Source organism: Urocitellus parryii, chromosome 5, assembly GCF_045843805.1.
Source record: "Urocitellus parryii isolate mUroPar1 chromosome 5, mUroPar1.hap1, whole genome shotgun sequence".
Classification (NCBI taxonomy): domain Eukaryota; kingdom Metazoa; phylum Chordata; class Mammalia; order Rodentia; family Sciuridae; genus Urocitellus; species Urocitellus parryii.
Window position 1 is genome coordinate 200,185,172 of NC_135535.1, and position 70,477 is coordinate 200,255,648.

Below are 70,477 nucleotides of genomic sequence, written 5' to 3' on the forward strand. Positions count from 1 at the left end.
TTCATAGCATTCTACAGTATGAAATGTAGCCTCTTTTTTTTTTTGTGTGTGTGTGTGTGTATGTGTGAGATTTAGAGATTTAAAGCAAGGGCACTTTACCACTGGGCCACATACCCAGCCTTTTTTTTCCTTTCTTTTTCTTTTCTTTTTTGAGACAAATTCTCACTATTTTGCTTAGGGCCTCGCTAAATTGCTGAGGTTGGTCTTGAACTTGCAATTCGATACTCCTGTCTCAGTTGCAGGGATTACAGGCCTGTGCCACCACACCCATCTGTACCATAATTTTAAAAAGTTTATTCATTAATGTATTATTTAGATAATCCTCACATTTTTAAAGTTACCAGTAGTACTGCATAAACACCATTGGCCAAGCATTTTTGTATGCTTGATTATTTCTTAAAAGTAATTGTGGGAGTTAGGCCCCTGCAATTCACTGATAATAAGACAGATAGATACTTTAGAATTTACTAGGAAAAATAAAAGTAATATGACTTTAATTGCATGTTGAGTATGTGGCAGTTCATACTGATTTCACTAGGAAATGACTAGTTGTATTTAATACAGGTTTTTTGCATTTAAAGAAAATATGTTAATTAATGAAGACTTTTTAGAAGATAGAGTATCTATATCTATTAAAATTTATAAGTGCAAACCCAGCTGAGGGTGGAGGCACAGACCTGTAATTCCAGTGGCTTGGGAGGCTGAGCAGGAGGATCAAAAGTTTGAAGCCAGCCTCAGGGAGACCCTGTCTCTAAATAAAATATGAAATAGGGCTGAGGATGTGGCTCAGTGGTCAAGTGCCCCTGAGTTCAATCCCCGGCACCAAAAAAAAAAAGTGCATACCCAGCAATTTACTTTTTAAAAAATTGAGATAGGTCTCACTAAGTTACCCAGGCTGGCCTTGAACCTGCAGTCCTACTGCAGCAGCCTCCAGAGTAGCTGGGATTACAGGAATGCTCCTCCATGTCCAGCATATTTCTTAAGGGTTTGTTTCTAATTGTCACATGCTATGGTCTCTTACCAAAATTCATATGTTGAAATCCTAAACCCTAAATTGATGGTATTAGAATGTGGGGCCTTTTGAAGTTAATTAGATCATGAAAGTGGGGCCTCCCGTGAATATAAGCTTATAAATAGGCCTGGGAGAGATCTCTCAATCTTCTGCTATGTGATGTTACAGTGAGCAGACAGCTGTATATGAAGAAATGTGCTTTTATCAGACACTAAATCTGCTGACACCTTGATCTTGGACTTCCCAGCCTACAGAACTGTAAGAAATAAATTTCTATTGTTTAGAAGCCACCTAGTTTATGGTATTTTGTTATAACAGATTGAAGGGACTAAGGCATTCCAGAGCCCCAGGGTTTACTCTTTGGCCATCAAACAAATCCAAGTAGATTATGAAGTAAGTTCTGGATCATTCCACTTCCATTTGAGACTAACTATCACAGCCTCACAGATCACTGTGAAAGACTGTCTGTGGTCTGGGCCCCAGTATTTTTACTCAGAGCATAGATACTTCTGCTGGTTCTTGGAGGAGGATGGAAGATCTCACTGACTCACTGATAAACTCTGTAAACCAGGACTTTTGATCTGGCCTCTATGCCCAGACTATGCAAGGGGTGGGGGCTAACTACCCCAGGAACAGCAGATCAGGACTGGTTCCAAGGTCCACTATTCCACACATGTGTCTTGTCACCTTTTCTCCTTGGAGGTATTGGAATCACCTAGTGAGTCTAGCACATTTCCTCTTAAAACCCTCCAAACACAAAATAATGTGATTGTAAATCTTAATTCCAGACAAGGGAATGTTCATGGGAGATTATCTAAGTGAAAGCAAGGGTTCAAATCTTTACTGCAGAGAAAAGAAGGGGCTACCTTTAATGATTCAAAGTTTTTGTTTGTAGCTGCTCTTTTGCAAAAGAGGAGGGGAAAACCCCACAGAAATACAATCTCTGGCCAGGCTCCACATATCTAATATAAATTGCCTAAGAGCCTCTGCTTGGTTGGCTGGGGCAATCATAACAAGTTTCTCATAGTTTAGAAGCTAGAAGCCTGAGACCAGAGTATGTTGTCAGGTTTTTGTGGCCCTCCACTTGGCTTGCAGCAGCCACCAGGAGGTGGCTGTCTCTTGGGTTTATGTTTCTTCTTATCATAAGGTCACTTTGTTAGATTGGATTAGGGGACACCCCAATGGCTTTCTTTTAACTTAATCACCTCTCTAAAGGCCCTGTCTCAAATACAGTCACATTCTGAGGTACTGGGTGTGAGAGTTTCAAAACAAATTTTGAAGGGACACAATTCAGCCTATAACAGTAACTGAAATATGTTAAGATTTTATAATTTTCCTGGTTGATTTGATGGTGTATTTAAAGTAGGGACTGATGCAGATTCATGTGAAGGTTAATAAAGGAAGTTCAGAAGAGGGTCTATTTTCCTTATAAATGCTTTGTAAAACCTTACTAAATATTGCAAAGGCCAATGATACCTGAGTACAAGTATATACTTGGCTTCCAAACTGATTCTGAATCTGCATCTCCTCAACCCCAATACTGCTTATTTTCTGTGAGAACCGGATATATAAATAGCTACTCCCTATGACAGTAAGCATAGGGAATCCAAAGGCACATAGTTCATGGTGCTGCCCTCAGTCTAGTGGGAGAAACAGAAGAGCCTTATACACACCTATGTATACTCGAATGAAAAAATGTTATCCTAGCTCTGTGGCCAAATGCTATCAAACCCTGGAAGAGGAAGAGATTAGGGTTGTTTTTTAAAATTTTTTTTGAATTATTTTTTAATATTTATTTTTTAGTTTTCAGCAGACACAACATCTTTGTTTGTATGTGGTGCTGAGGATCGAACCCGGGCCACACACATGCCAGGCGAGCGGGCTACCACTTGAGCCACATCCCCAGCCCATGGTGTAAAGTTTCAAAGTAAGGAAAACAATATTTTATGGGATGATATGTGTTAAAGTTTTAAAACAGGAAAATAACAACCTAACAAAATAACAGAGGAAGGGAATGAGGAAGACTAGGGGTAGCTTTGATTTCATTTGTGAATTCTGATGTCCTAAGTTGGTTTGTGACTACACATCTTCCTTAGAATGTGTTGAATAAAATAAAATGTATAGGAGGCCATTGTTTTGGACTAAGCTCCTGCACTAAGCCCAACAGAACATAGCAAACTAAAAGGAAATGATTCATCCTAAATGCCAAGTAATCAAACTCAACTTGAAAATGGGGCCTGTTTTCAGAAAACAGGCGATTCACAATGACCCATCAGAAGAGGCCCAATTTACCTGAGTAGCAGAGAAGGCAGAAAGAAAGCCTGTTTTAACCCCAAAATGAAATAACTTTGAAACGGCCAATCCCCTTTTTGTTCTTCATTTCTGCTTTTTTCTTTTCTTTTCTTTTTCTGTCTATAAAGCCAACCTCTTCTCAGCTTAAAATTCAAGCCTGTGCAGAGGCTGTTGCCTATAATTCTAGTGAGTAGAGAGGCTGAGGCAGCCTCATAAGTTGGAAGGCAGCCTGGGCAATTTAGTGAGATCCTGTTCCAAAATAAAATTAAAAAAAAAAAAAAGAGGTTGTATAACACCCCTGGGTTCAATATCCAATAGCTAAACAAATCAGTAAATAAACGGTTGTGATTTTGTCTTTATAGAGAGTTGGTATTCATGTATGAAATGTTTCATAGTAAAATGAATTTTCATAGTAAAATGTTTCATAGTAAAAAAAAACCCCTTTTTTTTTTAAAGAGAGAGTGAGAGAGGATTTTTTAATATTTATTTTTTAGTTCTCGGCGGACACAACATCTTTGTCTGTATGTGGTGCTGAGGATCGAACCTGGGCCGCACGCATGCCAGGCAAGCGCGCTACCCCTTGAACCACATCCCCAGCCCGTAAAAAAACTTTTTAAAAGATGGGGGTGGGATTGTGTGCTGATAAACACGAAGGTCTTCTGCATGGTTCATTTTGTGTGATTTGGAGCTGGAGGTGGGCAGAGAACACAGGAGGAAGGATCCTGGAGTCACCCAAACGTTTTGTTTGTCCAGTTTCTTCCTATCCTTCAGATCTTGGTTCTGGAATCCCTTCCTCAGGCTTCCTTGGCTTCCTAGACACCCATCTTCAATCAGCACACCTGTATTTATCAACACACTACACTTTTTGCGTTCATAGTATTATCACTCTGACGCGTCCTAGTATTATTTATTTTACTTCGAGAGTTGTCCATCTTCCTCACTAGAATGTTTGTGGTCAACACTGTTCCTGGTACGTGTTAGGTCCTCGATTATTTATTGTTTTCAATTTCCGAAAAGCTGGATGAATGAGTGAATGAATGAATGGGGGCACTCCCCCATCCTCAGGCTACCTCAATTTTTAGGAACTGGGTAACTTGTCCTTTGGAGCCAGTTTGCAAGAAGGAGCTAGAATGAGGAGGGTAGAGAAGCTTGGAGTGGGTTGAGGAGCTGGCCGATGAAGACTGGGATAGAGAAACCGCGAGGGCCCGGGTGGTTGGGAGAGGTTCCAGCAGGTCAAGGTCCAAGGACCTCAGAATGCGGAGCCGGAAGAAGTCAGACCAGCTGAGGCGGGGCCGGGCCGGGCCGAGGTGGGGCCTCCTTGAGGGGCGGGGCCTCCTTGAGGGGCGGGGCTGGCGGTCTGGGGCCAGAGCGGCGCGCAGCGGCGGCGGCAGAAGATGGCTGCTGTTGGGGCGGCGGACACTCAGCTGATGCTCGGGGTTGGGCTGATCGGTGAGGACGCAGGCGCCCACCCCAGTTCCGGCGCCGCCCGCTTGGGAGGCCGCGGCTCCGGTGGTGTTGGGCCTGGGCTGGGAGCAGCGGGGCCTGGCCTTCTAGGCGCGGGGGCCTGGCGCGCCGCCCTCGTCCGGCCGCCTGCGGCCGCGCGGGGGGCCTGCCGGTCCCGAGGCCGCCCGGGCCACCCGGACGTCGGGACCGAGCTCCTCCAGCACGCCTGAGATGGCCCGGCGGAGCCCGAGGTTCGGGCTGCCGAGGCCGGGTGGGCCGGGTGGGAGCCGCTCCCGGGCGGCGGGGCGGGAGATGGCTGGCCATCCTGCGGAGCAGCGCCAGCGGCGCCGCGGAGCCCCGGCCCGGGTGGTGGGATCTAGCGGTTGGAGACCCAGTGGCTGGGCCCGGGTGCTGGGCGTTACACACAGATTAACGATACCCCGTGTATCGTTCACGGGGGGCGGGTAACATCAGATGTAAGCCCAAGGTGTCATTTGTGCACGACACACTCTGGGAAGTGACAGCCAGGACTGGAAAGCCCTGAGTCCCCACTCATACCAGTGGAGAACTCCGGCATCATATGATCGAGCTCGTGCGCGGAGCTGGAGTTCCTGCATACTCTCCAGTGGGATCCCGGTTAGCTTTGAGGAGTTGATGGTTGGGAAGTTCGTTGGATCCCTGGGCAAACAAGAACGTGTGCAGTGCTTGAGGGGTGGGCATCTCAAGGAGTCATTTGTCAGCACTCAGCTGCCTGAAGGAAAATAAACATCCATCGCTTCTTTTTGAAAAAGTCTTATTCTCCTGAGGTTTTAACACACCCTTAAATGCTCTTTCTATCCCCACAAAGTACCAGAACATTGCTTAGATTTAGAGAACTGGAGAAATGTGTTGATTATTTTTTCATTGTCTCAAAAGAGTACATTTATCAGGGAACAGCTTCCTGAATTAATTTCTTTTCTTTCTTTTTTTTTTTTTAAGAGAGAGAGAGGAGAGAGAGAGAGAGAGAATTTTCAATATTTATTTATTTATTTATTTTTAGTTCTCGGCGGACACAACATCTTTGTTGGTATGTGGTGCTGAGGATCGAACCCGGGCCGCACGCATGCCAGGCGAGCGCGCTACCGCTTGAGCCACATCCCCAGCCCCTGAATTAATTTCTAACCTGATTTCAAAACCGCTTTAAAGCAAAACCTAAAATCCAGCCAGAAGTTACTTCTGAATTAAGGATGAGGGAGACTCTGACTTTATCTAGTAGCAAGGAAGAAAAAGATAACTTATCATTTTGTGTGTGTGTGTGTGTGTGTGTGTGGTGCTGGGGATTGAACCCAGGGCCTTGTGCATGTGAGGCAAGCATTCTACCAATTGAGCTATATCCCCAGCCCCTTATCATCATATTTTTTAATTCAGAAGATTTGTTTTTCATATTGACATGCATTTAGAAGGGATTTGTTTCAAAATAAAGGTGGTGCCAGTGGTGTGGTGACATCTGTAGTCCCAGCTACATAGGGGATTGAGGCAAGAGGATTGCTTGGTTCAAGCCCAGGCAGAGCAACATAGCAAGACCCCATCTCTTTAAAAATTATTGTAGCCTGTTTTGGTGGCCCACACCTGTAATCCCAGCAACTTGGGACACTGAGGCTGGAGGATTAAGTATAGGAGGCCAGTCTTAGCAGTTTAGTGAGTTCCTAAGTAACTTAGTGAGACCCTGTCTCAAAATAAAAAATAAAAAGAGCCGGGCATGTAACTCAATGGTAAAAAGCCCCTAGGTTCAATCCCCTGTACCTAATAATAATAATAATAATAAAATAAAAAATTTTATAAGGGGAGGGAGGGATATCCCTTTCCCATATGAAAAATGAAAGACCTGATTTTGATAATTGTTGAAGATCAGTGATAGAGAAGGGAAATTAATTTTATTATTCTCTAATTTTTACATAGTTGATATTTTCCAAAATATAAGAGCTTTTAAAATGTTTATATTATTTAATCTAGTTACACACTTAAAATCATACTGCATAAAAAGTCTATCAAAACTTGTATTTAAAAAAATTATATATATAAATATATTTTAAATATGTGAATATATTTCCCCCCAGAGCCAAACCTAGAGACTTACACCAGTCCTCTACCACAGAACTGTATCCCCCAGTTCCCAAATGTAATTTTTACTGCTATATGTGCAGTAGGCTGTTTCTCTAAAGTTTAAGTTCTTTTTGCCTTGCTTCCCCCCACCCTTTGCTTTAAATCAAACCAGGGCCTCTTGCATTATGCCAGGCAAGCACTCTACTACTCAGTTTCAGTTATACCCCTAGCCCCGTGAATTTTATTGTTAGCAAAGTTTTCTTTTTATAATTGAGGTATTTGATAAAGCTACACATATGACTGGATAAAACTTTATTATTTATTATTATTTTAAAAACTTCAGGGACTGGGAATTTGCACAATTGGTATATGACATGATTTAAAAGAAATGACACCATCTTCTTCACTTCTTATTTAAAAATTTTTTTTTTCAGCACCAGCTTTGGGGTGCTATATCCCTTTTTCTTTTTCTTTTATAACAAATCTTTTCTATATTTATTAAAGATTCTTAGAACTAGATAAAAACTTAGTATAATTACAAGTAAATAATATTGGTGTGGGAGGAGATAGGGAGGATATACCAAATATCTATAGCTAAATTTTCATTTGTGATTTGTCATAAAAAAACTTTTACTCTGGTGTCTACAGTTCAAAATCATGAATTCATGGGAATTGGTCTCTAGTGCTCCAGGTTTCTTTGTAAAATGGGGTATTAAAACTGATTCCACTAGGTGCCTGTGAGTAACCAATCAATTCACTTCCTTGCTGCTGTTTGGCATTCTCACAGTGACCATCTTTCCACCGTAGAAAAGGACACAAATGGAGAAGTTCTGTGGGTGTGGTGTTACCCTTCCACGACAGCCACATTAAGGAATCTGCTGCTCAGAAAATGCTGTCTCACAGACGAAAACAAACTTCTCCATCCCTTTGTCTTTGGACAGTACAGGAGAACATGGTTTTATATCACAACAATTGAAGTTCCAGATTCTTCAGTTTTGAAAAAGGTATGACTGAAAAAATTTTAAGTGATATAAAATTATTCCAAAACTCAGCTTTAGATCTTATTTATGGAAAACATTGCTACTTTCATTGGGAATGTTTTCTTTCATACTTCACTCATTGATTCTATAAGTATTTTTTGTGGTTGGTAGAGTGGTAACCAATACTGACACATTTGGTCTCCTCCTTATCAAGGTTATAGTTGGGTGGAGTAAAAATGTAAAAGTAGTTTTAAAGCCATGACTGGTTAAAAGTGGAAAGAAGTATTCTTCCATAATTAGAAGCTATCTTAGAAGATATAATTATTCTTGGCAGATTTAAGTTTTTTTCATTTGCTTATAAATAATAAGGATATATTAGGAATTTAAAAATGATAATTAAGAAAATTCATGTATTGGCCTGGGATTGTGGCTCAGTGGTAGAGCGCTTGCCTAGCATGTGTGAGGCACTGGGTTTGATTCTCAGCATCACATACCAATAAATAGACAAAATAATTCATCAACAACTAATAAAAATGTTTTTAAAAAAAGAAAATTCTTGTATTAAGAAGGCTTTTATTGATGTGTTGTTTCATAAGAATGGTATCAGTGAAAGGCTGGGAATGTAGCTCAGTGGTAGAGTGCTCATCTAGAATGGGTGAAACTGGGTTCAATCCCCAGTACTGACAAAAAATAAAATAAAATAACAATAGTATCAATGTGACATGGTGAAATCATTACATGGTTATTGTGGACTTTCCTAATCACAAGCAGGCAGGTTTTTCCAAAGGAAAGAATATTAGGTAGGGTTGGGGCTGTAGCTCAGTGGCAGAGCACTTGCCTAGCATGTGTGAGGCACTGGGTTCTCCTCAGCACCACATTAAAAAATAAATAAATAAATAAAGGCATGCTATCCATCTGTAACTATAAAAAAGATTTTTTTTTTTTTAAAAAGGAATATTCGAATGAAGCTGCTGAACTTCTGGCATACACCATACACCAGAGGCAATTCTCTTCCCTTTTTTGGGTTAATTTTTTTCAGCTGTAATGGAACTATATGAAGCATGTACAGAAAACGAATTTAAACTTAAGAAATTACATTTAAAATATTAAGAAGGCAACAATTTAGGAATGGTTACAAGTTTAAGACAAAATAGAGACTTATAATTAGAAAATGTAAATATGCAAGAAGATAGGTTCCAAGCTGTTTAAGATCTTTGGTGTCTGTCCTTAAAGTTTTTGATGAGAAGTCTTGATGCAGCTTCCAGTGGACTTATCTCATGTTTTGCACTACAGACTGCAAGTTATGGCAGCATCACTGTCAGCAAGATTTAGAGAAAGTTCTTATGCTTCAAGTGTGATTTAAAAAAATTTTTTTTTCTTCAATGCTTTTGCTTTTAATAAAGTTCTGAATTTTGTCTTATTAATGGAAATATCAGGCATATGATTATCAGAAATGTATATTTACAATAATAGAGGCATATAAATAAAGGAAGCTTGTTCGAATAATACCATTTATTTATTTATTTTCATTGTAGATGGACACAATATCTTTATTTATTTAAATTATATGCATTGCTGAGAGTAGAACTTTCAGTGCCTCACACATGCTAGACAAGGGCTGTACCACTGAGCTACAACCTCAGCCCTAGAATAATACTCCGTAGAGCACTGTATAGAGAGTTGACTGTTTCAGAATCTGACATGTATTTTGCTGTTTTCCATTCTGTCTCACTGATGAAAAACAGTTGCTAAATTGATCGATCTGGTTCTTTTATATATATAATATTTGTGGGCGTATGTGTGTATGTGCTGGGGATTGAACCCAGGGCCTTGTGCATGGGAAGCAAGCACTCTACCAACTGAGTTGTATCCCCAGCCCTATAAGGATTGAATTTAAAAAAAAAAAATTTTAGTCGTAGATAGACACAATACCTTTATTTTATTTATTTGTTTATTTATTTTTTATGTGCTGCTGAAGATTGAACCTAGTGCCTCATACACACTAGGCAAGCACTTTACCACTGAGCTATAATTGCAACCCTCATAGGTCTGATTTAGCGGTCCTAGTTTTGCTTTGACGAGTGTTTTTATTTATTTTATTTTATTTTTTGGCCTCTTTTTTTATTGGTTGTTTAAAACATTACAAAGCTCTTGACATATCATATTTCATACATTAGATTCAAGTGGGTTATTAACTCCCATTTTTACCCCAAATACAGATTGCAGAATCACATCGGTTACACATCCACATTTTTACATAATGCCATATTAGTAATTGTTGTATTCTGCTACCTTTCCTATCCTCTACTATCCCCCCTCCCCTCCCCTCCCATCTTCTCTCTCTACCCCATCTACTGCAATTCATTTCTCTCCTTGTTTACTTTCCCATTCCCCTCACAACCTCTTATATGTAATTTTGTATAACAATGAGGGTCTCCTTCCATTTCCATGCAATTTCCCTTTTCCCTCCCTTTCCCTCCCACCTCATGTCTCTGTTTAATGTTAATCTTTTCCTCCTGCTCTTCCTCCCTGCTCTGTTCTTAGTTGCTCTCATTATATCAAAGAAGACATTTGGCATTTGTTTTTTAGGGATGACGAGTGTTTTTAAACAAACACTGGCTACTAAAAAAACTTACCTTTTTGATATATGAGTGAAATTTTTTGTGTGTTTTTGAAAAAATATTTCTAAAATTATTGGATTTTTATGTAGGAAATTAAATATCTGAATGTAAATATCTAACTAAATACATGTACATATAAATAAATACATACTTATCTATTATAAATAAACATATACAAGTAATAGAGAAGCAAGTGAGAACTTTTTATATTTTCAGCTTTTCCTTTTAATGCTGGTATTTCTTGTACAAGAGGTTTGCTAGACCAAAGTAATAAATTACCCTTCTGTTAAAGTATCTATTAAATTCTATTAAGGTATCCTTTTTGTTTCTTTCGGACAGGTGACTCATTTTTCTATTGTTCTGACCGCCAAAGATTTTAATCCAGAGAAATATGCTGCCTTCGCTAGGATATTGTGTAGGTCTGTATGAAAACTGTGTTAAATGCTAATATGCCAAAATGAAGATCACACTCAATAAAGCAGATTTCTACATGGAGGAAGCCAATTTCAGCCCTCTGTCCCCCTAACTCACCCTGTAGTGGCCCTCCAGAGCCTCTTTTGTAAAGAAGGACTTTCTGTTCTGCTTTGTTAATTTTGCAGCTGATCTGGGAGAATGGGCTAAGGGAAGAGAAAAAGCAGTTTGCATAGCTGTTGTAGTCTGGGTGCCTCAGGTTACTTGCCATTTTTTATCTGTTACTTCTACTGACTTTTAACCTAGGAAGTTTCTTTTGCAGGATGGATAAATTAAATACTTGACGAAGTGGTAAACTGGTTCATGTGTGTCCATATCTGTGTGTGGCAGTGATTTGGGGTAAAGTTAATAGATATTTTGAATTCTGCCAAAGCACAGAAAAATATTTTTTTTAGCTGGACTGCTGAGGGGCTGGGAAATTGTGATTGCTATATTAATTGTGATTCAAGTAGATTCTTTTAGTTTCATCCCTGCTATTGAAAATAGTTATCTAAAATATACCAATCTGTTTTTTTGTCAAGTATATCTAAATGACTTAATGAAATTGTGTCCTATTATTAGGGGCATTGACTCTTTAATGATGGAGGTTTCTATAAGTTTTAGTTTTTATGTCGTTCTTTTTAATATTACCACTTGAAAAAATTGCAATTCTAGATGTTATGTATAGTTTTGTGGAAAAGTAGAAGAAATTGTTTTTCCCACTGTAAACCCAATAAATGGTTGCTTTTTTGCATTTTTCATGCTGCATATCCCCCCACATACATGTACACTAAACAAAAAAAATTAAAAAACAAAAACTTAAATCTTAGTACTTAAGGGTTTCAGTTAGATTATATTTTTGACTGAGGTTTTTACCATTTGTGCTGCTAGCTGCAATAAGAAAGACCTTTTGCTGTTGTAAGGTAAATTCCAGGCACATGGCTCACTATGGAATATAAACAACTTTCTGCTATTGTGGCACTGACATGGAGGGTAGCTATGATTCCTAGAAGAGACGCTACCCAGAAGCCATAAACCAAAAACACTACAGAGGTATTTTTTAAAATATTTTTTTAGATGTTGATGGACCTTTATTTTATTCATTTATTTATATGTAGTGCTGAGAATCAAACTCAGTGCCTCACACATGCTAGGCAAGTGCTCTACCACTGAGCCACAACCCCAGCCTAACAGAGGTTTTTTTGAACAAATACTGGACTCCCATTTCACTTGATGGAGTCAGGGTTAGGTTAGTCAACTGAAATCCCTGGGAGATACTCTAGGATCCAGAAGGCAGGGTTGTTTCAGACCCCACTTCCTGTCCCGGAGGATACCTAGAGGGTCTTTAGCTTCTGCAGTGCCTGGGTGTGGTAGCATTTTGGATTCTCCATCATGGAGTAAAAGAAATAAGGACTTGGAGCTCTTGCCAGCCATCTCCTCTACCCCTACCCTGCATCGCATGCCCACACGTATGTCTACGTGCTTATGCGCAGGCAAATGCTTCCTCATGGAGGTGAGGTCAGCATGGAGGTGCTCCTTCTACTTCTGGGCAGAGAAGCAGGCAGGCTTGCCTCCCACAACACATTGCTCACAGTGGCAGCAAAAGCCACATGCACAGGCTTCAGTCCCTGGTGGCACCCTCTGCCGTGACCTCTAGTCCCTGTAGCAGTGGCCCTGGTAAAGAACCATGGTTTTCTGAACACCTGGACTCAGCTGTGACAGATGTGACAGCCTATGGAGTCTGTCTGGACAAGGCCCACTGGATTGCACTGTGTAGTTCTCCCATGGAGTAGTTTAGGGATTCCTTTCTCTGTTGTGTCCTTCACAGCCCAGAGTTGCCACCTAGGAAGTCATCTTATTCATCAACTTTTATGTTTGTCTTCTGCATTACTGTATATTATTTCTATTTTGTAATGTTAATGGCATTTTTGATGGTGGCAATAAAACAGAATGTTTTAAAGATCAATAATACAGAAGAGTATATAGTGAAAATTAAGATCCCTCCTCCCTGTTCCCCAGCCTCCCATTTTGCCTCCTGACTCCCCCCATTCAGCCTTTGTGATCTTTTCTTTCTATCCTAACAAAGATGTTTTCTTCATATATAAGCTTGAGTTCATGGTTTTCCATTATGAAAACCCACTGTATTCATTGTTCTTCACCTCCCTTACCCCCAGTTTATTTGAAATTAGGGAAAAAAAAAAAAACCTGCTGATGACTAACAAAACTTGGTTACCAGTTAAAACACTAACATTTAGCTCAGTCCCCACACTCAGGAGGCTGAGGCAAGAGGATCCCTTGAGTTCAAGAGTACGAGATCAGCCTAAGCAATATGATGAGATCCATCTCAAAAAAAAAAAAAAAAAAAAAAAAAGCTGGGCACTGTCATGCTAACCTGTAATCCCAGCAACAAGGGAGATTGAGGCAGGATGATCACAAGTTCAAGGCCAGCCTCAGCAACTCAGTGAGGCCCTAAGCAGCTTAGCAAGACTCTGTCTCAAAAGAAAAAATAAGAAGGTCTGGGAATGTGGCTAAGTGGCAAAACCCCTTTGGGTTCAATCCCCAATACCAAAAGGAAAAAAAAAGAAATAAAAAACATGAGCATTTTTCAATTAGTCTACAATAAATATAATTTCAAGTGTTTTTTTCTTTTTTTAAATATTTATTTTTTAGTTTTAGGTGAACACAGTATCTTTATTTTATTTTTATGTGGTGCTGAGAATCGAACCCAGTGCCTCATGTATGCTAGGCGAGTGCTCTACCACTTGAGCCATATCCTCAGCCCCTTAAGTGTTTTTTCTTAAAACATCAGTGTTATTTTCTTCCCAACTTTCTATCATATCAGCTCCTGAAAGGCCTAGCTAGACTGAATCATATCTTTTTTTTCTTGTTCTTCTTCTTTTGGAGCTGGAGATTGAAATTCACTCATGCTAAGCATGCGCTTTACCACTGAGTCGCACCCCAGCCCCGGGCTTATTTCTTAAGCAAAATTTAGGTTTAGTTGCTCACAGGAAAAGATTTCAAGGGAAGAGACTGACTCTGTGTGAGCTATAAATGCAGCCAGTTTCCTGTCAGCATTTTCTGGAAGTCTTAATTTGATGACGAATGTCTCTAGTGTGCATTTATCACTGGAAACTTAAAAGAGCTTGGATTTTTTAATTATCTAAATATAGCCACCTCTGGGAGCTCTGATAATAAGTATAGGTTCTACAACTAATTACTGCTTTCTCTGTGAACAACACGGAAAACTCTTTTCTTGTCAAAGAAAATCGCAGCAATAAAACAAAGTTGTATGACTGAAAACACCGGTTGTGAACAAAGACATAAAAGGAGATAAGAATATGATATTCTTGAGAATAATGGGGACTCGGAGAGTCCATAGTCTCTTCTGCTGTAAGGAATCTCGGAGAGTCCATAGTCTCTTCTCCTGCTGTAAGGAATCATAGCAGTCTTCTCCAGATGTAAGGTTAGAACTGCTTTCAAAGAACTGTTGAAGATCTGTCAAGTGGGTTTTTTTTTTTTAATATTTTTAAAAATATTTATTTATTTATTTATTTAAGGCCTAGATGGACACAAAACAATGCCTTTATTTTTATGTGGTGCTGGGGATTGAACCCAGATCCCGCCTATGCAAGGTGAGCGCTCTATCACTGAGCCACAATCTAGCCCCCCCTTTTTTTTTTTTTTTTTTTGTACTGGGGATTGAACTCAGAGGCACTGGACCATTGAGCCATATCCTTAGCCCTATTTTGTATTTTATTTAGAGACAGGTTCTCACGGAGTTGCTTAGCACTTCACTGTTGCTGAGGCTGCCTTCGAACTTGAAATCCTCTTGCCTCAGCCTCCCTAGCCACTGGGATTACAGGTGTGTGCCACAGTGCCTAGCTGTCAAGTATTTTTATTAAATACATTTACTACATAAATTAGAAAAGTAATACATGTGAAAAGATTTAGGCATTCAAGTGTATGAGCAAAATGGCTTTAGATTCTTTAGAAAGTACCAGTGCCTAGCCTCAGTGCAATTCTCTGATTAACGCTGCCAAAGTAAAAGCAGTCATCTTTTTCTGTTTCTTTCAGAATGTACCTGAAACATGGGAGTCCAGTTAAAATGATGGAGAGTTATATTGCAGTTCTTACCAAGGGGATCTGCCAGAGTGAAGAAAATGGCTCTTTCCTTAGCAAGGACTTTGATGCTCGAAAGGCATACCTTGCAGGCTCCATCAAAGGTAAACAAACAAAAAGAGAAAGAAAAGCTCAGGCCATGAACAGAATCCCTGAGGCAAGGCCTGCCTCTCTGTAGACTGTTGTACCACCCCTCCATACATTCTTTTCATCTGTGTAATGCGCTGCCTACATAGGAGAGTGCTTCAACTCCTATATTTTCCAATTGGTTTAGAATTCTGTCAAAGGAAAATATTTTTGTGCCATTAATTCCTATATTACTCTATTACCACAGAAATGTTCTTTCATCTTGATGCAGTGGCTTTGCATGTCTGTAATCCCAACTGCTTAAGAGGCTGAGTTGGGAGGATCTCAAGTTGGAGGCCACACTGGGCACCTTGGCAAGACATGTCTCAAAATAAGATAAAGAGGGTTAGGGATGTCGCTCAATGGAAGAGCACTTGCCTGGCAAAGAAAAGCCCTGGGTTCAATTTCCAGTGTCTAATACCCTACAGCATGGAATGTTCTTCCACTAGCAAGTTGAACTTCATGGCTCAAGGTCTCTACTGACTTCCACAGTTTTTCTTTTCCTTAGATCTTATCAGTTAGTGCTTCCATCTGGAAAAATCAAGTCCTAATCTAACGCCCAGCTAGGAAATCCAAAATGGCAGAAACCCCAGACTAAGCCCCAGACTTTAGGGTTTTTAGGAGGGAAAACTGTTTCCCTGCCTTTTGCTTTTGATCTCCTGTCCTTTGTAATTTCTAAGCATCCTGTTGAGGTGTTTAGTGTTCTTTAAGCTAGCTGAAAAAGAACTAAAATAATGGATTTTGTTTTTGTTTTTTGTTTTAATTAGGTGATTTTTTCTTCTTTTTTCTCTTTCTCTTTCCCTCTCTCTCTATTCCCTCCAGCACTGGGGATGAATACAGGGTCACTCTACCACTGAGTTACATCCCAAGAATTTTTTATTTTATTTTGAAACAGGTTCTCACTATACTGCCTAGGCTGGCCTCAAACTTGGAATCCTCTTACCTCAGTCTGGAGGCAGAAGTAGCTGGAATCACAGGGGGGTACCACCGTGCCTGCTTAGTTAGAAATTTTTGTGACACAGAAAGATGTTGGTTCCCTTATCATTTTGGCTTCATCTTTGCATCCAGCACGTGGGTAGATATGCCTGTCCACCAAATGAGGTGTTTTTGTGCTTAAACATTTGCCTAACTTTTTTCTCTGTATTAAAAATAATTCTGCATTCATATGACAAGAATTCTTTCTGTTAAAAACTTTATACCGTTATGTAATATTGAATGTAATAACATGATCATTTTTCTTTTAAGACATTGTATCTCAATTTGGAATGGAAACTGTTATCTTACACACGGCATTGATGCTAAAAAAACGAATTGTTGTTTATCACCCTAAAATAGAAGCTGTTCAGGAGTTTACCAGGTATTGTCACTGATTGTCTTTTTGTGTGTGTATGTGGTATTGGATATTGAATCCAAGGGTGTTCTACCACTGAGCTATTCCCCCAGCCCTTTTTATTTTTGCTAAATTGTTGACCTTGAACTTGGGATCCTTCTGTCTCAACCTCCCAAGTCACTATGATTATAGATGTGGGCCACTGTACCTGGCTCTTGTCACCAATTATTAAAAAGCATAAACTCTTGGCAGACAGTTCAGAACACTAGCTGGTAACATGTGCTCTGTTCTGTTGCACATTTGGTATGAATAGCATGTATTACTCTGATGGTAAAATACCATTGGGGTTTAATGTTTCAGTCTAGATCTAGTGGTTCAAGGATTTGGACAGGTTCTTCTTTAACTTTAGAAATGAGTCTATTTAAAAAATGGGACTATTTTAAAGCAAGGAGTTAGCAAACTTTCTTTACCAGGGAATGAATATTATAGACTTGTGAGCTACATAATCTCTATTCTAATCACTTGGCTACTAGGCAGCACAAAAGCAACCACAGACATAAGTGAATAACATGGTTGTGTCAATAAAACTTTATTTACAAAGACAGGCAATTCGCCCCCAGGCTATAGTTTACTGACCTTTATTTTAAGGATAAGTTTTTGTTTCTTCTATTCCCAATTTGCCAATCTCTCTTATTGTTAAAATAAATGTACTTTTTTTTTTTTTTTTTTTAGGAGAGAGGGAGAGAGAGAGAATTTTAATATTTATTTATTTATTTTTTAGTTTTTCGGCAGACACAACATCTTTGTTTGTATGTGGTGCTGAGGATGGAACCCGGGCCTCACGCATGCCAGGCGAGCGGGCTACCGCTTGAGCCACATCCCCAGCGCCAACTCTTTATTTTTATAGTATTTTTTTTTTTTTTTTGAGAGAGAGAGAGAGAGAGAGAGAGAGAGATTTAATATTTATTTATTTTTTTTTAGTTTTTGGCTGACACAACATCTTTGTTTGTATGTGGTGCTGAGGATTGAACCCGGGCTGCATGCATTCCAGGCGAGTGCACTACCGCTTGAGCCACATCCCCAGCCCCTAAATGTACTTTTTTTAAAGAGTTTTTATTTAACTTTTTCTAACTTTTTCTTAGATCCTTTTGAAAAGCAGGAGGAATTAGCATTTGTGGTAGGTTTACTGTATGTAAGATACCTTAAATTGAAATAATTTATTTATTGGGATAGGGAACTCTGCAAGGATACATCATTGCCTTGTTTTATGAATGAAAAAATTGAAGCTGGGCTGGGAATATAGCTCAGTTGGTAGAGTACTTGCTTCCCATGTACAAGGCCCTGGGTTCAATCCCTAGCACCAAAAAAAAAAAAAGAGGCTGAAGAGGTTAAGTGGCAGGATACTGCGGAGAAAGGCTTTGTAGTCAGAAAGACCTGGGTTCAAATCCTAGGAGGACAACTTGTTAGCTTTGTGACTACATAAAAGATGCTAAGTGTTTCTGAGCCTCAATTTCTCTGTCTCTGAAGGCAGGATCATAATACTTTATACACTGGTTTTTAGGACTGAACATAATTTATGCCCTTGTGCTTAGTATGTGTCCTGCCCTTCATTCTTGATTTAGAGGTGACTACTGTTCATGATTGCCTCCTAGTAAGTGAGAGGGCCAGAATTTGAACCCTGCCCTCTCTGGCTTTAAAACTCTGTATGTTTCTCCCCTCTCACTTGTTCTCCCTACATGTATACTTCTGAGTGAAGCAGGACACTCTTTTTTCTTTTTGGCAGGGCTTCCAGTTGAACCCGGGGCCTCCTGTACACTAGACATGCACTCCACCACTGAGCTGCACCCTAGCGTACACTTTATACTTCTTAAACTGCAGTGTCCATAGCTTCTGAGATATGGCACCAGGCACCAGTGTGTTCCCAAAGCCACAGTTAACTTTGGCACATCTTTCTGTAGTACAGTCTTTTAAAAATATTTTTAAAAATTTTTTAGTTTTAGGTGGACATAATATCTTTATTTTATATTTATGTAGTGCTGAGGATCAAACCCAGTGCCTCCTATATGCTAGGAGAGCACTCTACCACTGAGCCACAACCCCAGCCCTATAGTACAAGTTTTTTTTAATGAATCTTACACTATCTGAAAACAAACACAATGTGGTTTTCAAGATTGACTGGAATTTTAGATTTAAATGAAAGACTTCCAGAGGGACAGGCCACTTTGGTTGTTACTCCTAGTCTTTCTGTGGCAGGCTGCAGAGTGGGATGTTTGGAGGAAAACCTTAGAAGCATCACTCTTTGCAGATCCTTGGAAACCTCAACTTTTTGTAGCCAGAATGACCCCATAAGCTGAGTTTCAAACATGGCATTGCTTTGATGTGCAGCCTGGATGTGTTAGCACACTTGGGCGTGGTCTTACCTTTGCCTCTGACTTACCGCAGGACTCTACCCACTGAATTTTCACCACTGGAAGAAAGAAAGGGAAAGTTCTCTAAGGTGTGGGCCAGCAACCAGGTGATTGAGTTTTTGCCTTGATTCCCCAGGACTCTGCCTGCCCTGGTGTGGCATCGACAGGATTGGACCATCCTGCATTCTTATGTGCACCTCAACACTGATGAGCTAGAAGCCCTGCAGATGTGCACAGGTAGACAAGAGCATTCCAGGGAAGGAAGGACCCTGCTTGAAAGAGGGTTGATATTTTTTTGTTGTTGATTTATGGTGTTGGGGATTGAACTCATGGCCTCACATGCTAGGGTAGTGCTCTACCACTGAGCTACACCCCCCCCACCCCCCACCCCCAGGTTTAAGTTTTGTGTGTGTGTGTGTGTGTGTGTGTGTGTGTGTGTGTGTGTGCGCGCGCGCGCTCATTCCTGAAGGGAATCCTGATCATTATTATTTCTTTGGCAAATCCAGTGGTTTTTTTAAAAAATATTTTTAACTTTAAAAAAAATTGTTATAAAATAAAGTTTATTATTATAACTATTTTTAAGTATATTCACATTGTTATGTAGCCATCAGCAAAATGCAACCTGTTTTTTTTTTTTTTTGGTACTGGGGGTTGAACCCAGAAACACTTAAAAACTGAGCCACATCCCCAGCCCTTTTTATTTTTCAGTTGTGTTTTTTTTTTGTTTTCTTTTTAGTTGTATATGGACAATATCTTTACTTGTTTATTTTTATGTGGTGCTAGGGATCGAACCCAGGGTCTCATGCATGCAAGGCAAGCACTCTACCACTGAGCTACAGCCCCAGCCCTTATTTTTTAGTTTGAAACAGATCTCACTAAGTTGCTTAGGGCCTCACTCAGTTGTTGAATCTGGTTTTGAGCTTTCAATCTTCCTGACAGCCTTCTGAGCTGCTGGGATTACACCACAGTGAATTCTTAGTTTTAATGCACTGGAATTTATTAGAGTTTTATGATTTTTAGAAAAAAAAATGTACACCACAAGAGTAAAGAGATAGTCTCCCCCTTGGTTATTTTTTGTTTTTTTTGAGATGGGGTCTTGCCATGTTTTTCAGATTGGCCTTGAACTCCTCAGCTCACATAATTGTCCCACCTCAGTGTTCCAAGTAGCTGAGACTGCAGGTACATGCCATGGCACCCAGCTTCTCTTATATTTTCTAATCAAAACTGTTTTTCTTACACATTCTACCTGGAGTTATTTTTTTTGTGTGTGTAGTAAGTTGACATCTGATTTGTGTGTGTGTGTGTTGGGGGGATTGCTGAGGATTAAATTTAGTGCCTCATGTGCTTAGCATGAGCTGTACCACTGATTTACACCCCAGCCCCTGATCTCATTTATTTTCCACATGGATAACCACTTGGCCCAGGACCTTTATTGAATAATTAGCAATCAGCAGTGTCATTCTGGCAGGTATCATATTTTCTCATGTGATTGGTATGGGTCTAACTTTTAGTAGTGGGTTTTGTTTTTATTTCTTTAGTTTTTTGAATATCCTTAATTGATAAAAGAAAAATTTGCAATGATTTAAAAAAACATCTTTCAAATTATATTGCTCTGTGAAATTAAAACAATCTGGGAACATTGTCTTGACACCAATTCCAGAAGTCTGCTAATTCTTGAGTTGTCGAGATTCCTTTATTTATTTATTTTTTAAAATTTAAAAAAATTTTTTTTTATTATAGTTGTTCAAAACATTACAAAGTTCTTGACATATCATATTTCATACATTTGATTCAAGTGGATTATGAACTCCCATTTTTACCCTGTATTCATATTGCAGATTCACATCGGTTACACATCCACTTTTTTACCTACTGCCATACTAGTGTCTTGTCGAGATTCCTTTAGCATTTATGGCATCAGATCTGAAAGCAGAGAATGATGCCCTGTCCATGTAGTCCCTGAGAACACAACATTTGGCTCTGATTCCCTGGGGACAGATCTGAGGTGGAAACATCAGTTAAGTGAGTCTGTGCTACCTTCGGCCTCCTGGCATTGTTGACCCAGAAAGCAGTGACTGAACAGTAAATATTTTATTTGAGCCTTCTTTCTTTTTTTTTTAAGAGAGAGTGAGAGAGGAGAGAGAGAGAGAAAGAACTTTTAATATTTTATTTTTTAGTTCTCGGCGGACACAACATCTTTGTTGGTATGTGGTGCTGAGGATCGAACCCGGGCCGCACGCATGCCAAGCGAGCGCGCTACCGCTTGAGCCACATCCCCAGCCCGTTGAGCCTTATTTCTAATGGCAAAGTCAAATTCTGGAATTCTGTGTGAATTTCTTTAGGCAGATGACAGTCATATACTCTTAATAAATGTCACAGGATACAGCGAAAGTTTCAAAATAAATAAAATCATGAAGATAAGTAGCTGGTGAGCTGTTAGACTCAAATCCCTTTTGATACATTCACAGTATGATTGCTTCCTGTTCCAGTAATTTGGTCATCTTTGTGATACAGGTTACATTGCTGGGTTCGTAGACCTGGAGGTGAGCAACAGACCAGATCTCTATGACGTGTTTGTGAATCTGGCAGATAGCGAGATCACCATTGCTCCACTTGCAAAAGGTTAGTCCCCTGTTGTTGACATGAGATATAAGCCCAGTGTCTGCACTCCAGGCCTGCTTAGCCTGCTCTGCTGAAGCGGGAGGGGCTTTTCAGTATTCATCCCGTAGACCTAGACTGTTAGTAGTGCAGGCGGAATTACTGATCCCAGCTTTTGTGTGGTCACTTACCTTTCTTCTAAAGGTGGGGGCTGATGAATGTCAGCTCATTAGGGATCATTGATACATAGATTTTTCCATTACACTGGATCTGTAAAATGGGCTTATCCCATGCAGCACCATCTGAATGGAGTGGCAAAGGAACTTTCTGTTAATGATGCTGCGGACAGTAGCAGTGTTTATGTCATTTAGGTTGTTCCCTTTGTTCATGTTTTATGGACTTTAACACACAGAATACGCAGTTGGCTTCTGCAGAACTGACAGGAAGCACTTCTTTCACAACATTCCTTTCATAAAGATTTTCTTATGAGGAAAAATTCTCAACTGTAAAGACTTGGACAAGGAAGCCAGACTCTTGCCTTAAAGTCACAGCTTAATTGTAGTCTAAAGTTTTCATTAGGTTTTGTCTGGAAAGAAAAATAAAAATTCATATCAGGTAGGTGTGGAGGGGAAATCTGGTTTGGTTTTTTTTTTTTTTTTAAAGAGAGAGTGAGAGAGGAGAGAGAGAGATAGAGAGAATTTTTAATATTTATTTTTTAGTTCTCGGCCGACACAACATCTTTGTTGGTATGTGGTGCTGAGGCTCGAACCCGGGCTGCACGCATGCCAGGCGAGCGCGCTACCGCTTGAGCCACATCCCCAGCCCTCTGGTTTGGTTTTGACATGCTTTGTGTTGAACCATGAAGTGTTTAAATCCAATATGCCCTATCCGCTCGCATTTGTCACATTGGCATTTGGTAATAAAGTGGAAGTGTGGGGGGTCATCTGCTGCCTTTTGATTAATATGGTCTTTCAAGTTTTTAGTTAAATGGCATGGTTATTTTTATTCTTTAAACTTCTAAATATTCACACAACTTATTTATCTTGCTCTCACCAGAGTCCATGACAATGGGAAAACTGCACAAAGAAATCGGCCAGCTAATTGTTCAGTCTGCAGAGGATCCAGAGAAGTCAGACAGCCAGGTTATACAGGTGACTCTTTGACCTGCTCATTCACTAGAAGTCCCCAGCAGCCTTGTTGAGTGGCACATCCAGCTTGTTCTGTGCTGTGCACAGTAGCAGAGTGACATACCGGGGGTCAGGCCAGCAGCAAGGGCTCAGGTGGGGGTTTGCAGCATGGCCGTGGTGATGATGGGTGGGCAGGGGTGGCTACTGTGGCCTGGTCAGTTTATTAGGCTCCAGGGAAAGGTCTTGTAGGGGCTGGTGCTGATGCCGACCACTGGTGGTAAGACGTGAACAGCCAAGCAGACTGGAATGCATTTTGGGCTGGCCAGTACATTTTTCTCCTCCTAGGGGAATTTTCATAGAGGAACAGATTGTTGAGTGCTGCTGAGCAGGGAACTAGACAGATGCTAGGAGTTAGCTTTGCCATATTGTCTTTAGAACAGCAGTAGTCATGGAGTCAAGGCTGCCATCACACGCTGCACAGACACCTCCTCTTTGGGGTCTGCCTGTCAAGCTGACCACTGTCCATGTGCACCAGTTGGCACCCTCTCCTCTGCCCTTGCCAGAATGGGATAGCAAGGGCTTATGTTTCTGGGGCCTTTCCACATGGTGCCAGAGTCCCTCTTCTCTTGTATTGCCTAGTCTCCTCCCCCTAGCCTGCAGCCCCTTTGTATTTGGCCTGTTCCCAGCTCCTTGCTCCTCTCCTGAGGAATACGGCCTGCCCTCTTCCAGTGCCTGCTCCGGAACCTGTCTTAGACCCTGGGACTGGGGAGCCTAGAAAGACTGTCTCCCTTTGTCTGCATCTGAGGCACCTGGGGGCACCTCTGGTAATCAGCCTGTACTCGTCTCATCCCACCTGGCACACTTCTTCACATATCTGTTTACCCAGACAGTACTCATCAAGCAGTGAATAGCATAGACACGGTGGTGAGCAGAGCCCCTGCCCTCACAGAGCCTGTGTTTTAGTGGAGCAGATGAGTAAAAACGAATACACAACAGGATGATTGTGAAGCTTAGTAAATACTGTGTTGAGGTGGCCGAGGGGGTAAGACAGCCCTCTGAGCAGGACATGAGGGGCCGCAGGATTTGGCAGGGACTGGCCAACAGTACTGTTCTTCTGTTCAGTGCTGGCGGCCTGTCCGGATGTGGCCAGGAAGAGTGGACAGGTCTTGTTCCAAGGACATGAGACAATCTGCCGATGCTTCTTTCCTACCATGTGAATTGGCACTGTCCCCATCAACATGACAGTAAAAAACACTATTATATAAATTTGAGTTTGGAATATTTGGATTTGGTTGGATTTGGATTGTTTTTCATGGACTAAAAGTGATACATAAGCCAGGTGCGGTGGCGCATCCCTGTAATCCCAGCAGCTCAGGAGGCTGAGGCAGGAGGATTGGGAGTTCAAAGCCAGTCTTAGCAAAAACAAGGTGCTAAGCAACTCAGTGAGACGCTATCTCTAAATAAAATACAAAATAGGGCTGGGGTGTGGCTCAGTGGTAGAATGCACCTGAATTCAATCCCTAGCATCCCAAAAAACAAAGTGAAACTTAGATAACTCAGTATAAAGTGTGAGACCTCAGGGAGGGAAAGTGAAGGCACAGCATGTTGTAAATTCTGAAATACAATTGAGTTAATGATGTCAGCAAACCAGGAAAAGGCATGATTGTAACGGGAGCTTCAGCAAGTCCTCAGCCCTCAGAGGAGTGTCAGTGAACAGGGGGAAAGCCCATGGCAGGTGCTGGGTTATTTGTCCCTGGCAAAGAGGGCTATTGAGAAGAGATATATTCAAAAAATAATCAACATAGAATGACCGTGATTCAGCAATGCACTTCTAGGAATATACCCCAAAGAAATGAAAGCAGGGACTCAAACAGGTGTCTGTACACCAGTGTTCGTGGCAGCATTACTCATAATCCACACAAGGTGGAAACAGCCCAGGTGCCCACCAACAGATGAATGGGGAGACAACAGGTGGCACATAAATACAAGTGAATATTATTCAGCTTCAGAAAGAATGAAGATCTAACACATGCTGCATTGCAAATGAACCTTGAGGACATCATGATGTTATGCTAAGTGAAATAAGCCATTCGCAAAAGGACAGATACCGTGTGATGCTACTTAGATGAGGCACCTAGAATAGCAGTTCGCTAGAAGAAGCCGAATAGAGCTCCACAGTGTTCTGAGGGGAGGAGAGGGGAGAGGTGGAGGGTTATTGTCGATAGGGATGGAATTTCTGATTGGGATAGTGGAAAATTTCTAGAAATAGTGGTGATGGTTGTGCAACATGGTGAATAAACTTAGCACTCCTGCAGTATATACTTACAAATGGCTAAAATGGTTAAAAGAATCAATGATATTTTTCTAAGTCATTTTGTTTCATAATGTATAAAGTTAGTTTGATAAATTATAAAATAGCAGGAAGAATTCTAGGGAATAACTGTTGAACCTTTCACATACTAACACTTTGCATATTTTCCTATTCTATTGTAAAGGATATTGCCCTAAAAACAAAAGAAATCTTCACCAACCTAGCACCATTTTCTGAAGTTTCGGGTGATGGAGGAAAACGAGTCCTCAATTTGGAGGCGCTCAAGCAAAAAAGATTTCCACCAGCAACAGAGAATTTCCTTTACCACCTAGCAGCAGCCGAACAAATGCTGAAACTCTGACTGTGAGATAGGATGTGCGCTGGTGACCGCTGGAAAGCTCTCCTTCCACTCTGATTATCCATTGACCGTGGAAAATACTGGAGATAAGAGGAAATGCTATATTTTCAGTGATTTATTTGAAAGTATTGGGATTTGACCTGAAAAACACTGAAACACATGAAAACACTTTGTGATTTTCTCCCAGCTATTAGTTTCCTGCCTGCTGTCAGCGTCTGACAAAGTGCTGTCTGTAACTATTCCATGTGAGGAATGCCTCTGCCCAGTGTCCTGGAGTGAGGGGAAGCTCTGTCCTTGGGCAAATCACAGCTGATGCAAAAGCCTTCATTATTAGTTCCCATGTGTCTCATCGTGTACCGTAAACTAACAGTTTGTTACCAGAAAGCTGCCTGAAATTTTGCTTTTGTAATTCTAGGAAGAACTTTCATTCCTCACAAGGAACTCTTCTTTCTGAGCCAAACTGCTAAGTTTTCTGCAGAACTGTCTAAAAGATCATTCAAGAGACCCTGCAGTTGCACTTTCTTATAAAAGAAAACATTTTTTTTCCCTTGGCCTTTAAACATTTTGCCTATATTATGAGGGTTTTGCAGATTTTATACTTTAATAATCCATATTTATACTCCCACAGAAGTGACTGTTGGGCAGCTGAGCCATTAGACCTCTGCACCTAACCCTGTGCTAGCACTAGTCTTCAGAGGAGATGCCAGTCCTTATATGGTAGAGCAAATAACCCATCTTGAGTATTAGTGTCTTAGGACTGAAACAGTGATTTTTTTTTTTTTTAATAGTCAGTAAAGGAATGTGAGAATCAGCTTCTTACAGGGGCCAAAACAAGAGAATGTCTCCAAATGACTTCAGTAAAAATAATTTGGCTACAGATCAAGGTGACCGTTCTTGTTCAGTTGTATACCTTCATAACTGGAGAACTTTAAATTGCCAAATAAGCCTAGAGGTCGAAATTATATACTTGTTATTTTGTTGTGTATATTCATATTAATTTTGAAAGATTACTTTTTACTCAAAACTGTTGTCCTTGAAATCTTACCTGGAAACATGTTTGCAAAACAGACTATCTATTGGATTTTTCTTTTTTTTTTTCCCTGGGTGTTAGACAATTGTTAAGTAAAAACAAAAATAGCCTTTTTCCCTCCTTCCTTAGGCAGGGCCAGAGAGGACCTGAAATGAGATGATGTTTACTGAGGCAAATGATTGAGAATTAAATTTGCACTTTATGAAAATGAATACTAACACCACCACCCGCCCTTTTGGGAGGTAATATTGTATTAGCTAATGGACCAACTTGTTAAAATTACAAATTTATGATGCAGAATTAAAATGGCTCTCTCTCTCATTCTCCCCATTCCAAGTAAGAGAAAAAAAAAATCCTCTTTTCCAATTGCTAAGGGACTGAGGAGTTATGAAAAGAGTTGTCTGGAAGGTAAAGAAGTCTCCAGGCTACCGCGAGGCTCCCAGCCTTGCCCCACTCCACCCCCACTTCCAGGAGAACTGTCCTGGGAAGAGGCCTTCACGCTTCTACTTGCTCATCTGTAAGTGGCTGAACCTCCATTAGGCCTTTGTCCATCATCTGCCTGTGCACTGGGATTTAACCCAGGGCGCTCTACCACTGTTCTGTATCCCCCGCCCTTTTTACTTTGCATTAGTGCTGGACTTGAACCTGTGATCCCCCTGCCTCAGCTTCCCAAATCATTGGGATTACAAGTATATACCACTGCACCCAGCCCATTCCCCCTCCGTGCCCCCAACCCTAACCCCTGACCAGTACTGGGGATTGAATCCAGAGCCTCACACATGCTAGGCAAGTGGTCTACCGTGGATCTACATCCCCACCTCTTTTTATTTTGAGACAGGGTGTTAACAAAGTTGCCCGAGCTGACCTTAACTTGTGATCCTGCTGCCTTAGCCTTCTGGGTAGCTGGGATTACAGGATGTGCCACTGCACGATGTTGAGAGCCACAGCCAAAGGGGCCCCAGCAAACTTCCAGCTGCCGGCTGATGATTGGCTCACAGTGGCCCCAGCAACATCTAGCTGATTGGCTCCTCTGCGGTGATGTTCATTGGGCTGTTTCCCTGCCCTTCAGACTATGGAACTGCTCATTGGGGGACTTCTTTGGCTCCGCCCACGCGACCCAGCCAATTGGCCTCAAGAGCAGGAGGATTGTGGGAGGTGGAGAGGTTGGTGTGTGAGAGAGGCTTGTGGAAGCCGGTGGTGGCAGTTGGGCTCTGAGGGTTTCTTTTCCTGAGGAGCTGTTTTGCTTGGTGTTTGTAGTTCTAAAAATAAAGTTAGTTTCTTTTGACAAGTGGCTCCTGAATTGTGCCCAGCCAGACTGCGGCATTTGGTGGCCCCTTTGGCTGTGGCTCTCAACAGCACCCACCTCCTTTTTTCCATCTTGATCTCTAACTTTAACTTAAAGTAAGCCTGTGGCCAGACTGAGCCATCTAGTAGGTAATTTTTACTGGTTTTGTTCTATAGGCTTCTGTAAAACTCCTTTTTACTAAGTTTGGCAATAACTGTTATTCTAACCAAGGGAAAAGTGAGTCACAGAAACATTCTTTGGTGGTCTGGGTAAGGCATTTGGAGACATTGCTCCAGTACCCAAGTGTGTGGACACCTCTGTGCCATGCCCTGGGCTATATCCTGGGGCTACCCTGATAGCAACAGTCCCTGCTCTGCAGGCACATAAGTCTTACTGGGGGGAATAGGATCAGCCAACAGGTTGTACTTCATTGTGGCCAGACTTAAATCCCACACAGGAAACATGGGGCACTATGGGAGCACCGGGCAGGGACATAGAGTTCAGTACTGTGAATCCTGGAAGCCTCCTGGAGGCAGCAACTGTCCAAGCCCAGAGAAGAGGGAAGAGCTTATGTGAAGGCCCAGAGGAGACCAGAGCCCATGGAGAAACAATGAGGAGACATGAGTAAGGCAGAAGCTCCTGTGGGGCATGGCAAGGCATGGACTTGACACACTGGGCAGCTTCTCAGGCATGGTTTAGAAAAGCAGGCTGGTGCATGGACTGGCTGGAGCTGGGCAGCAGATGAGGAGCACCAGCAGGGGGGACTGCTGCACTGAGCTTAGCTGGCAGCAGAGATCATGAAGTGTTCTGGACTCTTGACTAGATGGGCCAATCTGCTGACCAGGAGGGAGGGGGAGGGGGTTAAGGCCACCAGGGCTCCTGTCCACACAGCCAGTGTGAGGAGTCCATGGGCATCCCAAGAGCCAGGTGCAGCAGGCAGCTGGATAAGAGCCTCAGGACCAGGACTGTCATAGGGCCCAGCATGGTGGCAGTGAGGCCTTTGGGTGGCACTGGTGACAGCAGTCTCGGCAGAATGGAAGCTGGGCTGATGCAGTGCGCACTGACTGTGGATGGATTTTTGCTTTTTTAATGAGGCAGTTTAAATGCTCCTGGGGAGGAGCCAGCAGAGAGGGAGGCTGAGGCCAGAGGGGACTGCAGAGGCTGTAGTGCAAGGCCCTGAGGTCCAAAGGGAGGAGCCCAAAACCTAGGGACAGGTAACCTTACATGGACAGACTGGGTGTGAGTGGAGGAGGTTTGCTAATTGGACGCCAACCAGGAGGTCACTGCTGGCCAACATCCTTGGTTTTCCATGGAAGGAGGCAGAGAGCCTCCTGTCAGTGCACAGCGGGTACAGCACAGTGGGCAGCATGGCAGGACTTGCAGGTTGTCCAGGATGGAGTGAGCCGAGGAGGGAAACAGGGCTGCTTGCGCTTATCTGGAGATGGGATGTCATTTTAGTGCCCACCTCCTGGGCCAGGTGCACCCTTCATTGTACTGTTTCAATATTCAACTTTAGAAAAAGTTCATTAGTAGCTGCACAGTCCTCCCACAGGCTGCTGCTGGACAGCAGCCTCACGTGGGGTGTTGGTCAGGACACACTCCCATCACTTCTTCCACCAGCCTCAAAGTCTCTAGAAGCCATCCTGCTTCTAGAGGTTCCCAGGGTCGTCAGCAGGGTTTTGTGAACTGAAACCTGGAGGGCAGGGAGGTCTTCAAGCAGGAGCCAGAATCACTTATACCTGGCGCCTACACCCCTCTGTTATAGAACAGTTCTGTTTCTTCCGTCAAAGCCTGAATTTCCTCTTCAAGTTTACTGTACTTTATCTGAAAAACAAAGTTAAATCCTCAGTATTTACACTCATGACTTCTGCTTTAGAAATCAAGTTTTTAAAAAGCATTTTCTGAGAGTAACCATTTCACTCAGTCCATCTCTTTCAGTGATATCTAACCGATAGCAAAAAGGATCACCTAACTTCTTAAAAACTTGTTAATGGAACATTTCAGTTGTAAACAAATGTAGATGGGGTGCAATGGTGCAGGCCTGTAATCCCAGTAGCTTGGGAGGCTGAGGCAGAAGGATCACAAGTTCAAAGCCACTCTCAGCAATTTAATGAGGCCCTAAGCAACTTAGTGAAAGCCTGTCTCAAAAAATGAAAAGGGGGGTTGGGGTTGTGGCTCAGTGGTAGAGCACTTGCCTAGCATGTGTGAGGCCCTGTTAATCCTCAGCACCACATAAATATAAATAAATAAAATAAAGGTATTGTGCCATCTATAACAAAGTATTTTTTTAAAAAATGAGGGGTTGTAGCTCAGCAGTAGAGTGCTGGCCTAGCATGTACAGGTCATGGATTTGATCCTCAGTACCACATGAAAATAAATAAATAAAATAAAGTTATTATGTCCAACTACAACTGAAAAATAAATATTAAAAAGAAAAGGGCTAGGAATGTGGCTCGGTGGTTAAACATCTCTGGTACGATAAAACAACCAACCAAAAAATGTAGAAAGAATATAATGGTCCTTCATGTGCTTATCACTCGGCAACAACCATTCACAAGCTGCTGGTCTTACTTCCTTGAGCACATCCCACACCCAGAAATGGGAGCTTTTTGTTGATATGTTGTTGGGGGCACGGTTACCAGGGGCACTTAACCTCTGAGTCACATCCCCAGCCCTTTTTGTTTTTTATTTTGAAATAGGATCTCACAAAGTTGCTAAGCCTGGCCTTGAACTTATCATCCTCCTTCCTCAGCCTCCTGGGTTGCTAGGATCACAGGTGTGCACAACCAGGCCTGGATTTTCTTGAGTATTTTGAGGGAATTCTCAGACATACCATTTTACTTACAAATACTTCAGTATGAAATTTCAAATGATTAAAAAACTCTTCCATGTAGTTATAGAACTATTGTGCTATTATCACACCTAACAAAATGAACAGCTATCCCTTCACACCATCCAATACCCATCTCTAGGCCCATGAGACTATAGGTGGTGGCCGGCAAAGCTCTGGAGGGACAAACTCCCAGGCCAGTTCTAGAAGGCAATGCAGCCTCTGGCCTTCCTGAGATGCCCTGGGCACTGAACCCCTCCCATCCTTGGGCTTCTGTGAATGCAGTTGGTCACCCAAGATGGGACAGGGAGGTAAGGACCCCCAATAGCCCAGGACAGGCATTAGGTACCTCCATACCCACTCAACAACAACCATTCACAAGCTGCTGGTCTTACTTCCTTGAGCACCTCTCACACCCAGAAAAGGGAGCTTTTTGTTGTTGATATTGTTGGGGGCAGGTATTTTCAAGGTCCAGCAGATCTTGGTGCTTGGGGCCACACCTGGAGATGGACTCCACTTCCTGCCTCTGGTCTCTTGAGATTTCCACACTCAACCCACTATCCTTCCTGAAAACACCTGTGAGAGACTATTACCTGTCCCCCAATGTCTGTTCTCTTCTTCCCCAGCAGCAGAATTTTAAATAGATACAGAATAAAGATATAAAGAACAACCCTTTTCTGAGACACTATTACTATTACCTTGGACTCTCTTCAATAGGTAAGGAAACAGAAAATTGACCAAGATAATGGAAAAGCTGGGAATTTGAATCCAAGCAGTCATTACAAATTAAATTACAATATATTATAAACTGTCTCTAGAACTGTGCTATCACAGTAGCCACTAGCTACATGTGAGCACGTAGGTTAAAATTAAATTTAATATTCTTGGGCAGAGAATGTTGCCTGCGGGTAGAACACTTCCCTAGCATGTGTGGGGCCCTAGATTCTGTCCCCAGCACTTCAAAATTAATTAATTAATTAATCAAAGTAATAAAATTCAGTCCCTTAGTCACACTAGCCACATTTCAAGTGCTCGGTAGACACATGTGTCTAGTGGTCATCACATTGGTGTAGACAGGGACTGTGTCCACTACTGCAGAAGTTGTGATGGATGGGGAAGTGCTGTGAAATATGGAGAATTTAAAAATTCTTTAATACCTTTTAGAGTTTTTTTTTTTTTAATATTCCAGAAAACTATTTATGATATACTGTTAAGAAAAACAGAATCCTTGGGGCTGGGGGTGTGGCTCAAGCGGTAGCTCGCTCCCCTGGCATGGGTGCGGCCCCAGGTTCGATCCTCAGCACCACGTACAAAGATGTTGTGTCCGCTGAAAACTAAAATGTAAATAAAATATTAAAAAAAAAAAAGAAAAGAAAAGAAAAACAGAATACAGGGCTAGTGTTGTGGCACAGTAGTAGACGGCTTGCCTAGCACATGTGAGGCACTGGGTTTGATCCTCAGCACCACATAAATAGATAAATAAATAAACAAAATAAAGCCACTATGTCCATCTACAACTAAAAATATTTTAAAAAAAGACAGAATTCAAAACGACAAGATATTTGGGAAATGGAATTATGTCTAAATATTATTTTGTTTTATACTTTGATAAAGTTTGTATTAAAAAATAATAATTTATATTACTCTCATGATCATGAAATAAAATCCCATTTTCCCTCTGAGAAGAAATCAGAGACAGGGGACTTACCTGTCCAATTTGTGGAAACATACTGAAAGACACGGGCACCATCACCCCCATCACCAGGAGAGTACAGGACAGTTTTAGGGTCCATAAGGATTGTGGATTTTGCAGGAAAAACTGGGTTCTAGAAGACACCAGGTAAAGCTCACAAATTTTACTAAACATTTTGGGGCTGGCCTGCTCTCATGGTGGCTAATCCCGCCTCCTGTGTAGCTGCAGGCCCAGGCCTTGGTTACCATACAACCCATGAGCAGGCAGTGAAGCAGCCACACTGGCAGCTCAACATGCAGCAGTGCTAGGAGATGAGTGCTCCTGCCCTCGCTCATCCGACCCCAGAGCCTGGGAGGTCTGTGTGGTCACCAACCCCTCCACAGAAATGAGGAAACAGAAGCACTGGGTTTTGTTCAGGTAAAGCAACCTGCCCCAAGCCCCACAGCACAAAAGGTCAGACTCCAGAGCCTCCACTGGTCCAGACAAGGATGTGACACTGACCTTGACCTTGGGAGAGTGTAAGAGACAGTATAACATGCATGGAACCCCAGCACAGAGGTCTGAGACCAGGATCTGGTGGAGGCTGTACCCTCCTGCCTCAGCCTCCAGGTCTCTGGGATTATAGGAAAGTGCCACCATGCCTGGCTCTCAAGCTCATTTAAAACCTGCTCAGTTGGGGGAGAGGGGAGCTTGAGCAAAGTTCATAGCACATCAGAGCTGGGCAAACCTGCAAATCATCCAAATCTATCATTCTAGAAGTAAAGGAATGTGGCTCAGAGAGTCCTCTGACATGCCCAAGGACACAGAGCAGACGCAGGGCAGGGCCTGGGCTAGCTTCCAGGATTGCTGCAATGTGCATCTCTGGATTTCCACACCTCCCCTGATCAATCATCTTAACTCTGAGAGGTGCTTAGCAGGAAGTTCACTGAAGCCCCCTCCTCCCACTCTCCCTCTAGTCTCAGTATCAGACAAGTTTTATAAGGGGTTTGACCTTCAAAATGTTATTCCTACTTGGGGAGATCAATGTCCCTCTTACCTTGTTTCTTTTTGGTACCAGGAATTGAACCCAGGGATACTAACCACTGAGCCACATCCCAGCCTTTTTTATTTTTTATTTTGAGACAGGGTCTCACTAAATTGCTTGGGGCCTCGCTAAGTTGCTAAGGCTGGCTTTGAACTTGGGATCCTCCTGCCTCAGCCCCCTGAGCTGCTGAGATTACAGGCATGTGCCACTGTGCCCAGCCCCTCTTACCTTTTAAAAAAGTAGGTGAAGACTTCAGGAATAAAAGCCGAGGTCCCAAACAGCACTGCCCTGGAGACTGCTGTTTCTCTAACGGCCTGATAAAGACGCAAAGAGAACAGCTTAGGACACCGAGTGAAATGAAAGGTCTTGTGACAGAGATGAGCCAACACAACTCCCTTTCCCACCCAGAAAAAGAAGGCACTGGAAATAAGTGAGTGACACTTTCACTGTCCTCTCCAGGCCAGGCGCAGCAGGACGGCAGGGCTGGCGCCAGGAGGAGTAAAAGAGGATTTACCTCCCCGAACCCACAAATGTCTCCATCAGGCCACAGAACCACCCAAATGAGCTCCCACCACGTAGGAACCAAGGCAGCTTCCAGACAAAGCCTCAGAACCAGATGGCAGCCTCGCTGGAGGGGACCTTGGATCTGCCCCTTCTGTTCACAGTGTAATTTCCTCTCAACCCAGGTCTCTGCCTCATAGCCTAGACCTGGACCTGCTCCCCAGGGGTTCCTTCCTACCCATGGGGATGTCAGCAGAAGCCCAGCTGAGTATGCTGCTACAGCACCGGCCCTCTCAAGACCAAATGCCAGGACCCAGCCCTCACCTGTGGGATATAAAGTGTTCTACAGGACCAGGGGGCAGCTCAGTGGTAGAGGCTTGCCAGCACACCCAGAACCATGGGGAAAAATTTTTTTTAAAGTGTCATCTTTTTTCTCTACTGTATCTTGCTCCATGTGTTAAATATTAAACATTAAATTCCATATATTAAGTCAGGTGCAGTGGTGCACGCCTGTAATCCCAGCAAACCAGGAGGCTGAGGCAGGAGGATCACAAGTTCAAGGTCAGTCCCAGCAATTTTAGAGAGACCCTAAGCAACTTAGCAAGACCCTGTTTCAAAATTAAAAAAAATTAAATTAAAAAGGCTGGGGATGTGGCCCAGTGGTTAAGCACTCATGGGTTCAATCCCTGGTACAAAAAAAAAAAATTCCATATGTTAAACACTTAATGGTATAATTGTATGAATTATAAACACAAAACCATGAATTCTTGAGTGCAATTTTAGGGACTCTGAAGAGAATATCTGACTATAAAATGGTTCACATGTTAACTTTTTTCGTACCAGGGATTGAACCCAGGGGAGCTTTGCCACTGAGCTGCATTAGCCCTTATTATTTTTTTAAAGTGGCTGGTCTCAAACCTGTGATCTTCCTGCCTCAGCCTCCTGAGTCAGGACTATGTTGTTGTGCCTAGCTTTCACATGTCAACTTCAGAGCCAGCCCCTGAGCAGACAAGCAGCACTGTCCTGTGCTCAAGAATAGGCAAGGGCTGGGGATGTGGCTCAGTGGAAGGACACTTGTTTAGCATGTGTGAGGCCCTGGCTTCCACCCCTAGTACCACCAAAAAAATGTACAGGCACACCTTTCCCGCCTCCCCTGCGCTCCTTCCGCCCCTTGCTGTTTTCCAGACTTGGTACAACCTCCCTTCCCAGGCTCCTCTCCTGGGGCCTGCGGCCTGCCCTCTGCTCATACCACCACCCACAGACCGTAACAACACACACCCACACTGCGCTCCAGGCGTCCCTGGGCAGGGATGGCCCTTCCCCACACAAGATCAGAAGGAGCTGAGAGGGTCATTTTAAAAATAAGTTTCAAGAACATGAAGTAAAATCCTTTGGCTTCAGGAAAAGAACAGGGGCTGCTGAGCATGACATTTCCACGCTGGTGGGCAAGATGCCTCTGTCCACCTGTCCTGTGTGTAAAACAGAAGGACATTCCAAACAAGATGCCCATCATGGGTAGACTCACCCCTGTTTGCAAGTGAGTGGCTTACAAGGCCAGGGGGCAACAACTGGGACCGACCTCCTGAAATCTGATCCCAGGTGCCTTATTACAATCAGATATTGCTGGTTACGCAGTTTCTGAAATTTTAGCCAAACAAAATAAGCCTTTCAGTGACAGGGAAACACAGAAGACTGCTTACGCTTACGCACAGTGGCAGACACTATTCTTAAGAGACAAATACTTTTTTTTTTTTTAAAGCAGATTATCAAGCCTTTTTTTTTTTTTCCCCCCTCAATTGGCCCTTATGCAAGAAATGAAATTTCTGCTGGTGAGACAGACTCAGTGTCTGTCAGGCCTGAGCTCCCTGCCCTTGGGAGCCTGGGTGGGTTCTCCTGGAAGCAGAGGTTCTCACTGATAAGGGCTTGGGTCTCCAGAGCCCAGCAGTGCCAGGCAAGCAGGAGGAGCTAGACGGCCATGTGTTGATTACCACTGGCTCTCGCTCTTCAGCTGTATGAATGGCTCAAGGCAATACCACCAACTGGAAGTTAAAACTGAGTGGAAAATCAAGCATGCACGAGACCCTGGGGTCACTTCCCAGTATTGGGAAAAAAAAAAAAAAAAACAGAAAAAAAATCTATATGCATATTTATACATATATGTAACGTATTTATATGTATATAAGCACACATACACATACATCTGTGTATATAAACATGCATATCTATATGTATAAATATGGGCATATATGTATAAGTATATGTGTGTATATGATTTTAAAAGTCCCTATCCAAAATGAAACTACCATAGACCATTCTAGTTTCTTATAAATGAAACACACATGGAGGCTACTTGCTGAATTGAACAAAAGAATAAACCAATGTTAAAAATGATTAATAATTGAGGACATTTAAATGAGTTTGACTTCAGAGGACTGGATTTCTTTCCCAGGCCCATCCTTGACAACAGACTGGTCTCTACAGATGAAGATGGTAGAGAAATCTACTGTGAGGTAGACAGAGAGCAGGAGGGCAGGGCAGGCTGGGAAGGGGTGGTCTCCAAGAGGGCCCCACGCAGCACACGCTGGAAGGATGGATACTGAACGGAAGAAGGAGGCCTCACACTAGCTCCTACGATGCCCCCCATGATGGTCAGACTTACGGACCAGCTTGGCAACAGTACCCAGTTATTGAACCAAACATTAACCAAGCTGCTGATGTGGGGTGTTTTGCTATGGGATATGTTCACATCCACAATCTGTTGACACAAGGGAGAAGACCCTCCTCCATATGTGGATGGCCGTTAAAGACCTTAAGGGCAAAAACTGGTTTCCCAAAGAAAAAACTGCCTCAAGACGGAAACACTGTCTAAACCAACGTGCCATCTTCTAAACTTCAGGGTGTAAAATGCAGAAACTCTTGGTGGCATGGGGTGGGGGATGGGAACAAGAAAAGAGGAAACAGAAAATCCAACTCTGCCCAAAGGGCCAGCAGCTGAGCTCCAAAGTCCCTGTACCTTTCTTCCAGCTCTTCTGGAACGTCCTATGACATTGCCATCCTTGTCCATGACCTCAATCCCTCGGACACGCTCCAAACTCCGAGAAGCAAAAACATTCATTCCACTGACTTGTGCTGTGGATGTTAGGAAAAGAACATGAAACCAAAGGAAGAGCTTCAGCCCAGAAAAAGGACATCTTTAAAGGGCTGTGTCCATTTCCAGCCCTTCTTGGACAGTTGCTTTCCTCCTGACCCTCAAATGGTCACCTCCCACAGGCCCAGCAGACCACTTAGGCTTTTGTAACATAATTTTTCCAATGATGTCATTCTGCCAACTCTTCAAACTGCTCTGATTCCCAAACCCAAATGTGGAACATGAACTAGTGAACTTGCAGGCTGGTGAACACAAAATATTCAGTGAATACCTCTGCCACCCCTTCTGGAGTCCGATCGCTAGGTTGGAATTCCTATACTAGTGCTTGCTTACTGTGTGACTCTCAGCAAGTGACTTAATCTCCCTGTGCCTCAGTCTCTTCACCTGTAAGTGGGAAGAATATTTCCTACCCATAAGTTGCTGTCAGGATTAAGTGAAGAGGTGGAAATAGAGGGTTTGTGCAGATATTCGTTAGATCGTGGTACGTGGGGGCTGAGGGTCAGCTCCAGGGTAGAGTACTCGCCTAGCATGCATGTGGCCCTAGGTTTGATCCCTAGAACTGAAGGAAAAAAAATGTATTTGTGTTTCCAGGCTTGAGTTTGTCCTCTGAATTAAAAGGGTATCTACAGAGAAAGTGCCATCTCTCAAACCACAGACCCCATCTGGGCTTGGGGCCCTGGTAAGTTGCAGATGGTGGGGGCCATCAGTCTCAATGTGGCCCAGGGAGCCAGGGCCTCTGGAGACAGAGGAAAACTCAGAGCCCACAACAACAAGCAGAACTGCATGTGCCCAGCCCTTATAACTCACCAAGAAAGACAATCGGTAAGGCTCTTTTGATCCAAGGGTTATCCAGATGATACTTCATTTGTATCAAATGTGGAATTAACTAGAAAGAGAGAAAGATCCTTATTGCACGGAAACAAAAAAATCAGCCAAACACACCTAAAAGCAAAGCAAAAACACTGACCTAGTCCCAGGGCAGATGGTGGCCAGTGAGTACATGCATTTTTTTTTTTTTCTTTTAATGGTGCTGGGGACTGCACCCAGGGCCTTGCATGTGCTAGGTAAGTACTCTACCACTGAGCTACACTCCCAGCATTTTCACTTGTTTGAATTCTTGTGACACTGAGGTGTTATCCTTGTTCATTCCAGGAGTAGGTGAGGGCTTGCTTAGCTTATATACTTCGTCCAGAGTCAGAGAGCTGCGAAGGGCTTGAGCCAGGATGGGAATTCAGGCTTGTCTGACTCTAGTCCACATTTTTAACCATTTCAGTGTCTGGGCATTCAAAGCAACACATAACTTGAACAATACATCTGTGCAGCATAAGTTAATTTTTAAAAAGATAACAGTACTAAGTACAGTCATCCCTCAGTATCCATAGGGCATTAGTTCCAAGACTCACCCGGGATGTCAAAATCAGAGGCTTCTCCAGTCCCTTATATAAAATGACATATTATTTGCATATAACCTTACCCTATCCTCCCATAAACATACTTTAAATCATCTCCAGATTTCTTATAATGCCTAATACAAGGTAAGTGTGATGTAAATAACTATTATACTACATTGTTTAGGGAATAATGACAAGAAGAATAAAAGCATTTATATATATTCAGTTCAGACACAATTTTTTAAAAAAATATTTATTTTTTTTAGTTGTAGTTGGACTCAATATCTTTATTTATTTTTATGTAGTGCTGAGGATCGAACCCAGGGCCTCGTACGTGCTAGGTGAGTGCTCTACCGCTGAGCCACAACCTCAGCCCCGTGACACAATTTTTTTTTAAATACTTTCAATCCACAGTTGGTTGAATACACAGATGTGAACGCAAAGGGCACACTGGGCATGCCTAGAAATTCAGGGTCCTGATTTTGAAGTGACAGGCCCACAGTCACTTTCCAATTCACACCTCCCAAGTCATTTAGGTCAGAATATAAATTTATAATCAGAATAAAGCTTTTTTTGATTCTGAGGAATAAAAAAGATTTGACAGGTTGTAAAAATACCTACCCCAAAGAAGGTCGAAGAAGCAATTACTCCTGCTCCTAATAATATTTTTGCTGGTAGACTGTGACTCTTAAGGAAAAGAGAAGTACATAGTTAGCAAATGCACAGTTTTGCCCAGCAAGAATAACTTAAGCCACAACAACAGAAACCTAAACCACACACACAGACAAAAGAAATAACCTCCAGAAGAAAGAACCCCAAATCACGTCCCTTCTGGGTTTCAGGACACTCACGTAACTTGCGTTTCCGTTGACCATGGTGAACCCTGTGGTGTAGGCATATAAGGAAACCTGCAGAATGAAAGGCATGCGGGCCTCAGCCTGGTTTCAAGCACAACAGAACCCAACACCAGGAGACAGGAGGAGCTACTACCTGGGGTAAAATCATGGACTTCATCCCTTTTGCTGGCATCATTGACAAAAATACCTTGAAGAAGAAAATGGAGCAGAGTCACACATGTCTGGAGGAGGCAGAGCTGGCAGCAGCACAGGACTTCCCAAGGGAGCCGCAGCACTGCGCCCCCCAGGGGCTGGGACAGCAGGAGGGTGGCAGGTGCACGACTGCCAGTGGACAAGCCCGGATGGGCGAGCGAGCACCCAGCAGGCCCTGAACCAGAGGCTCCAAGGATACTGGGAGCTCCTGCCAGCCCACGTACTTGCCAAGGAGGGAAACAGCGGGCAGGTGTGGCGCAGTGACCACCCAGTGATGTGACAAAGAGCACCTCCCACTGGGAGGACCTTCCTGGAAGGGAGTTCAGTGTCCCAGCTGAGAAGCCCTGTGGGGGTGGCGGGGGGACTTGGGGAAAGAAGGTGCTATTAGTTTAGACCTGAATGTCTCCCAGAGGGACTGCAACTGTGTGTGTTAAAAGCTTGGTGACACTAGGAGGTTGTGGACACAAAGAGGTGGGCCTGGCGTGAGGTCTTTGTGTGACTGGGGGCATGACCTCAGAGAGGACTCTTCTTTTCTCTGTTTTGCTCACAGCTGCCACGAGGTGAGCCGTCCTGTTCCCCCCGGCACTTCCACTGTGCTGGGACGCCTCGCCCCAGGCCCAGGAGCAACGCAGCAACTGATCACGGACCAAGACCTTCAAAGCCAAAGTAAATCTTTTCTTTCATAAGCTGACTGACTATCTCAGGTATTTGTTCTAGTGACAGAGAGCTGACTGACACAAGAGGTAACAGACAATCACAGGAAGCCTGTGACTAGTTGCACATCTTAACTCACGGGCCTCTTCTATGGTGCTTTGTATAGTAAGAGACCTGAAAAAGGACACCCTGGTGACACGGGCCTTCGAGAAGCCTGAGGCCTCACTGGTAAGTGGGGTGGGGGTGCCGATATAGGAACAGCAACAAAGGCCACAGGTGGGGTCCACAGCCATCATGTTTCAGGAAGGCCCAGGACAAGGATCCAGCACTGGGAGACGTGGCCAAGGTCAAGAGATAGTTCACATCCTCCCAAACCTTAGAGTGAATGACGGCTTACTCACCGAGGGCACCGTCAAAGGCAGGAAAGCTGGCAGAGAAGAGCAGAGCATCAGTGACCATGGCTGCTAAGGCAGAGGTGGCCTCCAGGGTGCCACTCCCTGAAGGCCCTTCTCCAGCCTCCCCAGGGCTCAGGCCTCAGGGAACGATTTATACTCCTCACCTCACATAAAAATAACAACCAGGTGCACATGGCAGAAAGTTAAAACAGCACAGTACAGAAAGACCTAAGCAGAGGGCTGCCACCAGCCCTCCCAGGCCCTCTCCCTGCAGGCCAGCGGTGTACACACTTATCACCTTGCAGGTGAAGTCTGGGATGGTCTCTCAGAATGTCCACAAAGCCTCGCTTACAGATGGCCTTACCATCCACACAGGGTCACTATGCACTACCTGATGCTAAGTTTTCCCCCCCTTAATGCTATTTTTTTGGTACTGGGGATTAAACCCAGGGTACTTAACTGCCGAGCCACATCCCCAGCCCTTTTTATTTTTTGAGACAGAGTCTCACTAAATTGCTGAGGGCCTTGCTATATTGCTGAGGCTGGCTCATAAGTGGCCCTTCCAAGAGGCCAGCTCTGATCCTGCTTTGACAAGCTGCATCCTAGCTTGCTCCCAGGGCCTGAGGGTGCAGAGTGAGATTTACCCACAGGCCTGGTGCTTGTTCCAACCCAGATCTTTCCACAGGACTGAATCAGCTCTGGGCCCTGAGCCTGCTGATCACTGTCAACACCAGACCTTTCAAGTATTCTTTTGAAGCTGTGGCTTCCAGAATTTCCACAGAAATCCCTTTAGGGAAAAAGTAGAATAAAATAGACCAGGCAATCAGGCAAGGTGGCACAGGCTATAATCCCAGAGACTCAGGAGACTGAGGCAGGAGGATTCTAAGTTCCAGGTCAGTCTTACAATTTAGCCAGACCCTGTCTCAAAAAATAAAAGGGATGTAGCTGAGCAGTCGAGTGGGTTCAATCCCCAGTACCACAAAAAATAAAATAAATAAATAAAGCAGGCAGGGTTTTCTGCAAATCATATCTTCTAACACACTTCTTCTTCTTTTTTTAGTTGTAGATAGACACAGGATCTTTATTTTTATTTATTTATTTTTTTATGTGGTGCTGAGGATCCAACCCAGGGTCTCACATGTTCCAGGCGAGTGCTCTATCACTGTGCTACAACTCCAGCCCTTCCCAACCCACTTCTGAAATGAGAACCAGCTCACCTGCAGGTCGGAAGAGAATGGGTATCAGCCTGCTGCTGTCAGGATGCACGGTTGACTTCAAAGGGACAGATGCAAAGGTTAGTTGGAGGTTTAGTTTTGTGATTTTAGGAGACTAAAAACTAGAAAGGAGCTGAAACTTACGAGGCTTCTTTTCCAAGCATCTTTAATCTAAAAAGAAAAAAAAAAAAAAAAAGAAAAAGAACAAGCAATAGCCTTTTTTTCATACTGGAGATTGACCCAGAGGTGTTTTAACATTGAGTTGTATCCCCAGTCCTTTTAATTTTATTTAGAGACAGGGTCTTGCTAAGTTGCTGAGGCTGGCCTTGAACCTGTAATTCTCCTGCCTCAGCCTCCAGAGACAATGGGATTGTAACATGCCCAGTTCTATGTGGTTTATGAGATGGAATTCTAACTACATTTAATAAACTAACCCAGTTTTGCAAGGCTGATCCCTAGGTAGTAGGTACAGTGACAAGACTGATGGCCAAAATTCCACCTGATTTCACACCATGCACAATGGAACCACCTAAAGGCAACTGGGCACAGCTGAGCACATGGGACATACCCTCTGGTCATCCACGTCGAATCTGTATGCATCTTCACTGGTAAACAGCAGTTGCCTCGATTTTTCTATTTTTTCCTGTAATCAAGTACCAAGAAATCAGTCATCTCAATACTGTTCAGATTTTTTACACACTGAAGAGTCACAACTCACCAGCATACACAGAGGAGTCATCAGTATTTTAGCTGCACACCTGATTTCAGTGTGCAGACTAAGGCTCTCTACCCTGAAATTTTCCATTAGGATGGTCCCACACTTCACTCAGATTTAAACCTTCCAGGTTCCTGGACAGCTCCAGCAGCAGCCCTGCTTGTGTGACCAATTTCCCAGCTTGTTGACATCAACTACCTTCCTGGTTGCAAAATCAGAACACTGGCAGTGCCTCCTGTCTTACCTACCACAGGTCTAATCAGTTCAATTCCCTGAACTTTTCTTAATCTGAGAAAGAAAATCAAATACAAAGGACAATACAATCTTAGTTTGACTGCCTACTCTAATCCCCTTACCCAGCAGTAGCCAACTGTGAAACATTCGGTTATATTTGCTTTCATTTTATTTTTCAAAACCAATTATTCCCTGCTATCACTACCACTACCCCCACCGGCCCCATCTCATCCCTCCCCATCCTATCAGAGGAAACCACCACTATGAGTTCAGGTTCAGGTATACCTTTCCAGTCCCTATTTTTATACTTACATATACACGAACACATGTATCCATTAACAAATAGATAGCATATACTTTCTGCATCTTGCTTTTTCCATGAAACTTTACAGACATAATGTTTTGTTTTTTGTGTATGTGTGTGTATGTGTATGTATCTAATCAAACCCAAGGCCTTGTACATACCAGATAAGCACTCAACCAATGAGCTACATCCCCAGGCCTCAGTGTTTCACTAAGTGGAAACTTAGAATATATACAATGTTAAATGGAAAAACATAGGGCTGGGGGTGTGGCTCAGTGGTAAAGTGTTTGCCTAGCATGTGCAAGGCCTTGGGTTTGATCCCCAGCACCACAAAAAGACACACACACACACACACACACACACACAGAGATAACAAGTTCATCACTTGCAAGGATACGCCACATTATCTATTTTCATGCTGATGGGCACTCAGGTAGTTTCTGGCTTTTATAATAAAACTGTAAGAAACCTCTTGAGCATGAATATGTAAGTCTCCCTTAGTGTCATACCCTGAAGGGTTATTGGTGACAGGGCATCTCCTCTTCATGCCCAGTGACGCTGGTTCAAACCCTCATCTTTCATTGGGATGACGCTGGTTCAAACCCTCATCTTTCATTGGGATGACGAGCCATCCTCAGAATGGCCTTGCCCTCATACTGACCCTTCTGGCTGTCACCACACAGAGACCAAACCCTCATCACCTGGCCTCAGAGGACAAATGCCAACCCTGCTCAATTCAGTGACACACAAAGTCCTGCAAGATCCTCTTCTTGCATCAAAGGCCCAGTGACCTGGTGCCATCTGCCCTGGGCTTTGCTGACGGCCCCTTGCTGACAGTTCTGCTCCACTGGCTTCCATGCCAGCCTTCTCTCACCGACCCAGACACAGCGTCCTGTTCCCTTGGGGCCTCGGTCAAGGCTGCTGACTGGCTCTGGCTGCCTGTCCTGGCTACACAGAAAGATAGTCTCAATTCTTTCCGACTTTCTGACCCCAGATGCAGGCGTGCTATTCCCTGCTAACCAGATGTATGCTTATGTTTATCACTCTTTCAATCTAACAAGCCCATTTGAAAGGAATAAAACACACACACACACAATCTTCAAATTCAAAATAAATTCACCATCTCTGAAAACAAGAACTTACAATTGAAGTGATCAAGTTTGTAGGATCTAATAATTCTGTCCACTGAAGAAGCCTCTGAACAAAAGACTGAAGGAGAAAAGATCAGAAGGGTTAACAGAAAAACAGACATATGGACGCAGTAACAGTGAACTTCTTCTTTTCTTTTTAACTTATTATGGCCTTGTCTTGTGTTCTGCCTTTTAGAGGAATCACCTCCTGGAGTCCTCATAACATGCCCATTTTAGAGGTAAGGAAGCTGAGGCTTAGCAGGGCTCCTGGATGGAGTCCAGGCCACACAGCCAGGATCAGGCAGCAGCTTGATCCACTCAGGATCAAGCTGCCATCGAGTGTTAACATCCCAGACTCTGCAATCAAACACACCTGCGTTCACATCCCATATATGACCTCAGAGGAACAACCTAGAAGGTCTCAAAATCTCCTTCCTGGACCTCTGGTTTCTGTAAGGCCTATTAGCCCCAATAGTAAAGAACAGATAGACACTCCAGTAAAGCCTCAGTCAGTGCAGCCCAGATCACATGCAGAGAAGAGGCCCCCAACCAGGCCCCAGACTTTGCAGGGGTTCAGCCTTTAAGTCCTGGCTCTACCTAGAGAACTGGAATTCCTGGTCCACTCTCAAATTCTTCACCCAAAATAAAGCTAGGCCCTACTTTTAAGTCAAGGCTGCAAGGAATGCCTGGGGCCCCACTGTCCAGCTTGCCCTGTGTGTTATGGAGCGCGGGATAGACTTAGGTATAGCAAACACACCTAGCTTTTAAGAACTGTACCAAAAATGAGTCTAATAATGGGAGGCTGAGACAAGAGGATCGCAAGTTCAAAGCCAGCCTCAGCATTAGCGAGGGCTAAGCAACTCAGTGAGACCCTGTCTCTAAATAAAATACAAAATAGGGCTGGGATGTGGCTCAGCGACTGAGTGCCCCTGGGTTCAATTCCTGGTACCAAAAAAAAAAAAAGTTTTTTAGATTACATGTTGAAATGCTATTTCACATCTGTTGGGGGTTAAATAATACATTATTAAAACTGGTTTCACCTGTTTCTTTGTACTTTTTAAATGAGGCTTCTGGAAAATTTTCTAAGTACCTCTGTGGCTCAGGTCACATTTCTATCAGCCCTGGAACTTCCTGTGCAGGGACGACCTGGGGTCTCACTGAGTGGCTGGCCTATCAAGGGTGGGAGGCCAGGAATCCTGTTCAGACCAAACTGCTGCTGGGCAACTCAGGCCGCACCCACCAGTAGGACCAGGCTGGGGGGGTGGGGTGGGGGAATCTGGGGGGTGACCTTGTGGCGACCCTCCCCAGCCCAGTCTGGAGAATAAAGGATGCACACTAACAGCCGCCGTGGCCACCCGCAAGCTTGGGTTACCCCTCCGTCCCCCTTCCAGGGCCTGCGATGGTGGTGGGAGGGGGATGCATCCTCCAGGGCCATTCTGGGACTAGGGACAGGAGGCGCAGGGCAGCCACGTGGGCCGCCAAGGTCGCCAGGGCCAGGTGGCTTCCACACGGCGCGCGGCGCGCCCTCCCCGCCCCCAGCCGCGCGGGCCCGGGCGTACTCGGCGTTCCGCGATCCAGAAGCGCACGTTGGGCTCCATGCGTCTGGCGGCGCTGGCCTCGCGCTTCCTCCTCTTGCGGGGACCTACGTAGGGTTGGAGTGGCCGTCGCCGCCAGGCCGGGCGCGGAGGAGGAGCTGGGCAGCGTGCCCCGCCCACCCCCGCGCGCGCGCCGCTTCATGTCACCGCGCGCACGCGCCCCGGCTCCGCGCCGGGTTCCGAAGAGCCGGCTACTCCCGCGGGCAAAGTCTGCTGACCCCGCTCCGCACCTTAGCGGGTCCTACCAGGCCCGGTCACGTGGGGAATCTCAGTACTTGTCGAGAAGACCCTGGAAGCAATGCGAGGGGCCGTCCACCACCTTGCCCTCCGCTCCTGCCGCGCCTTCCACCGTGCGCCCGAGCTTTTGGACATTACCCGCGAAAATCCCTTCAGTTGCCCTTAATGTCCGGTGCGCACTTGGTGGGTACAGTCTGCAAAGCCCAGTGAAAAATGAAAGCGACGCACTCCTTAGTCAACATTCACAATTGCAAAAGGGCAAAGGCGGAATATTAAACCCAGGGTAGAGACCTGCTGCCAGTCCCTGGCATCTGGCTCTGGGTTCATTGTTTTCCAGTGTTTGGCCAAATCTACTTCTTTTGTTGAATGCCAGATTAATTACCACTTGTAGAGGAAAATGTCTTCCCTCCTTTGTCCCATCCCTGTCCTCCATCATCAGGGTGGGTGGAGAGTGAGTGCACTTGAGTTCATGGAAGCCACCAATGTGTGTGTTCAGAGGGCCTCCAAAGTCCTGGGTTAGGGGACCCTGCACAACACTTAGCTGTTCAAGTTAATGTCCCCTGGTCTGTATTCTCATCTAAAATGAGGATAACCCATTGTTCCAATGTTATGGGTTTGTTGAAGATAAGGGGAATAAAACCTGTAAATGACCCCACAGCACCGGATCCACTGCAAACGCTCAGTATTGGCAATGAACCAGGGGCCTAGTTCTCCCCCCTGGTCTTTCCACCCAGGAGGGGAGTCCAGCTCCGGACTTGCTTCAGGTCTATGTGACTTCACTGGTATTTGGTATTTGCTCAGCTCATCTGGCTCATGTTCTAAAGTCTTGAGCAGTTCTCTTCTGGGAACCCTCCCCTGACCTCTCTGCTGGGTAAGGTGTGCCCTCTTCAGTGTTCCTTCCCATACACCCACTGTGCCAGTGTTACAGCAGCTGCATGGTCCTTGTTGGCTCTGCCCTTAAGGTGTCACAAATCCAATGCAGCTGGCCTCTCTGCTTCCCCACCTTGGAGCCCTACAGTTCAGTTTTTTTTTTGTACCAGGTACTCAGGGATTGAACCTAGGGGCACTTAACCACCACACCACATCCCTAGCTCTTTTTAGAGACAGAGTCTTGCTAAATTTTTCAGGACCTCACATAGTTGCTGAGGCTGGCTTTGAATTTGTGAACCTCTTGCTAAAGCCTCCTGGGTCCCTGGGATTACAGGCATGCCCTCAGTCTATTTTTTTTTTTTTTAAGACTTTTAAAAGTTGTAGTTGGACACAATACCTTTATTTTATTTATTTTTATGTGGTGTTGAGGATTGAACCCAGGGCCTAGAGCCACAACCCCAGCCACTCAGGTTGTCGATTTTTTTCCCCCAAAACCTTTCCAATAAATGTTCCCTGTTCTACAACAGATTCCAAAGTCCTTATCTTGCCCAAGAGGCCCTCTGTGAGGCCCTATTGCTATTCTCACTATTCATGCTCCACCTCAGTCTTCCTAGCAAGTCTTCTTCCACCCCGAGCTCACCCTTGCCTCAGTTCTCTTTCCATGCCTCTGCCAGGAAAACCCTTATTCCCCCACCACCCTCATTTTCCTTTTTCCTCTCATTTGACTCTCATAAAAACCCTGAGATAGGCACAACTATTGTGCTCATTTTTAGATTAGAAAACTGAATCTTTATAGCGGCATACTCTGACAACCCTACCTAGAACCCTGCAACTCTGCTCCAGACCCTTGCCTCGCCCTACTTTCCTTCCTAATACTCTGTATTTCTATTGTTTATTGCGCTTTCCCTCTGGATTGAGTGCATAAAGTGGGTTTTTTTTTTTTTTTTTTTTAGTTGTCAATGGACCCTTGTTTTGCTTATCTGTATTCGGTGCTAAGAATCCAACCCAGTGCCTCTCACATGCCAGCAAGCCCCTACCACTGAGCTATAATCCCAGCCCAGGCAGGGTCTTTTTTATTCATTCTTAAACTTCCATAGCAGTGCCTAGCACATGGTCGCCACTGAAACAATGTTTCCATATCTGTCTTGCCCCTAAATGAGTTCCCTGCAAGTGGCTCCTATGTTAAATGCCCAATGATTATTTGTTGATATGTAATCAGAGGAGGAAGAGTAGAGCCCAGAATAAGCTGACCCAACAGCTGATGTTAAAGATGCAAATATTGTGCCGGGAGGATCGCAAGTTCAAAGCCAGCCTCAGCAACTTAGTGTGACCCTGTCTCAAAAAATAAAAACACGGGCTGGGGTTGTAGCTCAGAGGTTCAATGCTCTCCTAGCATGCGTGAGGCACTGGGTTTGACCCTCAGCACCACATAAAATATAATAAAGATAGATATTGGGTCCACCTATAATTAAAAAATATATTTAAAAAAATAAAAATAAACACACGGGCTGAGGATGTGGCTAAGTTGTTAAACAGCCTTGCATTCAATCTCTAGTACCAAAAAAAAAAAAAAAAAAAGATGCAGATATTTTTAAACGTTTATTTTTTATAATACATATCACTTTGAGCACTTCAAGAAAGCAAATAATTAAAATAATTTCAAAGCAATCCCTGGGTTTAATAATTCAATATATATCCTTTATAATCACACCTCATCAACTATGTAAACAATAAACCTCAGAGATAGGGATCATGTATGATCAGTTACGTCACTTTGCCACCATGTTTTTTTAAATAACATGATTCACAGTTCTTTCCATCACATATATCTCCATTTTGAGAGTTAACTTGGACTGCTAAGGTTAATAATGTAAAACTTATGATCTCTGTTACCTTGAAAAAAAAGCAGTTTAATACAAAGAAATTCAAGAAGAAATTTTCAGGACCATTGATCAGAAGCTTTAAGCACTTATTGTGCTACTTAGACGTAGACAAAGGTACAAGTAAGGCTAAAGAGTGTTTCCTTTATCCACTAAAGACATGATCTAAGAAACAGAAGCCAGGCCTTCTATGGAAACTTACTAGCCATCAAGATGATCCCAGTGACTCCTGATGTTAAGCAATTACTGTTAGAAAGGCTTAGCCAGTGTTACAAAGAAAAACATTTAGAGTGATATATATAAATACAAGCATAATTAGGTTTTTCCTTCTATAAATAATCATCTTTGCAATGCTAAAAAGGTTCCAGCTGTGGCTCTCTCCTGGCATCAGAAGTTGCAGGGGCACGGGGCATGATCTACGGATTCACCTTCTCAAAGTACTCTTTGGAAGCCGCTGGACTTGGCTTGATCTGAAAATACAAAAATATTTTATAAATGTGTAACAGTGACTTTGGAAGCTGATAAGTTCCCAATTTTTAACCTAAACTTCTTATTTTTTTTTCTTTTTGCAGTGCTAAGGATTGAACCCAGGGGCATTGTACCACTATTTCCCCAGCCCAAGCTGGCTTTGAACTTGTAATCCTCCTCCTCAGCCTCCCAAGTAGCTGGGATTATAGGTGTGTATCACCATGCCTGGTGTTCTCTACAATTTTTAAAAATCAGCCTGTTTCTTTAAAATATGTGGTCTCTGGCTCTGTAAACCCACCCCCACCCCCACAGCCTCTCCCACTGCACAGTCTACCCCTGGTCCCCTGATAGGCTCCCTCTGATAGATATGCCCTTGAGGCAGAGAGGACCTGGGACCCTGTGCAGGATCCTGTTACTTTTGGGAAAAGAACCTACTGTAGGGGAATCTGGTGTCCAGTTTGCTGGGCAGACTTCTCCGTGGGTTTCTACAAACTGGAAGGCCTTCACCAGGCGCAGGGTCTCCTCCACGCTCCGGCCCACGGGCAGGTCGTTGACGCTCAGATGCTTGATGACTCCATTGGGGTCAATTATGAAGAGACCTCTGCAGAGTTTCAGAATTTCTCCTCAGTAACACAACAGTACCAGAACTGAAACAACTGTCTAACTACCACCCTTTCCCGTCTTTAATTCTCCTTTTATTAAATTAAGCGCTGTCATGTTTAAAATTGGAGTATATAATGTATAAAGAGCTTATCATCTCTTATTAAGGACAGATAATGATGCAGGACTGAACCAGGCCACCATGGAAAACATGCAGGATAGTCCCTGAACGTCACATAGTATCTGAAAGTCACTGGACTAGAGAGAGCAAAGACTTCTTTACTTATTAATGACTTGGCCAGCATTCTTTGGGCAGCTGAATCAAACCCTGGCAAGAAACCACAGGCAAAGGGGAAGGGACAGAGATGTATTTTATCTGTATCCAACAAATACTTATTAAATGAGCAGATTATTGGATGGTTAGGGGGAAACCCCATGGGAAATATCTGTAGCCAGCAGCAGATGTGGGCTCCTGACGACTGGTCACTCAGTGGTAGTGTGGCAGGCTGCCCACCCCACGGTGACTGTTTTCAGGCTCTGATGCACACAGTACACCCAACTCAGTGGTTGTAGCATCCCTCTCCTAAGGGTGTGGGAAGTCCAAGTGTTAGTCACTCCGGGAAAAGACACATTCAAGAACACTCCAGGTGAAAGGGGCTTGTTCCTCCCCAGGCCTGGTGCTTAGGGGTCTCGCCTTTGAGGCTGCACCAGCCGTGGTAAGTGCTTCTGGAAGGGAGCCCCTGGCAGCAGCAGAGGCAGAGCAGGGAGGACACAGGGCCCACACACTCCAGAGAGGTTAACTTACTAGATTGATTAAAGATCATTGGTAATCCCAATATTGACCCTGGTGGGGGCTAACTTAAAAATCATAAAGACCCCATGGGGAAAGGGACCCTGAAAAAAGCCAGTCAACATTCTTTCTCCTGCTACTGCCACCTCCAAGGGAGCCAGCTTGTGATTTATTAAAGGACATAACAATGACCTTGACATCAACCAGGAGCTGCCCACAGCTAAAATCTCAGGTGTAACCCAGAAGGAGAACAGGTCAGAGGGCAGCAAAGAGAGAGGGCAGGTTTTCTGAGTTCAGGGTGACTCCAGCAAAACAGGGAGGTACCTGGGGGTGGGGCCCTCCTTCCTGAGGTCAACTTCCGCCCAGTCCTCCCTCATCCCGCTCTGTTCTCCATAAGCTTCGGGATGCAGGGTAGCTCTTAATGCTCTGCTCCCCTCCTCCCAAGAAGGCTGCATCTGAGCATGCGACTGTGGGAGACTGAAAGCTTTTCACACCCAAAGGAGTCGAGGTTTAATCACAGATCAAGGGAGGGCAGAAATGGCATTCGGGGGGCAGATCTCAGCTGCAATCGCTGCTAGGAACTTCACTAAAAGCTCCAGTTGCCCCACCACCAACCTGTGAGATATTCATCTTCACTGCAGTTAAAGGCAGACTGAGCTCCAAGAAGTAAATAGCTTTCTCAAAGAAACACAGCCATTAAGTAGCTGATTAAAAAAAAAAAAAAATCAAGTCCAGATCTATTTGATTCCAGGGATATTTCTGTCACTGCACCAGAAGGTGGCCTCTTTGCCCTGCTACAGCGCCTTCTCCAAACAGCCTGAGGGCTTCGCTGCCAGGAGGGGCGGGGGCATGGTAGGGGCCCACAGAGGTCCGGAGCAGTGTGCCCATGGAGACATGGACAGCTTTCTCCAGAACAGACACAGGCTGTGGATGAGGCACACCTATCTGGGCTACTTCTGAGAGACTGCCGGGTTCTCACAGGAGGAATTTCATCAATGCTTATTCGGACTAAAATTAAGGAATTTTTGCTTTTAAAAATGATTTCCTAAAAAATTTTTTTTGTAAAAAAAATAAATTAATTAAAAAAAAAAAAAAACCAACAAAAGGAAAAATAAAACATCCCACCACAGCAAAAACACAAGAAACACTTTGCCAGGGTCCGTGTAGGATGATATTGAACATGGAAAACCATTTTGAATTCATAAGGAACAGACTCTTACCTGAGTGCAAGACCAGCACCTTCCAAAAGCACACCATAGTCCCGAGAAATTTGTTTGGTTAAATCCGACAGGAGAGCAATGTTCATGTGGCCCAAACCGCCATTCTAATAAGAACACAAAGGTGACTGGTTGTCTGTGCCACTCTCACAACCTTTTTGACCATGTAACAATGTTTGAGACCACAAAAGTGTCAACAGGTAACAGTAAGAGCAGGAATGAATTCTTCCTGCCAACTCACTTCCTCCTGGAGCAGACACTACTTTACAGATGAGGACACTGAGGCACAAAGGCGAAGTGCCTTCCAGAGGCAGGATTTAATAACCTAGCCGATACTATAGACCTTTCTTTTCCTAATTCTTAAAACATTCTTTGAATTGAAGACCAATTTCTCAAACACAAAAATTAGAATAATAGACACTGAATACTTCCATATGGATGGTCCTACAGCATAGCTAGAAATTTGGATTTTTCCAAGCAAAGTTCTAGGCAATACTGATCACACAGATCACCACAGTTCGACATGCCACCCAGGGTACCTGGGATCCACAGAGTACAGGCCTGAGGGAAGGCCAACAGACCCCAACCAAGTCCCCTGCTTGCTGAGCCTGTCTCCACAACAGTCTGTTTCCATGAAAAATACAAGAGTAGTGAGCTGTGCATATACATCAGGAAACAGACAGTTCAGCAGACTTTCCAGGTAGGGAGAGACCTATAAACGGTTGGGGAAGTTGGGAAATGGAAAGGCTGAGCAACGGGTACAAAGTTACAGTTAGAAGGACTAAGTTCTGGTGAACTACTGCACAGCACAGTGACTTCAGCCAATGACAGTATGTTCCAAAACAGGTAAACAAGAGGATTTTAAATTTCCTCACCACTGATAAATATTTGAGGTACTGGATGTGTTAGTCTGATGTAATCATTCCACAATGTATATGTATACCTAGATCAAAATATTACATTGTACCTCGTAAACACAATGTTTTTATTGTATATTATATATTATCTGTCAATTAAAAAATAAAATACACTTGGAACAAGGCAGGTGCAAGATGAGGTGAGCAGGAGCCTACCTTCCTGGGTGTATTGATCCAGGCAAGGTGGGTGAAATGCGAATCCACCGAGACTGCAACCACTTCACAGTTCACATCGTGAAACTCATTGGCTTTGTCACTGAAAGCAATGATCTCTGTAGGACACACAAAGGTGCTTGGAAAAAAAGTAAAACGTTTCATTAGATAATATATCAAGAATTTAAAATCTGAACAATAAGTAGTCTAAAAACTAGCTCGATTTGCTCACAGGTGAAAAAGGCACATAGGTTAACCATCCTCACCAGACTCCTGTGTTAACACCCAAAAAAGAACTTCTATCTCCTATCACTGTCCTGTTTAAGGAATTATACCAAAAGTGGGGGGCACATTTTAAGAATGCTCTTAAAAACTGTACCTAAATAAAGTAGCTTTAGAAAAATAATTTATTATCATTAGTCTTTCCTTAGACCAGCAAAAACATCTTCAAAGACTGGTCCAGGGAACCACTGCTCCAAAGCCCCCAAGACACAGCCACATTAAAACGCACCTTCAAAGGTAATGCCACTCCCTCCTGCTGTATTACCACTTGTAAAGTAGCCCCAGATTAACAAGGCAACCAGTGACAAGTGGCCAGAAAGAGTCCTCCCCTGAACTAGAAGAGCAACTAAAAAAAAAAAAATAACAGGAAAATGTGACAGAAATTGCACTTACAAATCCAAAGGGTAAAAGAAAAGCACCAAGTATTTCCCTTTAAAGTCATCAAGGTTTAGCTCTTTGAACTCTCCGTTGACAACAGCTGTACCCTTAAAATAGGGCGCGTGCTGAGTGACAGCAGGAGCATGGTAGGAGGAGCCTGGAAAAAAAACACACCCACATGAGTTCACCACTTGCTACACAGCATTGATTTGATTGTATTTAAACTTCCCATGATAATTAACTTGCAATATAAATTGCCTAGTAGTATGAATGAATGAAAATGTATATCTTAAGTAAATTTTCCCTCCACAAAGTTTCCTCCACAATGTATATGTATACCTATATCAAAATATTACATTGTACCTCATAAACACACACAATGTTTTCATTGTATATGATATATTATTTGTCAGTTAAAAAATAAAATACACTTGGAACAAGGCAGGTGCAAGATGAGATGAGCAAGGACCTCTAGATTGTGCTCAAACTCAATACAAAGTGCTATGGAGAAACTTCAAAAAGGAACAAAACAGTTAGGTGTGGATTTCAAGTTCAAGGCCTGCCTTGGCAATTAGGGAGACCCTGTCTCAAAATAAAAAATGAAAAAGGGCTGGGGATATAGGAGTGGTAGAATACCTTAGGGTTCAATCCCCAGTGCCATAATAAATAAAAAGAAAGACAAAGACAAAAACAAAAGGAACCAGAGGAAGACAAAGGCAGTAGGGGTAGAACTAGAGAAGGCAAGAGACGTGGGGAGGGATTCTAAATATTGTTCAGATTCTGCCAGGTCTAGAGGGGACAGGGCAAAGGCATGGAGGAATGGCAGGAACAGGACATGTATATCAAAGGAACTGCCTATGGCAATTTGGTTAGAATGAACAGAATCTAAAGGTCTGGAGAGAAGAAGAGCTGGAGACACAGCAAGCAAGAATGATGGAAGGCCAGGCCAGGCCAGTCAGAGAGAGAGAACTGGGAGCCAGGGGAGGTTCTTCTACAGGAGATGAGCCCAGACAGCTGTTTTCCAGCAGATAAGTCTGGCAGGCGGGTAAAACTGATGTTAGGTGGTGATTTCAATTATCTCAGTGAGAGGTACTGAGGTGTGGCAGAGAGAACAGAAAAAAAAAAAAAAAAAGAAAAAAGAATGGATGCAAAAGATATGATAAAAGTGTAAAGGAGGCCTGGGGGTGTAGCTCAGTGGTAGAGTGCTTGCCTAGCATGCACCAGACCCTGGGTTCGATCCCCAGCACCTCAGTAAAAATAAAAAGCTAAAGAGGATTTGCTTCTGTCTGGGAATGAGGGACAAAGGAGATCCAGCGTTAAACTGTCTAGGACTGACACCAAGAGAAACAGAAGGAGCTGCTGGGGGCAGGGACTGGGACTAGTGGAGGAAAGGTCCAAGCCTCTGGCATCAAATAACTACTAGATGTATTTTCAAAATTGTGAGAAACTTTAGAACATTCCCCTCAAACCATTACATATTAAACACTTATTTCTCAAAGACAAGACAAATCTTAAGGAGGCATTTTCAAGTATCACTTGTTATCCAAGGCTGATCTTCACAAAGTCCAGTTTAGAAAATGAAGTAGAAAGCTCAAAAATGTCTAAGATTCACACAAATATTGAAGGATGCCACTGAATAGGTCTGGCTCCCAAGTGGCCAGCTGGAGCCAGCAGACAGATTTGATTCCCAGTGGTGGCCACCAACCGCTCACATCTCTTCTTACACAGTCGGCCCAGCAGGCACCTGAGTGCCCCCATGCCTCTCAACAGAGGCAACCAATAAGGAAATGCAACACAGGCAAGAACAGTTTGCCTCAGTGATTCTCAGACCTAGCTGCACATTAGAACTACCCAGGGAGCTTTTAAAATATACTGAACTAGGGCTGGGGTTGTGGCCCAGAGGTACAGCGCTTGCCTACCATGCGTGACGCACTGGGTTTGATCCTCAGCACCACATAAAAATAAAATATTAAGTAAATAAACATACTGAACTAGTGGTCTTACCAGAGTCACTTAATTTATCTGGGGGTGGGACTAAGGCACTGCTATTTTATCCAGTTGTTTGTCTCTTTATTGAGCTGTTATATTTCTTTAGCTTTCTTAGATAATCATCCTTGTTAGATATATATATTTTACGAATATTTTCTCCTACATTATGACTTGCCTGTTCATTTTTTCTTTTTGATTTTTTGGCAAGTACTGCAGATTGAATCCAGGGATGCTTTATAACTGAGCTATATCCCCAGCCCTTTTTATTTTTTATTTTAGACAGGGTGTCACTAAGTTGCCTAGACTGACCTTGTACTTGCAATCCTCCTATCTCAGCATCCTCAGTAGCTGGGATTACAGGAGCATGCCACTGTGCCTAGCTTTGTCTATTCATTTTCTTCTTAATGTTTTCTGATGGGTTTATCTTAAAGTTTTGATGAGGTCAGTTACCTACTGTTTGGACACAATTTCCCATGGATCTAAACACCATCATGCTATGTGTTTTAACGCTCCAAGGAGCTGGGTACAATAGTCTGTAATCCCAGCTACTCAGGTGGCGGAAATAAAATGAGCTGAGGAGTAGCCCGGTGGTAGAGTACTTACTTAACAAGGCTGCCCCCACCCCCACCTCCGCTGCCCCATCAAGGCAAAAGCTCCTAGGAGTGTCTAATGGATAGCCAGGGGTCAGAGCTATTGTCCTGTCCAGAGAGAATAATTTGTGTTTCCTTATACCTGAGTCCAACCATGGCACAGTAACACTTACTGGTACTAAAAGTGAATTTTGATAGAGCAGAGCCAGACCACTGTACATTCGTCAAATGTGTTCTTCTAGAAGAAACAGGCCTAAGGACTGCAGTGGCAGAAATGCTGCGAGAAATGGCACTCACATGTCCAGCAACCTGGAAAGAGAAACACTTTGTTAGAAGGTCTTTCCAAATGGTGACTAAAGGCTGACCTTGCTGAAAGGGCTTCGTGCCCGTGATGGCCTCAGCTGTCCTTGTCCCTGTGAACCAAATACCACATCCAAAACTCTTAGGAGCATGGGTTGAGTCCCCATGTTCTTGATATTCTCTTCTGCTTCCTTCTCCTTCAAGGCAGGAGGATAGTGAGTTCAAAGCCAGTCTCAGCAAAAGTGAGACACTAAACAACTCAGTGATACCCTGTCTGTAAACAAATAACAAAATAGGGCTGGAGGTGTGGTTCAGTGCTCCTTAGTTCAATCCCTGGTACAAAAAAAAAAAAAAAAAGCAAAAACTGTAAGGTGGAGGGAAACTAAGAACACAAACACTCAAAAATCAAAAACTCCATACTCTTAAGAGCAACAGTGAGGGTTAAAAAATTAGGGAGACCTAATTTTAAATCCTTACCTTGCACTATCTGGCACGTGTGTTATGTCAAGGTTTTCCTTAGAAAAGGCAAGGTCTTTCCAGCCCAAAAGACAAGCAAATAAATAGAGCAAAGTTCAGACTCTGGCAAAGTTTGGACAGGGCTCAAGGGAAATGTTTGCTCAACTAACATCCAGCATGACACAGGAAGGAGACAGGGCCTGCCGTGAACCCTACGATGAGAAAGGAGAGGAGGTTGGGGAGCAAGAGGGCACGAGGAGAAAAGCAGGTAACAGAGAACACCCAGGGTGGGAGGAGAAAGTGGCTTTTGTTACTGCAGCACTCTGTGTTTCCATCCACTATTTAAGACCATGCTGCAGCAACGCCTTGATTTAGGCATCACTCTTTCCAACTTAGAGGAAAGTAAACTGAGGCTCAGAAAGGCGAAGTCACCTGCCCAAGGTCATAGAGTCGGTGACAGAAACAGGACCACGGACCATGACGCCTGTTTCCAGCAACAGAACCAGGTGCTTAAGGGAAGCAGGAACCGGGGAGCGCGGAGGGACCCCGGGACCCGAGCGCGAGCAGAGGGTAGGGGAGGCGGTACTGCGCAGGCGCAGGGAGCCCTCCAGGCGAAGGCCTCTGGGTCCGTGACCTGCAGGCGCCCTCCAAGGAAGAAGGACGGTCCCAGGCCCAGGAGGGCACGATCCTGCCTGGGAAACGGGTCGCGGAGCCACCGCAGCATCTCCGCACCTGTCCCGACCGGCAGCCACTCACCGAGGCCCGGAGCAACCTTCCCACCGCCGCCGCCATCTTCAGTGCACGCGGGAGCCGCGGAGTGGGCGGGGCGGAGGGGCGTGGTCTGTGGGAGGCGTGGTGGGGGCGGGGCTTTGGAGGGGCGGGGCCGGAGGAGCCACGGTCTCCTCCCTTTTAGGGACTTCACTTCTCCAGGAAAGTGTTCTTTGTGCCTTGGAGTAGCTGAGTGCTTGTCCTCCTTCTCTCACCTAAAAAGAACGAATCGAGGCAGCGAGCTGGGTGTCTCTCTCCATATTTCCGACTGATTTGTGTTTTCCCGTTGACCTCGTGTGGATTCCCGTTTCTATCGGGTCCCTGGGAGCATCCATTTACTATTTCTATTTCTGGCTCTTGTAAAGCTTCTGGATTCTACAGGAAATGGAATTAACTATTAGTTGAGTTTTAGTACGTTAATGAGCTAAGCGACTTAGGCCCATGGAGCTCTGTTTGCCTGAAAACCTTTGGGATACTGTATGCACCTTCATTTTGGCCTCTCTTTCCCAAATTAGAAGAATTGGGACAAATTTAAAATTTGGCCTTTTTAAAAATGTTTTTTCTTAGGTGTAGATGGACACAACACAATGCCTTTATTTTTTTTATGTGGTGCGGAGGATCAAACCCAGGTCCGCCCGTGCTAGGGGAGCGCTCTACCGCTGAGCCACAATCCCAGCCCTAAAATTTGGCTTCTGTCAATTAATGAAACCAGGAGCGCAGTAATAAGCGCAGTACTTGGAAGAAGCAAAAATCACCCAGTGCCTCACAGTGAATGTGACAAACTGCAGTCTCTAAGTTGGTTTGATACCAGGCACCGATTTAGTTCCTCAAGTCACCTGAATGTTATTTGCTATTTTCTTTCAAGTAACTCACTTTTTAAAAACATAAATGAATTTATTTGAAAGAAAATGTTAAACGACTTACATGGAAAAACGTTATAATTTGCTATAAATAGAAAGTGATTTAAAATAAACACATTAAAGCAAAATATTATACAATCCCAGCTAGGTACAGTTGTCTGCCAAAAGTCTAGCTTTTTTGTTAAAAAAGGGAGAATGAGAGAAGGCAGTTAGAGACATTCTAACCTTAGATCAGATCTTTTTTTGTTGATGTAATCAGAAGGATTGAAAGAGAATTAAAAAGAGAATAATTGAGAATTGATGTTATTTGTTTGTTTCCCCCATTCCCCCAGCTGTGTATTTCCTAAAATTATTTCAAGTAGCACTAGATGGCACCATTTGCTCCTGTCCCCTGCTTTAGAAGGAACTGCCATAGATTCAAGGGGACACATTTTCCCAACTATTTCCCCTCAGCACCTGCCTTGTTCTTAATTTGTGTTCATTATGTGCATGTTGAGCAGTTGATCGGAAATGAAAGAGGATCATGTTGGAGCTCAAAATGGAATGGAATATTATTCAGCATAAAAAGGAATGAAGAATGGATTTATACTACAACTGTAAGACCTCAAAAGCCTTATGCTAAGTGAAGGAAACCAGGCACAAAAGACTACTGTATGTCTTATATGATAGCCAATTTCTGTGAGGAGGGTACTACCAGAATTTTCTTTTGGATTGATGAAAATATTGGGGAACTAGGTAGAGATGTTGATTGTACATTCTGAATTATAAAAACACTTTTATTTTTTAATGTTTTTTTGGGGGGTGGTATCAGGGGTGATCGAACCCACGGGTTAACCACTGAGACACATCCCCAGCCTTTTATTTTTAAATTTTTTATTGCTAATTTGCTTAGGGCCTCACTACATTGCTGAGATTGGCTTTGAACTTGCAATCCTCCTGCCTCAGCCTCCCAAGTGGCTGGGATTACAGGTGTTCACCATTACATCTCAAAACACTTTTAAGTGGCTAACTTTTTACTGTGTGGATTTCACTCAGCACAACAAAAACCAAAAGAACAAAAAGACTTACAACAACAAAAATATACTGTAGTCTAGCCCAGTGGTTTAATAGGCAAGAAGATGGTGATTGTTAGAGATGGAGAGACTTTCCCAAGGCCACATAGAAGGGGGACAAAAACCTATCAGGCCTGAAGGTGGCCTGAGGAGGTTCCCAAGAGGGGAAGCTCAACTAAGGACAATGGGGTCCTTTTTTAAAAAAATACTTTTTAGATACATGTGACAGCAGAGTATATTTTGACATATTATACATACATGTAGTATAACTTCCCATTCTTGTGGTTGTTGTACATGATGTGGAGTTACTCTGGTCGTGTATTCATATATGAACATAGAAAAGTTATGTTCAGTTTATTTTATTGTCTTTCCTATTCCTATCTCCACTCCATTTCCTTCATTTCCTTTTGTCTAATCCAGTAAACTTCTATTCTCCACTCCACTTCCTTATTATGTGTTAGCATCTGCATACCAGAGAATATTCGGCCTTTGTTTTTTTGGGATGGCTTATTTCACTTAGCATGATAGTCTCCAGGTCCATCCATTTACCAGTAAATACCACATTTTCATTCTTCTTTATGGCAGAGTAATATACCGTTGTGTATAATATGCCATGTTTTCTTTATCCATTCATGTGTTGAAGGGCACCTAGGTTAGTTCCATAGTTTAGCTATTGTGAATTGAGCTTCTATAAACATTGATGTGGCTGTATCACTACAGTATGCTGATTTTAAATCCTTTGGGTATATGCTAAGGAGTGGGATACTTGGTCAAATGGTGGTTCAATTCCAAGTTTTCTGAGGAATCTCCATACTGCTTTCCAGAGTGTTGTACCAAATATGTAGTCCCACCAGCAATGTATGAGTGTGCCTTCTCCCCACATCCTTGTCATTATTTACTGTTACTTGTATGCTTGATGATTGTCATTCTGACTGGAGTGAGATGAAATCTCAGTGCAGTTTTAATTTGCATTTCTGTAATACCTAGTGATGTTGAACATTTTTTTTATATATTCGTTGACCAATCGTATTTCTTCTTCTGTGAAGTGCCTGTTCAGTTCCTGTGCCCATTTATTGATTGGGTTATTTGTTTTTTTTTTCTTGTTGTTGTTTTTTGTTTTTGTTGTTGTTAATGTTTTGGTGTTGAGTTTTTTGAGTTCTTTATATATCCTGGAGATTAATGCTCTATCTGAGGTACAAGTGGCAAAGACTTTCTTCTATTCTGTAGGCTCTTTCTCCACATTCTTGATTATTTCCTTTGCTGTGAAGAAACGTTGTAGTTTGATATCATCCCACTAACAGATTCTTTATTTTACTTCTTGTGCTTTAGAAGTCTTGTTGAGAAAGTCAGTTCCTAAGCTGACATGATAGAGAGTTGGGCCTATTCTTTTTTAAATTTTATTTTAGTTGTAGATGGACACAATACCTTTATTTTGTTTGTTGATTTTTATGTGGTGCTGAGGATCAACGGCAGCGCCTCATACATGCTAGGCAAGTGCTCTACCACTGTGCTACACCCAAGCCCCAGTCCTGCTTTTTCTTCTAGTAGGTGTAAGGTCTCTGGTCTAATGCCTAGGTCCTTGATCCACTTTGAGTTGAGTTTTTTGAAGGGTGAGAGATAGGGGTTTAATATCTGCTACATATGGATTTCCAGTTTTCCCAGCACCATTTGTTGAAGAAGTTGTTTTTTTCTCTGATGTATGTTTATGGCACCTTTGTCTAATATAAGATAACTATATTTAGTGGGTTTGTCTCTGTGCCTTCTATTCTGTACCATTGGTCTTCGTGTCTGTTTTGGTGCCAATACCATGCCATTTTTGTCACTGTTGCTCTGTAGCATAAATTAAGGGTCTGGTATTGTGATGCCACCTGCTTCACTCTTCTGACTAAGGTTTGCTTTAGCTATTCTGAGCCTCTTTTCCAAATGAATTTCATGATGACAATGGAGGTCCTTGATGTATGTGACAGAAAATAATTGAGCACAGTCAGATGCTGAGACACAGAGATTTATTTAGGAAAGCAAGGTACGCATGTTCAAGGGGGAAGGTGCTTTTGGAGTTCTCTGCTCTCCTTTTTTTTTTTTTTTTTTTTTAAAGAGAGAGTGAGAGAGGAGAGAGAGAGAGAGAGAGAGAGAGAGAGAGAGAGAGAGAGAGAGAGAATTTTTAATATTTATTTTTTAGTTCTCGGCGGACACAACATCTTTGTTGGTATGTGGTGCTGAGGACCGAACCCGGGCCGCACGCACGCCAGGCGAGCGCGCTACTGCTGAGCCACATTCCCAGCCCCCTCTGCTCTCCTTTTGAAAGACACTTGGTGAGGGGTGGGTTTGGGAAGGTGAGCGGGAGTGACATCAGTCTGGCGGTCACAGGATGGTTTATGGTGGTCTGGCTCAGGATCCTTAGGTTCATTATTTGATCAGTAGGTAATGTTGGGAAAGCACCCTAGATTATAGGTCTTGCATTCCCTTTGCTCAATCTATCCAAAAATACATGTATTTGTGGGTTAATTTACAGTGCACAGGGCAAATTTTGTAAGTGGATGAATTCAGTAACCTTAAGATTGTGAGCGAAGATTTATCGATTTCCCAGACATTTGGGAGTGACAGGCCTGGGAGAGAGCACTGGCTTTGGGAAGTGAAGTTCTGAACAACTTTAGCACAAGACTGAGATTAAAGTGACCGTCTCCTTGTTTTTCCTGTGTCTCCTTTTTACCTGCCGTTTTAGGCTTCTATCCTACCTCAAAGCCAGAGCTCCCTCACTCCAGACGCCCAGAGCAGCCTCCGTGTCACGGGGCCCTTGTGAGAGATGACATGCGCTCTTTGGCCCTCTCATCTTTTCCTTCACGCTGGTTTCTAGGCAGATGCCACAGCTCAGGTCCACAACAGGTGCGAGGCAAGGACGAACCGGGGCAGAGCCGCTCTTTCCCTTCTGCCCATGGCCTTCGCAGCTCACCTCTCCCTTTCCTCCAGAGCTTTGCTTTGTTTTCTGGTATTGGGGATTGGACCCAAGGTCACTCTACCACTGAGCCACAGCTCCAGCCACACACATATATATATATATATATATATAATTTTAAGACAGGGTCACTGAGTTGCTTAGGGCCTTGCTAAATTGTGGAGGCTGTCCTTGAACTTGTGTTCCCCCAGCTTCATTCCGCTGAGTCTCTGGTATCAGAGGCTCCCCAGGCACCTTGGCGGGCCACTCGTTCCCACCCACGGGCCCATCTTTCATGACTGAGCTTAACTACAGAGTGAAGCCGAGGGCAAACCAGCGGAAGAGTGGTCTTGCCCCGCAGCTCAGCCTCCCTGGTCCTGCGTTCATTGTTAAACCCCAGGTGCACTGATCAGCCGGTTCTCATTGCCTGGGCCTATTTTAGCTTAAAGGTAGCATCACTTTCTGCCTCACGGTCCCTCCTTCTTCCTGCAGGTTATGGGGACCCCCTGCATCCTCCTCCCTCCCCCACCCTGCGTAGCTTCTTGAGTCAGACACTTTCTTTCCCAGTCAGGCCCTCAGGTGTCCCATGGAAATTGTATCGACTACTAATGTAATTTTTTAAAATTTTATTTATTTATTTTAATTTGTTATACAGCTAGTTGAAAGCATTTCAATTCATAGTACACATATAGAGCACAATTTTTCATGTCTCTGGTTGTACACAAAGTACAGTCACAAAATTCAGGTCTTCATACATGTACTTAGGGTAATGATGTCCATCTCATCCCTCCGTCTTTCCTACCCCCTGCCCCTCCCTCCCGTTTGCCCTCTGCAAAGTTCCTCCATTCCTCCCATGCTACCCCCACACCCCCATTATGGATCAGCATCCACTTATCAGAGAAAACATTTGGCCTTTGGTGTTTTGGGATTGGCTTATTTCACTAGCATGATATTCCCCAACTCCATCCATTTACCTGAAAATGCCATGATTTCATTCTCTTTTAATACTGAGTGGGCATGTAGGTTGGTTCCACAGTTTAGCTATTGTGAATTGTGCTGCTGTGAACATTGATGTGGCTGCATCACTGTAGTATGCTGTTTTTAAGTCCTTTGGGTATAAACTGAGGCATGGGATAGCTGGGGCAAATGGTGGTTCCATTCTAAGTTTTCCAGGAAATCTCCATACTGCTTTCCAGAGTGGTTGCACCAATTTGCAGTCCCACCAGCAGTGTATGAGTGTGCCTTTTCCCCCACATCCTCGCCAACACTTATTGTTTGTATTCTTTTTTTTTTTTTAAAGAGAGAGTGAGAGAGGAGAGATAGAGAGAGAGAATTTTTTAATATTTATTTTTTAGTTTTCAGCGGACACAACATCTTTGTTTGTATGTGGTGCTGAGGATCGAACCCGAGCAGCACGCATGCCAGGCGAGCGCGCTACCGCTTGAGCCACATCCCCAGCCCTGTTTGTATTCTTGATAGTTGCCATTCAGACTGGAGTGAGATGAAATCTTATATTAGTTTTGATTTGCATTTCTCTAATTACCAGAGATGTTGAACATTTTTTTTTTTCATATATTTGTTGACTGATTGTATATCCTCTTCTGAGAAATGTCTGTTCAGTTCCTTGGCCCATTTGTTGATTGGGTATTTGTTTTTTTGGTGTTAAGATTTCTGAGTTCTTGGGCTGGGGATGTGGCTCAAGTGGTAGCGCGCTCGCCTGGCATGCGTGCGGCCGGGGTTCGATCCTCAGCAACACATACAAACAAAGATGTTGTGTCTGCCGAAAACTGAAAAATAAATATTAAAATTCTCTCTCTCGGGCTGGGGATGTGGCTCAAGCGGTAGCGCGCTCGCCTGGCATGCGTGCGGCCCGGGTTCGATCCTCAGCACCACATACCAACAAAGATGTTGTGTCCCCCGAGAACTAAAAAATAAATATTAAAAATTCTCTCTCTCTCTCTCTCTCTCTCTCTCTCTCTCTCTCTCACTCTCTCTTAAAAAATAAAATAAAATAAAATTCTCTCTCTCTCTCTCTTTAAAAAAATAAAAGAGTCTTTGTTAAGGAAGTTGGGGCCTAATCTAACATGATGAAGATTTAGGCCTATGTTTAAAAAAAAAAAAAAGATTTCTGAGTTCTTTATATATCCTAGAGATTAGTGCTCTATCTAAGGTGCGTGTGGTAGAAATTTGTTCCCATTCTGTAGGCTCTCTATTCGCTTCACTGATTGTTTCTTTTGCTGTGAAGAAGCTTTTTAGTTTTAATCCATCCCATCTAGATTCTTGATTTTATTTCTTATGCTATAAGGAGTCTTACCAAGGAAGTTGGGGCCTAATCCAATATGATGAAGATTTGGGCTTACATTTTCTTTTATTAGGCACAGGATCTATGGCTTAATTTCTAGGTCCTTGATCCATTTTGAGTTGAGTTTTGTGCATGGTGAGAGGTAGAAGCTTAATTTCATTTTGCTCCATGTGGATTTCCAGTTTTCCCAGCACCATTTGTTGAAGAGGCTATCTTTTCTCCAATATATGTTTTTGGTGCCCTTGTCTAATATGAGATAACTACATTTGTATGGGTTAGTCTCGGTGTCCTCTATTCTGTACCATTGGTCTACAGGTCTATTTTTGTGCCAACACCATACCATTTTTGTTACTATTGCTCTGAAGTATAGTTAAGGTCTATTTATAGTCATGCCACTTGCTTCACTCTTCTTGCTAACGATTTCTTTGGCTATTCTGTGTCTCTTATTTTTCCAAATGAATTTCATGATTGCTTTTTCTATTTCTATGAGGAATATCATTGGGATTTTGATTGGAATTGTATTAAATCTGTATAGTCCTTTTGGTAGTATGGTCATTTTGACAATATTAATTCTGCATATGCAAGAACAAGGGAGATCGTTCCATCTTCTAAGGTTTTCTTTATTTCTTTAATGTTCTGTAGTTTTCATTGTAGAGGTCTTTTGCTTTTTTCATTAAGTTGATTCCCAAGTATTTTATTTTACTTTATTTTTCTGAGGCTATTGTAAATGGGGTAGTTTTCCTAGTTTCTCTTTCAGAGGTCTTGCCACTGATGTACGGAAATGCCTTTGATTTATGGGTGTTGATTTTATATCCTGCTGCTTTGCTGAATTCATTTTACTAATGTAATTTTAATCAGTTAATAAACATGTGTTGAACACATCACTCAGGCCTTGCTCCTGATGAACTCTGTGCGAATCCAGAGAATCCTAAAAAGAACTGACTGAATCATAAAAAGAACCAAAGTCCAAGATCCAACATTTTCAGGGGCATGAGAAAGGCGTCGTGGTGGAGTGTGGACAACCTGGGCTCCAATAGCCGCTCTGCCACTTAGGAGCATGTGGCCTTGGGCAAGTCACTCAACTCTGCCATTTTCTCATCTGTAAAGTGGGAATGAGATTAATACTTACCACAAGGGCTATTGGAGGAATGAATGAGTTAATAATTTAAAGGCATTTAGCACAGTTGGCAGGCACATAGTGTTTATTATATGAAATAGAAGTCCAACTGCTAGGAGAATTAGAAAAGAGACCGAGAAGGGTTCCATGGAGAAGCCCATCAATCCTGCTCCTGTGGAGGGGGGAGGGGACAGTAGAGGGGGAGATGACAGGTAGAAGTAATCAATGGCCCTCATTCCTTTGGTTTATTATCATCTTGGTGAATACCTGCTGGGAACTGACCACGGGCAGGCTCTGGGTTGACTGCCGTGTTCTATGGAATCGTCACACAGCCCTGGAGAGAGCGCCGTATTTGACCTGTCGTCCCCATTTCATAGGTAAGGATGCTCAGGGACACTGAGTCATTTGCCCAAAGTGCGCAGTTAGAAAGGGACACAGCCAGGATTCAAACCTGAACGCTGACCGCAGAGCCCCGTTCTCCACCCAAGGCTGCACCCGCTCTGCAGTGTTTGCTGGAGGAGCGTGACAGGGCACGACAGATGCTAGGAGGAAGGTGGGCGGGACCAGAACGTGAAGGAGCACTGACTTCTGTCATCCTTCAGCACAACACCTGCAACATCAGCCACGCCTCTGATGCTCTCTTGGCTGAACAGTTCTGGTGGGTCCTGCTCCTGGGACTCGCCTGGCTGTTGTCGGCTGTGGCCCCAGCTCTCTCTTCCTTTTCTAGGGTCTGTCTGCCCCTGTCTTCCTGTTTAACAGGTTGTAATGACCAGATCATCTTCAGATATTGTCAAGGGTCCCCCGGAAACACATCACCCTAGCTGGAAACACTGCTGTGATGGTAGGGCACAAGCTTTGGAGCCTCGGGGCATGTCGTCACTCGGTCTGGCCCCGATGGGCTTGGGGGGCAGGGCATGTGTCTTAGGCATTCTGGCTACAGGAGTTACTTACCTTTTCTGTACCTCAGTTCCACATCTGTAAAGCTACAATAATGACGGCTCCTACCTCACAGCATCAGCGTGGGGTGTGCGATAAGGTATGTGCACTTCTAGGGGTGCTACCATTGGTTAATGTGCCCTGAAAGGTGTTAAAGTCTTGGTCCCCGGGGTGGTGCTATCAGGAGGTGCTGTGGACCTTGGAAGGAGAAGCCTTGTGGGAGGTCCTGAGGTGGTTGGGGGTGGCCCCTGAAGGGGATGGTGGAACTCTGGCCCTTTCCTTTTCTCTCTCTTGCTTCTTGGTCATGAGCTGAGCCTTTTGCTCCACCACATGCTCCCCACCATTGGCATCCAGCGTGCCCACCAGAGGCCCAAAGCAGTGGGTCCACTCACTCTTGAACTAGCACCTCCAAAACTGTGAGCAAAATAACCTTTTTCTCTTTATAAGTTATCTCTGGTATTTAGTTATGGTGATGGAGAGCTGACTTGCACAGGGGCAGTTGCCACAGAATGTATGTTAAATAAATGGTAGTTCTGATTCTGCCCTGAGGCAGACAGAATGTTTTCCCAAACAATAGCACAGACTTTGGCTTTACTTTTTTTTTATACATATATAAAATGATGGGGCTGGGGATGTGGCTCAAGTGGTAGCGCGCTCGCCTGGCATGCGTGCGGCCCGGGTTCGATCCTCAGCACCACATACAAACATGTTGTGTCCGCCGAGAACTAAAAAAGAAAAACATTAAAAAATTCTCTCTCTCTCTCTCTCTCTCTCTCTCTCTCTCTCTCTCTCTCTCTCTCTCTCCTCTCCCACTCTCTCTTTAAAAAAAAAATATTGATGTGTCTGCATCACTGTAATATGCTGATTTTAAGTCCTTTGGGTATAAAATGAGGAGTGGGAGAGCTGAATCAAATGGTGACTCCATTTCAAGTTTTCTGAGGAATCTCCATACTGCTTTGCAGAGTAGTTACAATTTGCAGTCCCACCAGCAATGTATGAGTGTGCCTTTTCTCCCACATCCTTGCCAACAATTATTGTTTTTTGTATTTCTTGATAGTTGCCATTTTGACTGGAGTGAGATGAAATCTTAGAGTAGTTTTGATTTGCATTTCTTTAATTTCTAGAGATTTTTTTTTCATATTTTAGTTGATCAATTGTATATCTTCTTCTGTGAAGTGACTGCTCAGTTCCTTGGCCCCTTTATTGAACTTAGCAGACATCCTGACCATTTCCAAGATTGATATAGACTTCTGTTTCCTACTTGCCAGGTGTACAGTATCTTGGTATGATTTTGAACAAAAGTTCTCTTTGTCAGATGAAAAGACCTAACTTCCAATGTCTTGGCTTGTGCCTGACATTTTTAATATCTCTTTCTAACATAAGGTTTAAGTTTCATCTTAAGAATGTATTGCCTGGGGCTGGGGTTGTGGTTCAGTGGTAGAGTGCTTGCCTAGCATGTGTGAGGCACTGGGTTCGATCCTCAATAACACATATATAAATTAAATAAAGGTAGTATGTCCATCTCCAACTAAACATATATTTTTTTAAAAAGAATGCATTTCCTCATAGATACATCTTTGCTTCTTCCCTTGGTGTAGATCAAGCCAGGATATTGTGTAATTTTTGTTTCCATAAATCTCTCATTCAACAGTCATTCCCCACATCCACATGTTAGGCACGCTCAACAGAGCATGACTGTTTGCCTTTCAGCAGGCACAGAGGCCCGACACACAGCCCAGTTCCCAGGTTTTTTGGCCATTGGAGATGAAGTTTCACTCTTATCACTCCTTGACCAAACAGGAAGCTGAGGTAATCACCCGTGGTTAAATAGCTTGCCTCAAGTCACATAGGAATCCATCCGCTCAGAGCCCAGTCAAACCTGAGCTCCCCAGTGTCTATGGTGATCTCCTGGTCCCAAGGTTCCCCGGTGTCAGCCACTTATCTAAAAATGAATGGAATGTACTAGACTGTCTGCTGGACACCCAGAAAGAATTCCAAACAGGAGCCTTCCAATGGCCTGGGAAGACTTGCCAAGTTAGGGGCCTCAGGCTAACCTTGGGCTGCAGTTGCTCACCTGGAAGACCAGCTTGTCCCTCATTGATCATCCCAAGAAAAGATAACCATGACTGGTTTCCAGGCACCAATAGTAGCCTTCAGGGGGATGAGCAGCTGTTCTACCATCCTGAGAATGCACTGTGTGTAAGCCCTTCTCGTTCTCACGGCCACTGGAGTCTTCCGTCGCCTTACCTGGACCTTAACCATTTTGTTAACTTCTTCTTTCTTTCTTCTTTTTTTTTTTAAATTAATTTAAAAAATTTATATATGACAGCAGAATGCGTTACAGTTCTTATTACACACATAGAGCACAATTTTTCATATCTCTGGTTGTATACAAAGTATGTTCACACCAATTCGTGTCTTCATACATGTACTTTGGATAATGAGGTCCATCTCATTCCACCATCATGTCTAACTCCACGCACCCTCCCTTCCCCTCCTACCCCTCTGCCCTATCTAGAGTTCATCTAATCTTCACATGCTCCCGCTCCCTACCCCACTATGAATTAGCCTTCTTAAATCAAATGTTGGTTTTTGGTTTTGGGGGATGGGCTAACTTCACTTAGCATTATAGAGTGGTGACTGCTTCTCCCTGGGGCTGCAGTGGCTAGGCTCCTGCTGGCCCATAGCAACTGCTCAGAAAACGTTGGTCCAATGAATGAAAAGGCAATGCCTGGCACGATGACCAAAGTGCTCTCTCCACGCTCATTCTAAAAAACAAACAAATAAACAAACAAAAAAACTTTTAATTCAGCTTTCACTAGCTGTAACCACAAGGACACAAATTGTTGCTCTAAAATGAAAAGATGAACTGGCCTTGTCCTCATCACCAAGAGGGTAGAGCATAACTGGAATTCTCTCTTTTGAGTCAGGGAAAAAAAAATTTGGACCTAGTGGAGGGGAAGGGAAATGAAGAGATATATGCTCCTTTTCATGATGATTAGGAAAATACCTCCCTACAACCACAAGTTAACATTCTGGTAGCTGGGGCTGCAATTACACATGGCAAACCTTACTCTGGGTTTTGCTGAGTGCTGACTCTTTCCATGGCAAAAAGCAATCGTTTTCTTTTCCCCTGAAAGAGGAGCCATAGAATTGCTTCTCTCCTGGGTTCGGGGAAGATGGACGTCTCAGAGCTGAGCCATGACTTCCAGCAAAGGCCTCTCTGTCTAACCTGGCCCCTAGCATTCTGCAGGATTTTATGCTTCTGCAAGCAAATCTTCTGGAAGGCAGGTAGCAGAGGAACGGAAAGAGGGAAGTTGTCCCCAGGTCAAACTGCCATGGACTATTTCACCTTTCAGGGTCCAAGTGCCTCACACTGGGGGCGTGACTCAGTGTCAGAGGGGTGAGGCTTAGTGGCAGAGAGCCTGCTTGGCACGTGGGAGGCCCTGGGTTCAATTCCCAGCACTGCAAAACAAGACAGAGCACTCACATCGCAGTCTGGTGGGGAGGCACCTGACTGGAACAGCCTCCCAGCTCCTGTTCATTTGGGCCATGTAGTCCCCTCCTCTGCCCAGCCTCAGCACGCTCTACCACCCTGCTTTTTTTTTTACTTCTCAGTTTTTCTCCCCCTTATCCTTGTACCTGTCTCCTAATTCTCTTTTTCATAGACTTTGATTTTTTAGAACAGTTTAAAACTAAACTTAGTGCTAAACTAAGCAAAAAGAGTTTTCCCATATCTCTGTAGTAGTCTGTTCTTCATTACTATAATCAAACATTGAAGTTAGGTTACTTCATAAAGAAAAGAAGTTTGTGTAGCTCATAGTTCCAGAAGCTTCAGACTATGGCAGACATAGTGGTGTTGTTGTTGCTGGTTCTTGGGGGCACAGGGCATCACATGGCAAGAGACAAGGAGTGGGTGAGTGTATCTGTGTCT

General features: G+C 43.5%; 3 protein-coding genes and 1 non-coding gene across 6 annotated transcripts; 2 read left to right on the forward strand and 2 right to left on the reverse strand.

The window, feature by feature from the left end:
• Positions 1-4,674: 4,674 nt before the first annotated feature.
• Dennd10 (DENN domain containing 10) lies at positions 4,675-27,514 on the forward strand. 3 transcript variants are annotated; one of them, XM_077799146.1, is made up of 9 exons: positions 4,675-4,753; positions 7,637-7,833; positions 10,770-10,849; positions 14,955-15,103; positions 16,371-16,482; positions 19,000-19,100; positions 21,378-21,485; positions 22,518-22,612; positions 25,084-27,507. In XM_077799146.1, the coding sequence occupies exons 1-9, from the start codon at positions 4,699-4,701 to the stop codon at positions 25,258-25,260; spliced, it is 1,074 nt and encodes a 357-aa protein (XP_077655272.1). In that variant the 5' UTR covers positions 4,675-4,698; the 3' UTR covers positions 25,261-27,507. The 3 variants fall into 3 exon arrangements, with proteins under 3 accessions (XP_077655272.1, XP_077655275.1, XP_077655273.1); XM_077799149.1 differs by lacking the exon at positions 4,675-4,753 and adding an exon at positions 4,966-4,998 and having other exon boundaries at positions 25,084-27,512; XM_077799147.1 differs by lacking the exons at positions 4,675-4,753; positions 10,770-10,849 and having other exon boundaries at positions 7,744-7,833; positions 25,084-27,514.
• Positions 27,515-28,643: 1,129 nt separating this feature from the next.
• Positions 28,644-45,535, reverse strand: Sfxn4 (sideroflexin 4). Its single transcript, XM_026384311.2, has 14 exons — positions 45,414-45,535; positions 43,868-43,933; positions 42,040-42,114; positions 41,616-41,642; positions 41,475-41,529; positions 40,264-40,289; positions 39,150-39,203; positions 39,011-39,067; positions 38,781-38,846; positions 37,576-37,654; positions 36,634-36,749; positions 33,348-33,433; positions 32,111-32,228; positions 28,644-29,396 (listed from the first exon to the last, which is right to left on the reverse strand). The coding sequence occupies exons 1-14, from the start codon at positions 45,450-45,452 to the stop codon at positions 29,319-29,321; spliced, it is 942 nt and encodes a 313-aa protein (XP_026240096.2). The 5' UTR covers positions 45,453-45,535; the 3' UTR covers positions 28,644-29,318.
• Positions 45,536-48,144: 2,609 nt separating this feature from the next.
• On the reverse strand, positions 48,145-57,414 carry Prdx3 (peroxiredoxin 3). Its single transcript, XM_026384209.2, has 7 exons — positions 57,333-57,414; positions 55,994-56,129; positions 53,257-53,398; positions 52,585-52,720; positions 51,515-51,618; positions 49,340-49,505; positions 48,145-48,906 (listed from the first exon to the last, which is right to left on the reverse strand). The coding sequence occupies exons 1-7, from the start codon at positions 57,366-57,368 to the stop codon at positions 48,853-48,855; spliced, it is 774 nt and encodes a 257-aa protein (XP_026239994.1). The 5' UTR covers positions 57,369-57,414; the 3' UTR covers positions 48,145-48,852.
• Positions 54,421-54,493, forward strand: Trnaa-agc (transfer RNA alanine (anticodon AGC)). Its single transcript has one exon. It is a non-coding gene; the product is annotated as a tRNA-Ala (tRNA).
• Positions 57,415-70,477: the final 13,063 nt, after the last annotated feature.

Bases quoted from the DNA above. Each gene is read 5' to 3' on its own strand.
- Dennd10 (XM_077799146.1), top strand. From the start codon at position 4,699: ATGGCTGCTGTTGGGGCGGCGGACACTCAGCTGATGCTCGGGGTTGGG. The intron at 21,486-22,517 runs GTTAGTCCCCTG...TGCTCTCACCAG, and splicing joins CATTGCTCCACTTGCAAAAG to AGTCCATGACAATGGGAAAA. The intron at 22,613-25,083 runs GTGACTCTTTGA...TCTATTGTAAAG, and splicing joins CAGACAGCCAGGTTATACAG to GATATTGCCCTAAAAACAAA.
- Sfxn4 (XM_026384311.2), bottom strand. From the start codon at position 45,452: ATGGAGCCCAACGTGCGCTTCTGGATCGCGGAACGCCGA. The intron at 43,934-45,413 runs GTACGCCCGGGC...TTTCTCCTTCAG, and splicing joins TCTGGATCGCGGAACGCCGA to TCTTTTGTTCAGAGGCTTCT. The intron at 39,204-40,263 runs GTGAGTAAGCCG...TTCTTCTTCAAG, and splicing joins TGCCTTTGACGGTGCCCTCG to GTATTTTTGTCAATGATGCC.
- Prdx3 (XM_026384209.2), bottom strand. From the start codon at position 57,368: ATGGCGGCGGCGGTGGGAAGGTTGCTCCGGGCCTCG. The intron at 53,399-55,993 runs GTAAGTGTTACT...TTTTTTTTCCAG, and splicing joins AAAATTCACTTTTAGTACCA to GCTCCTCCTACCATGCTCCT. The intron at 49,506-51,514 runs GTAAGAGTCTGT...GAAACTCTGCAG, and splicing joins GGTGCTGGTCTTGCACTCAG to AGGTCTCTTCATAATTGACC.